General features: G+C 41.3%; 2 long non-coding RNA genes across 2 annotated transcripts; one reads left to right on the forward strand and one right to left on the reverse strand.

Annotated features, from left to right (window-relative positions):
* Positions 1-9,953: 9,953 nt before the first annotated feature.
* Positions 9,954-10,943, reverse strand: LOC137161485 (uncharacterized). Its single transcript, XR_010922089.1, has 2 exons — positions 10,388-10,943; positions 9,954-10,308 (listed from the first exon to the last, which is right to left on the reverse strand). It is a non-coding gene; the product is annotated as an uncharacterized lncRNA (long non-coding RNA).
* Positions 10,944-13,636: 2,693 nt separating this feature from the next.
* Positions 13,637-59,402, forward strand: LOC137161487 (uncharacterized). Its single transcript, XR_010922092.1, has 3 exons — positions 13,637-14,129; positions 19,275-19,414; positions 58,872-59,402. It is a non-coding gene; the product is annotated as an uncharacterized lncRNA (long non-coding RNA).
* The last annotated feature ends 12,687 nt before the right edge of the window (positions 59,403-72,089 follow it).

Below are 72,089 nucleotides of genomic sequence, written 5' to 3' on the forward strand. Positions count from 1 at the left end.
TCTCAGAACTACATCCTGCTTGTGTTTGCACTGGTGCAGCTAGGAGAATGCACAACCTCCTGCAAAAAATGACAAGTAACTTTCCGTTGCCAAGCAGAATCTCTCCACGGTGGTCCTGAGAGTGCTTGGAAATAAGCCTTATGGAGGGGTGTGTGGTGTTCAGGACAAGAAGTCTGTGTGGGCCCTTCACTGAGATGGTATGTAGACTCCTGTCTGGCACCAGTAAGTTTCTTTTTAAGAGAGTATTTTTGCCAGTATCTCAGCTCCCTTTCCTACACAACCTTCCTAGCACCATGGCAGAATTCGGCCCTTACTGCAGGAGGAAATTTGTTTACTTGTTTTTGACAAGATTGGGAAAAAACCTTCATTTGACAGTTTGGGGAAGAGTGGAAAAATACAGCAGTTATTTTTGGCTGAGTTTGCTACAACTTGAGGGCATTTATCTGTCTGTATAGATGAAATGTGATAACTTTTGAACAATGTATGTGGTCAATTCCAAAATTTCAGGGAACATCCTAGGAGTCAGTGGACAAAACCCTATTGATTTGGGTGAGAATCAGAAAATTGGAAGGGGGAAAGATCGGGGGGCATAGAGTCACTGCCATGTGTATAGCAGAGTCACTGCCATCTGCAGCTTGAAACATCTCAGCGGTTGTCTGCAAAAAACAGAACAGTTCATGGCAGCCATTAACACCATCCAGCATAACAATACCCATCATCTCAGCTCTGCTTATCCTCCCAATAGAGTTTAACACATTCACACCCTGACTGATTTATCTCCCAGCGAGAAAGAAGAGAAATAAGAATGGCCCTGGAATGGGGAAAGAATGGTGGACCTAGTTGGGGGACCAGAGGACCATGGCAGTGAGGAGAGATAATTGAAGACCCTGGTATAGGGAGAATGAAGAACAGACAGAGTACCTGGCAGGAGGGAGAGGAGGAGTTGGGGCTGCAGGTAGCCCTTGAAACAGAAAAGGCTGGGAGGATAGCACACAGGGGAACTTGTGAGGGAGAATGGTGGAGTCCATGATGTGTGCAATTAACTTGGCCTAGAGAAGCAACAAAGTGTACAAACCTCTAGTTCAGGATGATTGGGGAGCCAATTCTTTTGCTGATGTAAATGGGTTAAATGCCACTGATGTCAGCAAAGCTGTGCCCAATTACACTAGCATCAAATTTGGCCCTTGAATTCCATTAAGAACAATGTCACACTTTTGCGCAGTATTTTGCAAACCATTCATCCTCTCGAATCAATACAGTTCCTATTTTGAACATTTAAAGGGAATTACTTTTATTATTAATTTGTTTTATTATTTTTGGAACTAAAAAGGTTACATTATTTTATTATAAACACGTTGCAAACATTTCTGAGTATTTTTATCATCTGGATATAGGCTCTGATCTTACATTGTGATTGTGGGGTTGGACTGAAATCAGTGCAACGCCAGGTGGTCTAAATATTCTGCTTCCACAGAGCCCCATTGCCTATAGTAAGGGCACATCCATCTGACCACACAGATCAGAATGCAGGATTGTTGCCTTAGTAGACATACACTGCATCCACATACATCAAATAGTTCATAAGACTCTGGAATAAACAATACCCACTTTATAAAGTTGTTTGTTGCCTAATTCATGATATGCCAGGTATTAGGTAATATTAAATTATATGCCTTTTTAAAGTCCTTATACATGAGACATTAATATATAAACTACATATTAAAATGTGTTGTAATAGTTTTATGCTGCTTTCCACTTGCAAAGAGCTTTACAGCTATTAACTTTCATTCACATATCAGTGAGGTAGTTAAGGGCTCAGCCCTGCACTTTCTCCTTGATATATTGTATGCTATCATGCAAGGTCTCATTGATCCAAGCATTATGCTTGGTAGCAAGCATTTGCAGGGGTGGGTCGTAGATTTGTTCCATTAGCCTCAATTTTACAGAAGGGGAGACTGAGGTAGAGGAGTTAGGTTGCTTGTCCAAATCCACAGGGTGCAAAGCTAAGTTTAGAATTTGACTAGTTCCTCCTGATTGTCCATTCCAATCTCTAGACTGCACCTCTCTCTAAGGGCTGGGCTGGCCGGCCTTTACATGGTTATAAAGAGCTTTCTCCACTCTTTGATCAGCCAGGACAATGGCCAACCAAAATGTTAGTTTTTTTAAAGCTGCGGCAAGCATAGGGTCTGTTCTTTCTGAGTGCCATGTTGGAATGGGTCAGGAAGGGGTGGGGAAGAGTCAGGGCCATTGACCTAAGGTTGGTGCAGCTGGCACACAAGGCTGCTCAGGGACGGCTTATGTTCAGGGAGAAACTTTCTTTCCTGGAATGCTTCCTGTCCACGTACTGCAGCTCACACAAACTAGTGGCTAAATACTGCAGTGTTGCCCTCTATTATCAATGAGCTACCAAACATTACCCTTTGGAGATCGTATGGCCTCTTATTCAAATCTCTATAGTTAGGGGATTTTTCCTAAGGTTTTTCTCCTTGCCCTTCTGAAAATTAGACGAAAAGCCTCCTTTCAGGGTTCCCAAAATAATGCTTCGTTCTTCACAAAGTCATTACTTGTACTTATAAAAGCTGAGTAATTCAGAGTGACAGCTGAACAGCCAGGGCCAGAATCTCGTTTCAGTTATGGCAGTGTTAAGACCAGTGTAAATGCTGCAGCTATGATGAAATAAGAATCTGGCTCCCAGGCCGTATTTTTTAATTAATTTGGACTCCTGCGTATACAGTGACTATTTAAACATATTCCTGGTGATTTATTTGTGGTTTTAATCTATTATCACATTAATTATACAATTTATGGTGGTTTATATAATGTATCACAACTTGTAAATCACAGTGCATACCATTTCATTTACATGCTTATTTCTGAATTCACAGCATTCTCAGCCTCTGTAATAGATCAAAACCAATAAAAAATGTATAAACTAAGAATACTCCCTTGGCCTTAACTTACACCACTTTTTAATTTAATTTTAATTATTAATTTTTTATAGTTGCTCTTTTCATTTTTACATTTTGGGATGTGTGAAGGCCAGAGTCTTGGCCTCAATTTTCCAGCTTAGATCTAAATAGTTGTCATTTTAAGCAACACCTTTAACCTTATTTCACCTCTTTTCCTTGAGGTTGACTTGGGAATAATTTGTTGGCATTATTCACAGACGCTGATGCGTTGTTACATTTTGTGATCAGGACACGCAGCTGACAGCTTGAAAAATGGATTTCAGGAACGAGCTAGATACTACAATATTGCCTGAGGAGGGCATTTTATGTTATAAATTATCTAAATGCTCTGGCTTTTTTAGATGGAATTTCATTGGGTGTGCAGTAGAGAGATGAGCCAAAACACTTTGTAAAATGTTTTCCCATGCAATCTTGGGTTCATCTATTTACTCTGCTTGTAAGCAGAACATGCCTTTTAATATATGTGCATCTCCTGTTGCACCTGGCTGCTGTCTGGTCAAACTCTTCTCTGGAGGAAAATGCCACCATATGAGTATATAGATTTTTTTTTTAGGTGGCTCAGAAATCATGTCTAATGTCATTGAAATTCTCTTTGACTTGCTAGCATTTTGAAACAAGCAGCATTCTATATAGAGGAGGGAAGAAACAGTGAACAATGTGGAAACTATGCGACAGATATAATACATGGATTGTATTTTGAGTTTTATTTAACTCTTCAACTTCCATAACTGTTGTGTGAAACCAGGGGCTTCTGAGTGTCATGTAGCACCTGTCTTTAGCAAACCATTGAATATGTACCCTTAGGACACTTCTTTTTCTGATTCTGGCTTTGTACTGCACTAAAATGTTGTTTTTCTTTCATGTTCAGAGGGTTGAGAGCTCCTTTATATTTCTTTCGGCTAGTTGATTCCTTGAAGAGGGGTGCAGCAAGTGCCTGTGGAAGAGAATAAAGTGGGTGAACATAAGAATGTACAAAACTATTACAAAAGAGAACTGATCAATTCGTAGATTAAGGCTACAAAGGACCATTATGATCATCTAGTCTTACCTTCCATGTTTATCACTGGTCATAGAATTTCATCCAGTTACTCCTGTATTGATCCCAGTGAATTGTAGTTAACTAATGCATATCTTCCAGAAAGGCATCCAGTCTTCACATAATAACATAGGGCTACAGTGTGTCTCCAATCTACAAGTGCAATACCCATCAAACTCAAAGGATGTCTTACATCTGAGTAGACTGGAAGCCTGAGATGGGTCAGAAATGCTGGACTTTATTTCCCTTTGGGATTTTGTCAGATTTTTCTCTCCATTTTAAGGTTTTGTTGTTGTACCCATCACTTCCCATCTCAATCAGATCTGCATAACGAGCCCTGGTGAATCTCATGACGTCTTCTAACTTCCCCATAGAAGAGGCTGTAACTTTCTTCCTTCCTTTCCTTCTTTAAGGATCTGGTTATTGTAGAAAGGCTCTGTCCAAAAGATGGGTTTTGCTGTGCACCCTGAAAGTGGTCAGATTCCTGGTTAGCCTGCCCTTCTTTCTGTTCAGTGTGTTCTATAGTGGTACCATACATGCAAAGTATCACCACACAGAAAATACCCCAATAGCAATTGTGCATCACTATGCACTGTGCTAGGCAGGGGATTCTCCCCCTTCTCCCCCCCCCCCCCCAATCTTTATATATTTTTGAGGTACTTGTCCATAAAATGAGCTCATGCCCTTAAAACTAACATTGAATAAAAACAGTGAGAAAGGAGCATTGTTCATAGTGGAAGGTCATGATGCACCACAAATGAGGAAAAGAAATAAATATTTTGACATTGTGTATACATTTCCTTCAATATATCTTCATTGACATTTCAGTAAGAGAGGGAAAGAACCATCCAGTATCTTGAGCCTTCACTGGGGATTCCACAACCAGTGTAACTGCTTATCTTTAAAACTCTCGAGTGCCCAAGGAGCTGTGTATATTATAGCCCCTTTTTTCTCCTTAGGTAGAGGGAAGGGAAGTGCGGTGTTTCTAGTGCAATTCATCCTGCAAATGATTTGAAAGTGCATCTTCTGTTATTTAAAACATTGCAAATGAACAGCAGTATGTAATAAAGGTGATAATCATGCCTAAGCAATTTAGTCAATATCTTCTAATCTCTCCTTGTTCTTCTTGTGTAATACCGATACTCACATTGGTGAACTCTGAAAATGAATGGGATACAAATATTCAAACACAGTTTCTCATTTTTGCGTATAGTCTATTTATATTTTATAGACTTTCTATTTAGGTTACAGTTAAACCAGGGAGAACAGAGATAACAGAGAAAAATCACCCTCCATCTCCTGTACATAAGATTCCTCTATTGCAACATGCTACCAATAGATGAGAATTCATCACCTTCATAGAAAATTAACTTGTTCTATGGCATTAGTAATCTTGTTTATATTACCTGACATTCAGCTGCATGTTGTAATTTCACCACATCCTTCTATCATGTCATTCCCGTTCCAAACTCAATCCGTTCTCTAGTTATCGCACTAAATTATAGCTGATTGTTGCCATCACATTTTCTTTGAGAGGCATCAAGATTCTCTCTCCTCAGCCCTATCAGCAGGAAGTTTTCTAGCATCCATGTGGTAGGAAAAATTTGATTTTTTTCAGAATGTTTTGTGTATGAATGAACTAATTAAGGGCCTGATCCTGCCAACACTTACCACCACTTGCAGTGCCTACTATAGGACCTATATCATTGAAATCAAAGGGAGTATTTTAGTTTATTTCAACAGGCTTCGGATTAGACCCATGGTGAATAGTAAAGTTGTGTGAATTTTTTTTGGCAAATAATAAATTAACCACAAAAAGCATTTGGGGGCATTAAAACTGTTTGCAGATTTTGTTCAAATTCAGTGTATAATTTCTGCCAGAAAAAAAATGTTGGTTTTTTTAGTTGAAACAGGTTATTTTCACCATTTTGAAAACAAAACTTATTGACTTTTCATTCTGAAATATTTTATTTTGAAATGTAGCTATCTTTTTATTTTTATTTTTATTTTTATTTTAAAAAAACACACTAAAAGCGTGAAAAACACTTTACGATGAAACAAAAAACAAAAACACCACAAAAAAGGTCTTGATGGAAAAACACCCCAGAAACTAAACAAAAGTATGCAAATGATTTGTTTAGTTCTGTGTTTCTCAATCCAGAACAAAAAAATTAGGGGTTGCCTGTTTTCATAAAAAAAAACAACAACAAAAAAACTACTGTTCAAAATGAAATGATTCCCTTCCCCCACTCCATTTTGGCTCCTGGACCAAAAAAATCAATTATTCTCACAACTCTACTGATTTCATTGGAACTACTCAGAGTAGCAAGCAGTGCTCTGGGTAGAAAGTATAGGCAGCATTGGGACTGAGTCTTCCACAACCCAACTCCTTTAAAACAATGAAAAAATTGGATCACCAACAGGTGATAAATACTGTAATATGTAGTCATCAGTCAAACCGTGAGGTGGTTATAAAATGATTAATTTTTAGAAATTTAAGAAACAGATATAGCTCCAGTTCAATATGAGAGAAAACAAAAGCACACTGCATTATCAATAACTACAGAAAGTATTATCTATATGTAGATATCACAGCTATCATGCCCCAAGCACCACAGGAAGCATCGATCCATTACCAATGAGATCATATGTACAGCACTCATAAAGTACTTCACTTAAAAAGGAAAAATCAAATGCACAACTACAAAATGGGGAATAACTGGCTAGGTAGTAGTACTGCTGAAAAAGATCTGGGGATTATAGGTGATCATAAATTGAACATGAATCAACAATGTGATGCAACTACGAAAAAGGTGAATATCACTCTGGTGTGTATTAACAGGAGAGTCCTATGTAAAACAGAGAAGTAATTGTCCATCTGTACTCAGCACTGAAGAGGCCTCAGCTGCAATCCTGTATCCAGGTTTAGAAGCCTTGCATTAACAAAGATGTGGACAAACAGGAGAGAGTCCAGAGGACAGCAACAAAAATGATAAAAGATGTAGAAAAGCTGACCTATGAGGAAATGTTAAAAAACTGGGCATGTTTAGTCTTGAGAAAAGATGGCTGAGGGGGGGACTTGACAACACTTTTCAAATATGATAAGGGCTGTTATAAAGAGCATGGTGATCATTTGCTCTCCCTGACCACTGAAGGTAGGACAGGAAGTAATGGGTCTTGGTTTACTTGGTCCTGCCTCACGACAGGGGGTTGGACTTGACGACCTCCCAAGGTCCTTTCCAGCTTTACATTTCTGTGATAAAACAGATGGGAGTATACATTAGCTCCCTCTTCCCCCCCCTCCCCTTTTCTTCTACAAAATCTCTAACTCCACAGATTTTGTTTTTCTCTTCACTTTCTCTAGGTATCTTCATGACTTTACCTTCCGTGGGAAGTAGTTTCCTTTTATATTCCTTATGTCAAGGCCAGTTTGATAATTCAGGTATTGTTGGTGCAAATTGCATACAGCCTTTACTTAGTAAGGGGTAGTGTGGTACCCCTTCTAAGGCTGAACCCCAGGATATATGCTTCAGAGAAGAAGAATATCTCCAGGGGGTCCCAGGCACCGTGCGACACTCCTTCAGTGGGTATAGCTTATGCTGCCTTCAGGTGGCTGAACAGCTCTGCTGGTTGATGCATAGGGCTGTAGAACCAAAAGCCTGTCTCCTCTCTGTCCTATTGAGGTACCATGAACCACCAGGGAATTTGGTAGAACAACCTCTATTTCTCCATTTTATGGCCCAGTCCTGCTGCTATTAAAATATTCAGCAGGAGCAGGAGCAGCTCCTAAGGCTTGATTCTAGAAATTGTTGAGCACTTTCAAGCTTATTAGTATCCTTACAAGAAAATGATACCAGCATTAGGCCCCATAAGGGAGTCCTTTAGGGGTGATCACTATAAGAATCCAGAAGATTAGAACCTTGGTCTGCAGAGCCTTGGTCAACTGATAGCCCCACAGTAGCCTTGGGATACTATGCAGAACTATTTCTAAGGAGCATGCTGGAGATTAGAAACCATAGGAAGTACCACCCAAAGGGTCCAGCACAACAGCACCCTGTGGCCTTCTGATTGTCCCATGCTCATTATTTAACCCTGGAGGGTAGCCCAGGAAGTTGGTTGGACTACCATACAGACACCTGGATGCCAGATCTCACCTTGTTTTCTGCTCTCCAGTTTCTGACCCTGATTCCATCCTGGTAGCTATTGCGGATCTCTGACATGATTCTTGCCTATTGATCCTGGCTTTAGTGATTACTCTGATCCCTTCTTGCTGACTATTGACTTGTGGTTGTCCTTGATTTGGTAACACCATCCCAACTGTGAGTGCTAGGCTAGACTGCCTACACCCTGGTCCTTCACAACTACTCAAAGCATTTAAGAGATTAATATAATCAGGTAGTAATATATTATAAGGTCACACAAATCTTTAAGTTAAACTGCTTCTGACACATTTGGACAAATACATAAAATATGGGGGTTTGGAACCCAAACTGGGGAAAATCACCATGGCTTCTTTGACTTCAAGGGAACTTGAACAACATGTTTTATCAAAACTCCTTTTGACTATCACACACATTTCTACATTTTCTTTCTTTCTTTTTCTTATCCACCACCTTTCACAGGCAATTAATTACATGAAAAAAGAAAGTCTTGGTACAGTAATTTAAGAGATATTTTTTATATTTCTTATAGTCATGTACAAGCCTAAAAGAAAACATGGTACTTAACTATCTGAACTTGGTGTGTTTCCAAGTTAAACACTATTTAGCTTTGCATGTAAGTACTGAGGACTTTCTAAATATATTCTACAGTTTACATCAGATCATTTTAGACCTGTGGAAATAACTGACCTTTTTTTTTTTTTTAATTTGGTGGCTGAACTGAAAAAGTTGAAAGAAAAGAAATTTCAGGTCAAACACAAATATTTCATTTTTTTTGAGCTTTTTAAAAATGTATTTTAAAAAATTGCAAGAAAATGGCAAATTGTATTGAGTCAAAATGCTTTTGTTAGAAAAAGGTTTCACATGAAAATTCTACCCAGCTGTAGTTCATTTATTGCTAAATTCTTCCATCTTTATCAGGGTGACCAGATAGCAAGTGTAAAAAATCAGGACAGGGCATGAGGGGTAGGTAATAGGCGCTTATATAAGACAAAGCCCCGAACATTGGGACTGTCCCTATACAATCAGGACATCTGGTCACCCTAATCATTATTCACATTGAGTACTGCCTTCCTCCTTGAATAGTCCCATTAATATGAATGGGGCTGCTCATCCAGTAAGGTACTAGCAACATGAGTAAGGATATCAGAATGTGGTCCTACACCTCATCAATCTCATTTGAACTGTAAATGGGTAAATATTATATCCTAAATAAAACATAGAAGAACATGCAACTTATCATTGCTTTTAGAAACTTAACTCTTACATGTCCTAGCTCTTGAAACACCTTCTAGAGGCTCAATCCTGCAATCACTGAGGGATGTTAGTAGGGCCATTGGAACTACTTCCGTGCCTGTGTTTACAGGATTAGACCTGTAGTGTAGTAAGTCCTTTCTTCTATTTCATCTAGATTTAAGCTTTGCCTTCAAACCAGTGCAATGTTGATTTTTATTCTCCAAGCAATTGGTAGAGACACAGAAAGAGATGCCCTTCATTTTCCTGAAAGGAAAACTACTAACTGCCCTTCAGCTTCAATCGCAATAAGAAGTATTTTACAAACCAGTATTAGCAAATCCCTAAAAGACTACATAATGGCCAATCTTTTATTGTAGGTACTTCCAATTGCTTCTATAGGACTATGAAAATGGCAGACTGTTTTTCTGTTATGTAGGTCCCTTTGTAAATTGTAATTTTCTAATTGATTTACCCTGCAATTCTTTTAAATAAAATTCATACTAACCACACTGTGTGTGATAGCATTAACTATGCTGCTTGCACATACTGACATTTTTACTAAGTGCCTGTCATCTCTCTTACTCTGTTAAAATATGCTACTATGGGCATTGGCCTGTCTGTGTTTGGGGGCATGGCAGCATTTTCAGTGACTGCTTTTATTGTCAGCTGCATTCCTCACTGATTCATCTTCTCCATCTGAGACAAAGCCATCAAGCTTTGTTATCTGTGCTGAGTCATCGAGAGACTGTGCCACTGACAAGTTCTGCCCCCCTAAGTCATTTTGTCAGTCCTGGTCTCTCAGAAGCATCCCCCTGTGCAACAGATTTCATTCTCTCCATCGTTTAATTCAGTTGTCTTGTTGTCACTGGTAGAACAGAGCCCCTTCAATCTGTTTAATTGGAAGTACCTGGGGAGAGTGTATCATGGCATTTAAGAACAAGAGGGTTTAATGATTCTGTTTGAGTGGTGGGATGTTTCATGTGTACCTTGAGCTCACTGATGTCTTGCATGTCTCCTCTTTTCTCCTCCATCTCATTGTAGGCTATGGAAAACAGGTCTGATAAGGTTTGCTTCATTGTACTAGATAAGACTGTGCTGTAAGAGAATAGGAAATTGGCCTAATGAAAGGAATTGAACTTTCACTAGAGCAGTCACTAAGTCATGAATCAGATACTGCATGAGCCCCAGGCCTTCTTCCTGTTGTTTGTAAGAAATACCTATTAGCTCACCAAGTGAGGTACCCAATAGGAGTTCTCCAAGTGAGTTACATAGCAATGACTTGCCAGGTGGTGGCAATGAAGAGGCTGAAAGGATACTTATCTAGGTTTTCCACTTAATGGTTGGAGTTGAATCTTACTGATCAAAGAGAAGTAGTTGTAGCAAGATCTTCATTAGAGTTTCAAATTATGGCAAATAAGCCCTTTAAAACTCATGGATTGAAAGATATCCAGTTTCGTAGTTTGCTTGTTGGAAAATAAAGAATGGCTTTGAATCACTTAATTTTTAGAACTGCAATAATTGCAGGAAGAAAGATGATAGTTAGCAATTTATAATCTGTACACATATAAACTGGCCAATCAGTTGCCCTCACCCATGATCTAGCAAGTTAGAGATGTGAGGGTATACACCCACTATTAGCTCCTGATTGACGTGGTTGTCGCTTTCATTAGCAGGTGTATCGACTTGTCTCCAGGAGACAAAATGAGCCATTCAAGATCTTGGCTACTACAGTGGAAGCCTGTAATGAGCTTAAAAGGATAGTCATAGGTTACTAGTGTAAAGCCAGCTTGAAGAAGTGCTTTTGCTTTTTTATTCCCCCAAAAAAGTTTGTCTTGTGGTAGGCTGTAAATCCTTAGTAGAACACAATGACAGATGCATAACATGGTGTGTAGGAAGGAAGGCACATAAGAATACAGTAAAGAATTATACCAGGATATGCTAAATGCACAGCCAGCTAGTAACAATGTCAACATCATTTAGGTTTTGCTTCACAAACTTGGTTTAAATTGACAACCTCACTTCTAAGTTTGTTTATGTAAGAACAAAATGTCCACAAGCCATGGACAAACAACCCTACAATTTTCTGATCCCTACTTAGGCATGCTATCTAGTGCACTGCTGATGTCCTCTGGAGTTACAGGAGATCACCCTAATTAAGGCTGAAAGACAGTTATGTGTTAAGCCTCCTTTCTAACTCTCAACTTTCTCAGAAGAACGCCTTTTTAAGCATGAAGTTTCTCGGCCTTCGTTTTAATCCAGGGCCGAATATATATAATATAATCAGAAAATTGTTCAACCTTTTCTTAGCAAGCTGTGTTTAAATGGTGTGGATTAAAAAAAAAAGTTCAAAGTGGTCTTCCTGTTTCTTTGAAGGTCAGAAGAAAAACAGTTATTGACATTTGCTAACCCTATACTCACAAGCAGAAGGAACCTCCTGACTGGAACTAAAAAGCATAGGTTAGAGCAATGTTAGAGCAATGTTTCAGTTTTCCCATATGGGCTGGCATCAAGGATGCCTGCTTGCTCAGGCAGTCCAGATGTCAATCTCAGAACAGAAAAGCTCTCATTAAAAACAATTATTTAGCTAACTGGGGGTAAGTGATGAAAATGAGAAGCTGCTGTCATTGTACAGGCCCCTTTTTAGTTAAAAAAAAGTTGAGGCAAAGAGAAGAATCTTGCCAAAACCTGTCACTGAACCAGGTGGCTTAGATTTTATCTAATACTGTTCTAACTGCACTACATCAGACACTGCCACTAGCCTCTCTGGCTGAGCCTATGCAAAGAAATGTTATAGTCTTGTTTAAGTGCAGCTACACTAGGGCTGGGTGGAAAATGTTTTTCCTGTCCTGGGAGAAGTTGAGATTTCTTTTCCTTTCCTTTCTTTTCCTGAATCAGAATGAAAAGTCAAAATTAAAAAACCTTTGTGAATTGGGGGGGGACTTAGTTTGGGTCAATCACAACATGAATTTTGAAAAGTTTTGTTTTGTTTTTCACCTTTTTTATTTTATTTTTACACAAATTAACTTTAATTTCTAAATAAGAAGTCATTCTGAACCAAACAAAGAGGAACTTTATGTTTAGAAAATGTTGAAATGTCCCAATTCGACAATTTCAAATGGCTTTTTAAAAAAAAAAACTCAAAGCAAGAAATTAATCAAAACCGACCTTTTCCCACAAAAAGTTTCTCATTTGATCATTTGGCATAGGGGGAGGGGGGTAAAGGGGAAGTGCTTTCCTGGCTCAGCTGTTTTTGGGGTTTTTTTCCCCCAAGATCTTTGTGGAGCTGATCTTTAATGGGTCTGAATTTACTGTGTTAATCTGCTATCTGTTAATTCCTGCCCCTGTTTGCTAAATTCAGATGTGTTGGGGTGACCTGGGGTAAAGTGTTTATATTTCGGGCATTGCATTGCTTTGCCTGCTACTGGCAGTTGAATGTCTAACATGTCATTTATAAATGTGCCCAGAAAAGCTGCAACCATCAGGACTACTGGATGGGTCCAGTTAGATGAAATAACAGAGTCTGACGTGCCATCTCCATGTACCTTTGTACACAGTATCAGTAAATGGAACTTTTTACCTTTTTACTGACAGTAAGCTAGTATGGACATCTGTCTACCCAAATCAAGGGAGAAGCTCCAGAGTAAGTGACCATAGTGCAATGGGTATCACATCTGACTCCAAATCAGAAAGTTTGTGCTCAAGTGACATTTTTGGTGTAAGAGTGGAAGGGTCAGAAAGGTGTATGGTTAAATCAAAGATGATACTATCCTATTTGATTGCTTCTTTTAGCTGACACAGACAATGAACTAAACCTTTGTCTAGAGAATAATCCTATTCTAGTCAACAGGACTATGTGCATAAGTAAGGTGAGAAAGATTTGGTCTCCTATGATCACTAATATTGTGGATGCAGTGATCTTTACAGTGGTCTTTACCTGGGCATTATTTTGTGTTTTTACATAGTTATGTGATTTAGTCCTGTCCATGCATGCAGAAATGTAAAAGTAGGTTTGTGATGAGGCTTAAACCTCATCATCTGGAAGGCAAGGGAGAGAACAATGAATTACACTCTGCATCTGGGAGGTGATTAACTGATTGCCTTCTGGTCAGAAGAGAAGGAGCTAGGTTGTAGTGTATAAGATGCATGGAAGAGCACCCTGAGGAAAGGACAATCCAGGAGAAAGGAGCTAGGAAGAATTCTCTCTTCCTGAGAATGGCTTGGAGGAAGGGGTAGTAATTGGAATTGGCTGTCGCTAGAAAATAGAGCTACAGGAACAGATTAGTACCTGTGGTGGGGTCATAGAGTGGAGAGGACTCCTGAGCTAGTGTCTATGAAGACCAGGGAATAAGATAGAAGTCCAAGAGGGGTGGAAGACTAGTTTAAATGTTGTTTGGACTTCTAGCAGGGAAAGCCTTGCCGGGGGGACAGAATCAGTGCCCTTATGAGGAGGAAGAGCTGAAGTCAAACCTAGGAGGAGCAGAGTCTCTCTTTTCAGAATTGAGTCCAGGAGGGGCCACAGACTCTTTCTGTTTACAGATGAACCCCAGAATGGCTCAACCTGTCATGTGACATGACCAGAGAGCTGAGCTACAGAAGACCCAGTAAAGCAGTCCAGGGAAGCGACTGGCTTGGATTGGCCATCATGGCTTAGAAAGGGGCCACCAGAAGGAGTGCAAGAAGCAAAGACCCCTGCAACAACATCTCTGGACAGGAAGGGGTATTCTGGAGGTAAAGACAGACCTTGATAAAGGAAAAGAACTCTTTTTCCATTGCAACAAGAAATGTTGCCCTAAGACATTTTAAAATGTACTGTATTTTATGGCTTAAATAATAGTTAGTGAATGTTTCTCTTAAGATGAAAACCATTGAGGCTAGGTTCTCAGCTGATAAACATTTGTAGCTCTGCTGAAGTTAGGGATTACCAGGGTAACCTAGTCCTACCTGATTTTTTTCCCCTGCAGTTGATTATTTAACAATATTAAGACTAGCTGATGTAAACCAGAGAATCTCCACTGAAGTCAGTGGCTCTAAGTTGATTTTTACCACCTGAGAATCAGATGCTACAATTGCCAATAATTTTCCACAACCTTCAGAGGATGGGTACATATTATTATCCCCTTTTACAAATGGAGAAACTTAGACTGAAGTTAAGTGGCTTTCCAAAGGCAACAGTGGGAATGTGTGTTGCAGTGTAAAGTTAAACTTAGCAAGTAGCCTTGTGATTGATGGTGTAGGCTACAAATACACTCCAGAGAGTGGAACCTTAATCAGAACTCTTCATGTTTTGTCTGGGTTTCCTGATAATCAGTTGCTTTGTCCTGATTTGAGGTGTCCTCACCACTGCTCCAGGGCTATTGTTCCAAGTATGGTGTAACGTATCGGTGTGGTCTGCCCCCTTCAGGGGCCAGGATGCCTGGGGCCAGCTAGATTTGTTCAGTTATCAGACCCATCTGGCAGGGGGTCAGGTGATCCCTATGAAGGGCTGAGAGAATATAGTTGGTTGTAGATGAACTCCTGCAGTAGGCCCTGAAATGGGGGAGCGGATTGAAGGGAAGGTGTGTTCTCCTTTCAGCACCAAGAGGCAAGGAGAAAAGGCATTGTGAACTGTAGCCCATGATGGGCAGAGGGCATTTTGCTTAAATTTTATGTGTAAAGGGTAAAACTGTGCCCTGAAGAAAGGGCCTGAAAAGAACAGGTGTGGTGTTAGTCCTTCCTGGGCTGGGAACACAGGTCAGTAGCTTCCAGCTGTGTGTGGTTGCTGTTGTGTGGCCCTGGAGCAGCAAATAGGTACACTCCTTCCACCCCTTAATTCACAGATCCTTCAGGAAAGGAAAGGTGGGCAAGACAGGGAACAGATTATCCTGCTGCTCTTACTCTCATCAAGGCATCTGAGGTTTTTACAGCTGTTGAGGTTGCCTGTGGATCGCTCTCCCCAGATCATCTGCTACAAGGCCCAGTGCTCTTTACCTGCTGCCTGATTTTCCCTTCATCAGCTGGGCCTGGAGGTGGGCTTTTCTTCTCATCTAGCTAACAGAAGGAGAAAAAACTTCAAATGTTTTTTATGCAGTCATGTCATGCTAACATCACTGCCTGGATTATAGTCTTTACCAGTTAATGTTCTAGGAAATAGTTTTATATGTTTCTCTCTTCGAATTGGAATGTAAATAACTTGATGAGCTGCTACTCACATGTTATGCTTCTGCATTATGGGTTGCAGGGCAGAAATGCAGAAGGAGGTTTAAGTGGAAGAACAACCAAATTCTTCACAAAAAAACTCTTTTGATTTATGGAATTGTGGGTTTTAAAGGAAGGAATGCACTGTCAGTTGAGTGGGCTATAGGACACTTGTTGATCACTCATGTGCATATCTGGAACACAGTCTTTGTTGCAGGTTAGAATTTCAACCCCTGAGCTTATTTGCTAAACTCCTTGGTCTCTAGTCTTGGAGTTTATCCATCCCAGAATTTATTACAATAACATAAACAGGAAGCACCTCCAGCTTATAAAATATCCTGGGCCAGTAAAGCCCTCCGCTTTCAGCCGTTGCATCTGGTGAGTTCAGGATATGGTTATTCCTGCATAAACAGGAAGTATGCTGATTGCCCTGTGCTGGAAATCCAGATTGAAGATTGACCTATAGCGTTGATTTAACAGCTGAAAGATATATCTTTGTGCAAGCAAATCGTCAATCTGCAAGACAAAGGGGAACTATATGCTAAACAGTGGACTGTATTCTATGACTATTTGAAGCCTCAGGATGGGAAGTAATTCCCTTCCCCCTCCCACCACCACCATACCTTCTCCTTGTATTAAAAGGGCATATTTTTTTATTAGATGCCCTGTAGGAAGGCGCAGTGGCCTTCCTCTGAGCCTGGGCCTGAGGAAGGGCTGCAAGCACCCACTCAGGTCCTAGACAGGCTGGCAGCCCAGTCTGCCCGGCAACCAGATAGCTGGGCTCTGATAGGCCCGGCCAGTCGGCCAACCCGGAAGCGGGGGGGGGCCTCAGGGAGGATGGCAGCCATAAAAAGCAGGCCCCGTAGTTCAGAAGAAAGAGGGCAGCCGACGGAGGCAGACACACTATCTCGCCGGCTGCAGCGAAGGGCTGAACCACGCCAGGCCTCCGCCTTAGGTAACCCTCTCCCGACCCTGAGACCCCAGGAGCGACACCGGCAGCCCACCTCTAAGGCCTGAGTCGGGCCTCCGGGCCCCCTGGACTGGCCGAGGCCTGCAGGCCTGAAGCGCTGGGCCCAGCCGCGGGGCCGCAGCGACTGGGACGAGCCCCCTGAACCAGAGAGCTGGGAGTTCTGCCCGGAAGCCGGTCCGGACCTGGAGGAGCTGCCGGACGCCCAACCCCTGGAGGCAGGACCAGACTTGGAGGAGTTGCCGGAGGCTGAACCCTACCCCCAGCCCTGTGATCTGGAGGAGCTGCCCCTCGCCAAGGAGCTTCCCACTCTACCCCCCCCGTGGACGCAGAGGGACTGACTGGTCTACCCCGTGCGGTGGACCCCAGCGACCCGGAGGAACTGGTGGACACAGGTACCGGGGAACCCGGGGAAGAAGAAGCCCAGGGGCAGCCAGAGGCGTGGCTGTACTAGGGGTAAGCCCCGTCGGCATGTTGCGGCGGGAGCCCCACCAACTGAGTGGCAACACCCGTGCCACTGCTAGGGCCCTGGGCTGGGACGCAGTGGAGTTGGGTGAGCCTGCGTCCCTCTCCCCGGTCCTTGCCAACCCCAAAGAGTGCCTAGCATCTACCGCTCACGTGACTCGAGGTCACTGCTCGCCCGCCCTGCCTGAGGGCCGGGGCGAAAGACTGCAGAAAACTAATATTCCCCTGTTGAGACAGGAAGGCGCAGTGGACTTCCTCTGAGCCTGGGCCCAAGGAAGGGCCGCCAGGACTGGACTGGGCAGGAGCCCGTCCTACATGCCCTTACAGAAAAGAGATTGTGAATTTCTGGATTGATTATGCAGTTATGTATGTTCAAGCCTCTATCTTCATTAAAGTAATACTTGTTTTTTTAAAAAGCCAGCTGCATCCGCAAGTCATCTAAATTGTACAATTATCAGTTTTAAAGCTGCCAGTCAGAATGATAATAGCCTATTAAACACATAATCTCAGGTTTAGGGAACGAGAGAGATGTATAAAGGGGGGAAAAATGGGGAGGTTTTATTTTGTGTGTGGGGTTTTTTGTTTTTGGTCCCAACATACAGACTCCCTAGCTGAATGCAGGATAGCCCTGTAATCTGGGGAGATGTATTGTGCTATTGATATCATTTTGACAAACCACCAAAATAACCTTTGAAAATTGGATGACGTGCCTTTTAAATGTCTTCTGAGACATTCCCTAAAAATAGTTTACAAAGCAACAGAGTCAAAGTGTTGGGGAATTGCCCTCAAATGCATTAGCAAGTCTATTCCTGTGGCATGTAAGCCAGCCAAAATAATAAATATAAAATGGTAATTTTTCTCTGAGCCGTGCTTGCAGCTCCCCCATGACTTCATTCCCACCCAGGAGCAGTATAACACTGCCTGCTCACACAGTCTCCTGGATTCATGGAAAAAGGCAGCATGTGGCTGCTGCTTTGTTGAATGTGCTCAGAAGAAGTTGGCAATTACAATTAATCCCGCCTTTGCCTGAGCACAGCCCATCGGTATTTCCATACCACAAGTGTCACTGGGTTTTTAAGTTGCAAGAAAATCTCTAGAACAAACAACTGATTAGAAGACTCAATTTTTCATTCTTTGTTTCATATGCCAGGTTGGCAAAATAGGATGATGCTATATTTTCTGTCCTAGAGTGTTCATATGGCCTGGTACTTCTTTGCATTGGGGGTAATAAGGAGTGTAAATACTAAAAAATAAGCTTTCAGACAAGTGCTGCACCTTCATCACTCCCAGAATTGATCGTCCAGCTCTTCTGCTGGTGTAGATTGGCATAGCTACATTGACCTCAATGGGACTGGAAACTTACACCCACTGAGAAGCTGGCCAGGGTGTCAAGTTCTGCAGTGTGTATTCTGTTTACTTTAGGGCAGGGTCTTCTCTTCTTAGGTTGTGCCAGTGCTCTAAGCTTTGAGCCCGTGTGTGTGTGTGTGTGTGTGTGTGTGTGTGTGTGTGTTGGCCATGCCCCTCCTTGCTGAGAAACAACCTCGATTGGGAGTGCATACTGTCCATTACTGGAGGGGACTGACATTTCCTTTCTTTGGCTTCCCACTTCCTATGACAGTAATTTCGACCTATGTTAAGAAACCAAGTCTTTTTGTGATAATCAGAGATTAACAGTCTCTGGGTAGATGCCTGAATCTCTCTGGCACCTATAGAAGTGGCCTGACTTTTCCAGTGACAATCCACACCTCCCACCCCAGCTGCTTTGAAGTTCAGAAGAGCTGTGGGTGTCTATCATCTCTGACAATCGTGTCACTTTTATGTAAGTGCCAAAGTATCAATACAGGAGTTTAGGGATGTAGCTTTGAAAACTTTATTCAGCATTTTCCCTCCTAACTAAAAATTGTAGAGTCCTTACACTGGTGTGAAACTACTGAACAATACATCTGAGTTATTTCTGAATCACACTGGTATAAGTGAGAAGTGAATCAGGCCATGAAGCAATGAGGCAGCTCGGGTAGACGTAGTTTGATGCTGAGCTGAGGCAAAATGAAATGTTTCGATGCAAGATGAATAGAAGAGTTGGAATAACAGAAATTCCTGTGGACCAGGAATTACAGAGTCTTGACCAGCTCTAGTGTTTGAATTAAATATTTTTAGCCTTGTGTTTTCTGTATCAAACGTGAGACTTGTTTTTGTTTGGAAACACTTGTTTTCACTCTGCCTGCAAATTCAACTGACAACGAGTTCTGACTTACTCTGTTTCTCAGGTAATCCTGTACATTGCAGAGAATGGCTTGTCCTGTGTAGACAAGCGTTGGTCCTCCCTCTGCTGATGTGTCTAAAACCACATGCCAAGGAGACCTCACCTTTCCCCAATGACAACTGAGAAGATTAGTCAACCCAAGTGGTGAGTAGTAGTTTCTTGATTCATATGGGATTACCTCAAACAGGGTCAGTTTGGTTTTACCTGAGTGGTGAATTCGCTCCTCCGACATCTTCCTTCCCAGGACAGGACATGCTAAACAAGGATTATAAACTGCTCTGTGTGTGTTCTGTATGCAATGTTGTTGTAGCCATGTTGTTTTGACAGAGAAGACTTAAAGGATCCTTCATCACCTTGGGGTGCCTCTCAAGTCACATGGTTTACAGGCCCCTCGCTAAAGACTTCTTCTGCCTCCTTGAGAATGTGTTCCAAGTTGCTTTCTGTTCCTGTCACATCTGGGTCAAGATTGTTTTGGTTTTTTTTCCCCCTAGCCTTTTTAGAAGTGAACAAAGATTTTTTTTATATGCCACAACGTTTCTTTTAAAAAGTTTTGCCCTGAGCATCAAGAGCTGTTGCTTCCCTTTGCCCATCAAATATATGTGCCTGAGGGGAGGGGAGGTGATAATAGGCCACTCTGAAGAGCTCGATGAGCATGTCACTTTCCTTGTCACTCTAAACTGCTGTTTTTTCCTCTCTGGCTGGGCAACTAAGACAACCTGAAATTTCTCTCAATCCTTCAGCATCCTTGACTGTGACTTCCCATCCTCCTCTAGACTGCATTTAATTTACCATTCACCTATTTGTATGCTTTTTTTTTGGAAGGGGGGGGGGGAACACTAGGAATAATTTGACTGTGTGGGTTTTTTGTTTAATTACTATTAAAGAGCTACTCTTTTTTGCAAGTATCACGAGGATTTGCTGGCTTGGTTCTCCCCTTCCCCCCCCCCCCAGGCCTTCTTCATCAGGGAAATTGTCCCACTACAGGTACTTTTATAGACTATAATATGGGCTAGACTGTGAAATGATATGGATCACTTGGAAAGTTGAGCACAAGCAAACAATATGCATTTTAGTACTGCTAAATAGGAATGTACACATCTAGGAACAAAGAATGCAGGCCGTACTTACGATATAGGGTACTCTATCCTGGGAAGCAGTGACTCTGAAAAATGTGATCCTTGGATGCATAAATGGGAATCTCAAATAGGAGTAGAGGTGTTTGTTTTACTTCTGTATTTGGCCTGCTGCAATTGCTGCTGGAATACTGTGTCCAGTAGTTCTGATGTCTGTGATTAAAGAAGATAAATTCAAGATTGATAAATTTTAGAGGGCTCCGCGCAGAGCCACAAGAATGATTAAAGAATTAGAAAAATTGCTTTATAGTGATAGATTGAGCTCCTTGAGTCTATTTAGTTTAACGAAGAGAAGATAAAGGGGTGACCTGATCACAGTCTATAAGTAACTATATGGGGAACAGTTCCAGAGGGGTAGCCATGTTAGTCTTTATACAGCAAAATTATTGTTGTTCCTTAAACTTGGATGTATACATATTACCATTTGATTTCTATTTCTTGCATCTGATGAAGTGAGTTATAGCTCACGAAAGCTTATGCCTGCAGAAATTAAATTTGTTAGTCTTTAAAGTGCTACAGGACTCGTTGTTTTTGCTATATGGGGAACAAATATTTGATAATGGGCCCTTCTATCTAGCAGACAGAAATGTAACCAGATCCAGAGACTGGAAGTTGAAACTAAACAAATTCAGAATGGAAACAACGGGCACGCTTTTAACAGTGAGTAATTAGGCATTGGATCAGTTTGCCAAGGGTCACAGCGGCTTCTCCATCACTAGCAATTGTCACATCGTGATGGGGTGATCTTTGAGAAGATACACTCTTGTTCAAAAGAAATTATTTTGGTGAAGTTCTATGGCCTGATAATTCAGGAGGTCAGACTAGATGATCACAGTGGTCCTTTCTGGTGTTGGAATCTTAATCCACACTGAGTGCTTGTTCACACTTACCCAGAAATTCGGTGGCAGTCGACGGGAGTTACGCAAACTACGCAGAGTAGTTTGTGTAATTCCTGTCGACTGCTTCTGCGCGCTGTTCACATTGCGCTGAGCCGACGGGAAAAGCGTTCCCGTCGGCTCAGCGCTACGTTCGTTGAGGAGCTGGACTTATTAAGTCGACTCCCTCATCGATTGAGCGGGTCTCACTGACCGCTCAATCGATCATGAAAGATCGATCTGGCGGCGGCGATTTTTGCCACTGCCAGTGTAAACATAGCCTGAGTTAAGGGCAGTGAATGGCTGTACTGCCCCAGGAATAGACCAGGGAGGGAATAGTGACTTCCCCTATACACCAGTTAAACTCTCCTGGCCAACATGCTCAGGAGACCAAGCCATAGCTCTGCCCATTCATCTCTTCTGTATGCCCTTCTCCCAACCACCTGCATGGGGGAGGTTGGAGCAGCAGTTGCCTTGCAGTGGCTGTTTTCCTTCCTCTGCCCCATGACATGTCATGTGGGTAGCCAACTGTGGGGAGTCTGCAGAGGTGAGTGAGACTAGTACCTTGCACCTTCTTAATCCTCTGCATGCTGTCATAAAGGCATGTGCCAATCCTGCCCTATGTTAGGAGAATTCGTTATACATATTAGGAGAATTCATTAACTGTGTGGCACTATGAAAGCTATTTAGCCTAGGAAGCAAGAATTTTCTCAACTTAGAGAAACCCATATAAAGAAAAGATGGCATGTCAGGTAAGTGATTAAAAAGAAATAATAAATTGGGATTAGGAATGTGGTCAGTGTTTTGGAAAAGGCCCTGGTAGTATTCATTCAGTCCGTTCTTGACAAGTCTGAAAAGCTGAATGGAAAGTTGTGGTGGGGTTTTTGTTTGGTTTTTTTTCCCCCCATGAGCTGTTTAAGGTCCTAGACCAATTACAGAAAATATCTAGATTAAACATTTAAAAGTAAGTCATTTTCAATTAGTCCCTCTAAAACTGCCATTGTTGAAATGTTAGCCTCTTTCCTATTACCTTGAAACTTGGCTCTTTCTTAGAAACTTGTTTTGAGTATTGAATGCCAGTAGAACTTAACATGGGCATAAGACTGTTCCACACACACACACACACACACACACATATATTGCATTAAATTCTAGCTCCTTTAACTACCTTGAAGTTTAGAGGTCTGTTTCTCTCCCTATAGATGATATTGAAATATATTGGCTGGGTTGGTGTTAGGGCTGTGCCTCTGGCAAACAATTGAAGTGCAAAGAAATTGCCTTGGTTAATCTCACATTTGTGGTTCAGTTCAACATCTTTTTTCAGAAGGTGCAAAAGTTAAAGTAAAGAAGAACAAAATCCATGCAGCAGCAGCGTCTTTAGTTTTTAGAAGTTACTTTATACTTGTGTAGTTTTCATTGGCCTTGTGCCTCAGGAAATCTTTACTAACTTTAATTTGATTTATTTCTCTAAGAACCAAATTCTGCAACTCCCACCTGAAATCCTATTGAATCTGGGCTGACATGGAAGAGATGGCAGAGCCACTACCCTGTTTGTTGTTACTCCCTACTGTCATGTATTTCTTGAACGCAGTAGGTTGCAGGACTGCTACTAGCAGGCCAGGCTTCTGTACTAGATATGGATAGGTACAGAGCTTCCTTATCAGAAAGATACACACCAGATGTGTTCACTGTAAGATCCTTCCATGTTCTTGCCAGGTATGAATGTGGTTCTTAAATAAGCTATGTTACTTACAGCGCCACCTAGTGGCTGAATGAGCATTCCATTGTGCCCACCTCCTTTGATATGAGGTAGATAGGTTAGCTAGACTGGCATGTGCTATCCTGTGTACCTATGAGATCCACAGCCAGGATCTCCTCTCCTGTGCATCTTATGAAGCCTATAGAAGGGGAGAGGATGGGATGCTGCTCCAGCACTTCTACAGAAACCAAATGGCATCCGCCACATAGCATGAACTCACCCACATTGAACAGGTCAGGGTCATTCTGGCAGAGGGTAGAGTACTTACAGTAACAAAAAAAACCCCAAAAAACTGCATCCCAGTGTAGGGGAGAGAACATGTGTTCCAATAAACCTTGTCATTTACTAGCTTTCACCTTAGGAGGCATGAAGTAAATGAGGAAAGGCACCTGAAGAACTATGGCCTCCTTCACTGTCCACCATCACTCAAGTTTTAACTGCATAGCTAAGTTAGCCAGGTGTGGAGAGTGTGCTGTTATGAGCATAGTGTTTTCCTGGTTACAAATATAGTGCATATGCACAATACTCAATAATATCAAAATACACTTTCACTGGTACACTCAAAGCCACGCCTGTTCAGAAAGAGCTATTTCCATGTCTAACTTCAACCTTATACGCTTTCTCCGTTGCTTTACCTGCCATATAATAGCTAGAGATTAACATGGCATCAACCACCTAGCAGGTCCCCATCCAGCAACTGGACTTGCTTTTGTTTGCATCATACCCATTACTGCAGCTGGAACTTGAAGTGGAACCTTGGTGCTCTCTAGAGAGTTGGTGCAACCACATGATCAAAAAGGGAGCTAAGCCAGTCAGAACTGTTAGCCATTTGTAGTACCACTGAGTTTGTTTCCCTATCCTCTTTGTGTACAATGCTATAGCCCACTCCCTCTGGGTACAGTTGCACTAATTAGCCGTGTCTTCATATCCTGATTTGAATTATGCAGGTCTAGCTGATCTGAAGTGTGCCCTCTGCTCAAAATTCCAGGTTACCATTAAAGCTCAATTCCCCCCTTCTCCCCTCCCCCCAAAGCAGTATGAAGGAGGTACTTAGCCTGTTTAACACAACATGGGACTGTGTGCACAATCATTACAGCACACCGTTGTGGAGATGTCTGCTGATAGGGGAAAACCTATAAATGAATCTATGGTAAAGTCTAAAAGAGAAATTAATTTTAAGGCTTTCAACTCCTTCTCCAATACCCATTGCTTTTAGGTTTTCATCCTAAATTTTATCCCTGGTCCTTCCATCTTCAATCGAGCTTAAATGTTGAAAAGCAGAAATTGTCAGATGCATCTTTAAGGAAAAGCACCACACAGTCTAGTTTCCCAAGATCACTTTTGTTTAAGCCCTGCCCCTGAGTTTTATTGCATAATTTTGTGGCTTTCTATGAGAGTTGAGAGTTCTAGTATAAATATCAACCCTGTGGGAGACTGACCTTCTTAGTAATAGATAGTCATGAGTGGAGACACAGGTTCCTTACTCATTAATGTGACTGTAGTGTTGTTGCATTCCTCCTTTCTCCTCTCATTACAAAGCTCTTTGCCATAACACCCTGCCTGAGCGGCGACTCTGCTTGGCTCCAGCATGCATTATACCACTGAGCAATTACAGTCATTAGCAAGCATTAAAATAACCAGTGTTTGGGGAAACAGTTGTGGTTACACACAGCTTTTTTATGTATTCCCATTCACTTCTACTGTCAGAAGCAGGATCAGTTCAGATTTTTTTTTAAATAGGGCTTATTTTTGTAATGAGGAAAAATGCAAAAATTTGGGAAGATTACACTTTCTGCATAAGTTGGAGATGCACTGTTGATCTGCAGCTACCTAAGAAGTCTTTGTATAGATAATGGCAAGTCTGCCATTTACCAGTGACCCTTTTTCCTCCCTGGAGGAGTTTGAGATCATCCGCTGGTATCTAGTGCCACACACACAGGTACGTGGTCTGCAAAACATTTACAAAGAAGCTTGTTCTAGTCCTACAGTCCTAAATAAAAGCTGCTGTCCCCTCTCTCCCCCCCAAGGACAAGTATTTAATGTGGGCCATAAAATTGTCAGCAGTTATAAATCTGTGAAATTAGTACTCTAGACTATTTAATTTAGAGAGAGCCAGCAATATCTATAATGGCCATAGCCATATTCTCTAAGTGACTGCATATACAGAATTATTTGTGTGACCAACAGTAGCTTGTAGCATGGTTCATGAGACAATTTACTTTGTAAAGACCATACAATTTCACCTGAGTTCTTTTGAGAACAAAATCAATACACTCATTGGAATTTAAATTAGAATGTAACCAGATGGGGGGCCTGTAGCTACCAAAATGTATCAACTCCAGCTGAGTCAGATATACCCAGACTGCATATTTTAAGTTAGACATGACTGCCTTGGTCTCTGTTGATTCCAATAATATTGTTTTAGTGACTCTGTTGTCACTTCCTCCACCATCATATAGTATAGAATCGGACACCAGAGGGAAAAAGAAATTGCTGTATTTTCTTGAGCCTTACTGCCCATCCCTTTTTTAGTCTAAACCAGTATCTTGCTGTGCAAAAATCATAGTACCCTGCCTGTAAAATTTCATAGGATCTTTCTGTTTTGACCATGATGAGTGGGGCTTGCAGTGCATGTATATGAAATAGACCCTCTCCTGGTCAATCCTAGGTGGTGATTCTGTACAAAAAGCAACATGGATCATACGAGGCCTTGGCCTTAGAAATATGTCTTCAGTCTATTGAAATTCTGGCTATAGCTGCATTTCCTGTTTTACAAGACAGTCTCATGTACATGGGATACAACTGTAGATATGAAGTGGTTTGGAAGGCTGCTGTTATGTAAAAGCAGCTGTAGTTTTCAGGATCCAAAAGACCGACTTTCCCAGCTAATCAGATTTGTTCTTTCAAGCCAAGTCTTTTTATGAGAAATAAATAACACACAACACAGCATGCATTCATTAATCAATAAGCAGTGCTGTTAAGGGTGAACTATGGTGATCACCTGTGAATAGCTGAGAATCTGCAGCATCTTTTCGGACATGCAGCCTCCCATCTGAAGGGAAAGAGTTTCTGCAGCTAGTAGAAAATAGCTAAAGACTTTTCCTCCTGGCATGGAGGGCATCCATGCCCTACATGTTATTGTGGGGAGGTAGGAGTGTAAGGTTGCTGGGTGGGAGTAGGATGGGAGGCATTACCTTAACTCTCTAATTCCTGGGTTTCAAAGGTTAAGATTGTGTCACTTTCACTGACTCTTCTTTCGCTGACTTTTTTTCCCCTCTAGAACAATGACAAATGTTTTAAAATTCCTCTCTTAATTCAGCCCTCTGATATATTTGCTACATGTATATGGGCTATAAAATTCTGAACAGAGAGGAAAATTAAAAACATGAATTGTAAAAATCTGCTGCTATGGAGGAACAAAACTAATCAATAGTGGTCTTGCAACAAATAACAGTTCAGCCTGCCCTATGCCTTTTCCTCCTGTTTCCTGACTCTTCCCATCTCCATTTCTTACCTCACTTTCCTCCATCTCTTTGCCTACTTCAAGACCACTTCTGTAAATTATTCCAGTAGAAGGTGAGCTGTTCCCCATAATACTGCTGTTTAGCCTGGCGATTACTACCAGAGAGCAAGACAAAGAGGGAAGGAGCAGGAAAGTTACACAGTTCATGCCTGAGCACTAAGAACGATTACCAAAGAAACTTGAATTCAAAATGTCTTAAGATCTTACATTAATATACATTAGCTTTAATTCCCTTCATCTCCTTTTCTTTGTCTGTCTTTGTGCTCCCTCAGTAGACCCTGGAAACGGTATGAAACCCCTTCTGGCAAAAAATAAGAGCCCCTAAAGGTATGTCTAAGCAGCAGCTGGGAGGGTGCTTCCCAGCCTCTGGGGGGAAAGGGGGAAGTGGTGGGGAGAGACACACACACACATGCTCTGTTCCATCTACAGTGCTAAAAATAGCAGTATGGAATTGCAACACAGGCATGTGCCCTGATATCCATCCTGCGTGGGGGTCTTTGTTGTAATCTTGTGTGCGCGCTAGATCGAACAGAGTTAGCACATTGGTCTACCTGGACTGGGAGGCACACTCCCAACTGCAGTGCAGACATCCTCTAACAGTTTTTCAAATCATAGTGTCTTGCTGTGGGAAAGGGATACTGCTACTTATTAACCATGGGTGCAATTCACCTCTGTGCAGAGGGTCAGAGAGTGAACCAGTTAGAGCAAGAATCTACCCAAACTGCCACCCTTTCTAGGAATAGAACTTAAACCTTGTGTACAATTACCGAAGTACAGGCTCATACCATTCTCATGATCCATCTCAATTGTCTTCCTGATGATTGGAACCTTCTACCTCTCCTTCTGGTGAGTGTCTTTATCCCTGGCCCTTCAAAGGGCTCTGCCTAATCTTTTCCTTCACAAATCCCAAGGGCTGACTCCAGCCTACTTAAAGATCTCCAAGATCCTCTCCAAGCACCTGATGCAAAGCTCCTTGTCAATGGCAATCTTTCCATTGACTTCCATGGACTTTGTGTCAAGCCCCTAGATCACAATAGTGAAACCTTTTTGATAGCTTACCAAGACTCCCTCTTCCTCTGACATCCCCCTAGACTCTTTTTTGTTCCCTTTGCCTTTAGAAGAGCTTTGTGGCATCCAGACTGTCGTGCATTGTAACTGATTGGTCCCCAGTCTGCATTCCAATCTATCACGCTCTGGGGCTTCTCCAGAACTACCTCACAGACTATATATTGCTATGTATATGTATGCAACTTGTCCTAGGTGTGTGCGCACACAAAATTTCAGAAAATGTAACATTTTCTCCTCCTCTGAAATAGTCATCTTGGCTCTGCTTTTAATTAGCAACTGAAATGCAATTACTGAAATAATAAATCTCAAAGTATGTGTCATTTTCCAGTTAGCAGCATTCACTTCCATAAAGACACATGAAAGGAATAACCTTGAAAACTGCTGCATTATACAGACAAGAGTCAGAAGGATTTTTCTTGTAGTTCATGTGGTATCTAAATTATTAACTTTCTTGATGAGATTCACAGCAATCTTTAATAAGTTGCTATATTAACCTTTTCTGTTATACCGAAAATTGCACTTAATAGTTTTATTTAAACAATTTATTTTTAATATCTTTTTTGCTTTAATGCGATGTCTGTATTTTTGGTTTTAGAGTGCACAAATGGTGAAATTTAATCATGGTCAGTAAAGGGACTGTACAAAAAGAAAACAAACCTTACTTTTAGTAACTGAACTAGTCTTCTATCTCTGGGCCAAGGTTTCTGAAGTGTCATCCAATTTTGTGCACCATTACCCCCCAAAAGCATCCACAAGCATTTGCCTGTTTAAAATGTCACATGCAAACATACATTTGACTGTGGATATGTTTCTGTCCAACTACTGAATGTCCATAGGCAAATACCAATGCATGTACATGCTTGTTGAATGGTTTGGCTGTGTATTCACTAGGAAATTATAATTAGGAAACTGGGTAACTCATAAGGCCATATCTGGTTTCAAACCAGGCCATATCCGGTTTCAAACCATGTCAGCTGATTGTGGTTAACCACCTTATCCCACCTCACCCCCAGTTAATCACAATCAGCTGACATGGTGTAAAACCGAAGTCTTGATTTATGCTGAGTGCTGTGGTATGTTTAACATCATGTTAACACTTATTCTAACACATTAACTTCCTACTGTTGACAAACTCTGTGGGTGCATTTCCTTGAATTCTCACTTCTGCTTAATCTTAGCTTATCCGAGCTCAATTTTTTAATTGTCTAATACTTATGATGATGTTCAGGAGGAGCAAAGTTATTATCTGGGGCTCCAAAGTGACTGTGACTATTTCAAAGAAGAAGGGGTGGCACTCAGCAAATATCAATGACAATTTTCCTCCAAGACTTTTCCCCTTGGCATTTAGCTACAGAGGAACATTGCAGTCTTAGAGGAATTTGTTGCAGAATGATCAGCCTTAGCTGCTGCAAGGGAAGAAGGGAGAGTAACTGGGGGGGGGGGACACTTAAAATCTCTGCTTTCTAGAGCAGCCCTCATTTATATTATCTGAGCATAAGTAAAAGCCACACAAACAGGATCCTACTCTGATGACCTGAGGGGGGAGGGAATCCACTTAGTATATGTCCTCTGGGTTGGTGAATCGAGAGGCAGGCCAGACTCAGATACAGGAGGTCATACTAGAGCAATTTAAAACTATGGCAGCTTCTTTTCCCTTGGAGTCATTCCAGGGGTGAATAGTTAACTGCTTCAGGTATGGTACATCACTTACAAAGCGGGCAGTAGAGTGTTTTTCAAATGGTAGTTTAAAGTCTTTGCTTTCCTCAACAATCTTCAAGCAAAGCATTCAGCATGCTGAATTACATGGCAACTGGTCACATCAGATCACCTTAAGATCCTTAATTGCTTGTACCTCTTCCTGATCCTTCATCAGCATTCAAGAGAATTGCATTCTTTTGATAAGACTAAGGGCAGCTCTACACTTAAAATGCTACAGCAGCACCCTGCGTCAGCTGCACCACTGTAGCTTCACTTCAGTGAAGATGCTACTATGCCAATGGGAGGGCATCTCTTTTTGGCATAGTTAATCCACCACAACAAGGGGCAATAGCTTTGTCAATGGGAGAAGCCTTCCCATTGATGTAGCACTACTACACTGGGGGTTTGGTTGGTATAACTACATCGCTCGGTGGTGTGGATTTTTCACACCCCTGAGCAACATGGTTATGTTGACATCAGCTTATAGTGTAGAGTTGGCCTAAATCTTGAAAACAATAACTCTTGGGTTTTTTCTCATGCTGTTCTGCATCTGACAAAATTCTGCTTAAGACACAGATTAGAGATTCAATCCAACATTTGAGTGTTTCCTTATTTTTTAAAGAAGCCACCAATGATTTCCATGTTCCTTTGTGATAGCTGTTACCATGGATACTGCTAGGGCCAGCTCTATTATACACATTCCACTGGTGGTTGCTTCTAGGGTCCAGCAGATTGTTGGGTAATGTTTAGTGATTGTGCGTGAGTGACTGCACGTAAGGAAGGGTGAATGTTTTCCAGTTTGCCTAGAGCAGCAAAACTCTATATAAGCCAGCATGCTGCCCTAGATCTGCATGAACGGCTTCCCTCCCTTGATGTCAGATGTGCTCTGGTGTTCTATCTACATAGAACTAGGTCCTTTTGGAAGTCTCAGACTCTTTGTTGCTATGGCAGAGAGATCAAGGGGTCAGGCCATATCTTCACAAGGGATCTCTAAGTGTGTTTCAGGCTGCATACTGGAATGCTACAAGATATCAACTCTACCTCCCCCTTCCCCCCCACAGGGTATTTACAGCGCTCTCTAAGTGGGAGCAGGCTATTTCATTAACAGATGTTCTGTGGCAGGACATTTGCACAGCCTCAATGTGACGATCTGTCTACACGCTTACAGCATACTATGCCCTGACTCATGCAGCAGCTGCAGATGCAACTGTAGGACGAGCTGTCTTACAAATGACTTTGCCATCAGCCTCCTCACACCTTCCTCTATACTGATCACTGCTCACAAGTCATCCATGTGTGGAATGTACACAGGGGTCGTCACTCAAAGAGGAGCTTACTTACAGTAACTAGAGGTTATTTGAGATATGTGGTTCCTATCTGTATTCTGTTACCCACCCTCCTTCCTCTATGCTTGGGACTTAGTTGCTTCACAGTAAGAGGAGGAACTGGAGTGGCATCGACCCAAGCCACCCCTTACGGCCTCAGTCAGGAACGCAAGGAGAGAGACCACATACGTGGGTCAGCAGACACTGCTTAGAGAAAACTTCCAGACTCAAGCACATGGCGCGCATACGCACCCATGTGTGAAATACAGATAGGGACCACACATCTTGAATCTCCAGCTACAGTAAAGAACCTCCTCTTACATCTGCAGCTTGCCTGGATATCAAACACCATTCACATGAAGAATGAAACACACACATGATGCATTTGGGGGAAGTGGAAGAGTGAGTAAGACTGGGAGGAGATGGTAGCAGAGAAGAGAACCTTGGAGAATGAAATATGCAGATTTGCTGTACCTCTGATTTTTCTTCTTAGTTAATAAACTCCAAATTGGGGGTCCAGAGTTAGGGAGACCTTACTTCCCAGAATTCAATCAATGGGGTGACACTCTATCCTCTATGCCTCCAGCTAGGTCCTTGAAAAATAATACAGAAACACTAGAAATGGCTGCTGTAGAAATAAAATGTAACGGGTATAATTACCTTGCTGATGCATGCAAAACTGTTTGTAGGCACCTGGAAAAAAATGAGTCTGCAGGATAAGTTAAAATTGCTTATGGAGTAAACATCAAATCATTTGCATTGAAGTCTAATCGAGTTTTAAGGATGTATAACTTTAAGTAATGGAATAAGAGACTGATTACTCACTTCAGGTGTAAAAGACAGGAAATGGTTAGATGAAGGAAAGTTCAAAGGGTTTCTCAGCTTCAAGAAGACAGTGCATTGAATGTTCTTCTACTTGAGTCAGTAACACATCATTTATGCCAGTGAGGATTAACTCACAGGTAGAAAAATTGTAAGAATTTCTACAGCTCTTCTACAGCAAACGGATAACTTTCTGAAGACTAAGGAGTTAAGATGGAATAGGAGCAAAAGAGGACTAAAGTTAAAGTAATAGAGAAATTGTCTGAAATGATTTGTCCATTACTCGAGGACTGTCGTGAGAGCCCAGATAAATAATGTGTTTAGTTTTAGCTATTTCCCTTGGTCAGTTAACTTGTTAATCCTCTTTGTTCAAGGGCATGTTGTGAGGAGTCATGAAGGTCATGGAAGCCATGTTCATGTGAAATGAAGTGGAAAACCAGAGATCTTTTTGGAGAACTTCTAATGTTCCTGATTGTTAGCAAGGCACCTGCCGATTTCCCAAGGGAAAGACAAGGTTATAGGAAAGAAACCATAAGAACAATCAGTGGTTGCTTTCCCAACAAGTTCTGCTACCCAACGAAGAAAGCAATGGAAAAATATGATGCTAAACTACACCTAATGTTAGGTGCACACATAAGTGTAGAAATTAACCAATAGCATGTATAAAAGAATGAGTTACTCCATGTATAAAATAATATTAAGCTGCTTTATCAGGTTTAAGATAGCAAATGATTGCAATAGCTTTCCGAGTTAGCAGTGTTTCTGTAGGAAAGGAGAATGAATCGGTATCACACAATTCTTTTGCAGAGTTGCCAACATGGTGTAAGACTGACTCATTGTTCCAGTCACATAAAGCAGCTGACAACTACCATGGGTATAATTCAGGCCTGTTAATGGAAATTGATATCTTCACTGCACAACTGTTTGATATTTAAAAAGATGGTAGAGAGATCCTGATATTAGTATTCTGAAAAGAACAAGCAGGGTTATACTATTTAAGACTGAATTTGATCATGCACTATGATTTCTAATCCAATACTTCAGTGAAGCTACTGATTGCAAACAAAAGTTGTTTTCACCTACACAAAATAGCATTTTCTTTTTCCTTGATAGGTTGCCTGAGATAATTTTCAAAATAATCTTGGAACAGGAGTCCTGTTATGTGCATAGCAATGACTGATAATTACACCAAAATCTACATTAACTTCATGGTGGAATAGAAAAACATTGACTTAAATTTCAAAAGTGGCTAGTGATTTTTGGAACCTCCATTTTTGGGGGCATTAAAAGTGCCTGATTTTCAGAAAGTGATGAGCATCAACTCTCTAGAATTTAGCTCCCTTTGAGACATCTCAAGTTGGGGGCACCCAAATATCGAAGAGCCTAGCTTTTTCAACAGTGGCTAGTGATTTTGGGACGTCTTCTGTAACCTGTTTAAGGAACACACTTGAAAAGGTGAGCTCTTTAGAGCAGTGTAAACTTAATGTGCAAAACTCCAGCAGAATTCCACTGTAGTTAGATTCAACTTGCATGAAGAGGAAGGGCTGGAGAAGACACACATGGGAAGTGATAGATTTCCAAATGTTTGACAGTTTGTTTGCATGAGCACACACAAATTTGGATGCTTATCCAGAGCTTCTCAGAAATGTCTGTGGAATCAGTCTAGAGATCATTTGAAAACAGGTAGTCTTCGGAGATTTCCATGATTTTCTTTCTTGTGTCAGGCTAGATGTGTTGCAAGAACAGAGTTATTTCTCACAGAAGTCTGGCATTTGTTTCCAGTCAGAATCTGGAAATTCGGGAGAGGAGGGCAGAAAACCAGGGAAGTTCACTTTTGGGGTTTGAGCCTGCTCCACATTTGGGATGAGCGGCCAGAGATGCTTTTATTTGATACAGACCAGTGCATGTATGTCTACAAATGATACAAAAAGAATTGTTAAAAACAAAGGATAATGCTTAGCACTTAAATACCACTCTTCATCAATGGCTATCACTGTACAAATGGGGGTAACCACCACTCCCGGTTTACAGATGCACAAGATACAAAATAATTAAGACCAGAATCTTCAAAAGAGGCCTCTTACTGTAGAAGCCTACACTGAGCACCTCAAATCCCATTGACTTCAGTAAGACTTGTGGATGGTTTACACCTCTGAAAATGGTGACCAAGTTGTTGAATGATGAGCACCCCTGAGGGATTCAGAACTCAAGGCTGCTTCTGAAAATTTGTCCCCAAGTGACTTGCCAAAGATCATAAAACAAGTCAACAGCCACAGGGCTGAGAAGGGAACACAGAGCTGCTGGCTGCCAAACTGATGCCTGTTGTGTTAATTTTGCTGGAATAAATGGATGGGGCCAGAAAATCAAAGTTGTTAACATGAACATGTCACTGTACAGTGTTAAACAGATCAACAAGGTTTAGGGCTGGAGTACAGAGACTTCAGCCTGTTTATTCCCAGGGAAGCAATGAGCGTTAAAAAACCTCGTTACCTTTGATTAAAAATACAGAACAAAAGGGAAGACACACAAACATTTGAAAGGTATAGTTCTAAGTAAGGAGTTAATTTTAACAGTATCTCTTATTCCCTTTAGCTGTAAAGAGTTTCTATAAGGAAATCCCCCTTTGTGACCATCTTTTAGAAGGTCTTAAAGATGGTGGCCACTGTCCTTTTGGGGAAAAGAGGAAAAAAATTACGTGAGATGGACTGTAGCTGCTACTGTTGCTGTTAAAGTCTGATAATTTTTCTCTCAAGAAACAATAAGACAAACACATGCAGGGGGAGAGAACAGCAAAGATAGAACATGCAGCATGTGTCTCTGGTACTGACTTTTATTCGCAGCCTTGCTGCTGGAAAAACACAAGTACAGCAAAAGCCTGATCAGCCACTCAGAGCCCTGGCAAATGTGAGCCAGGGTTGGGGTAGTGAGGGCAATGATTTTAGCTACTTCTCTGGTGTTTGTGTTCTTGGATGGCTAAGCCAGACTCACATGAAACAGGAGAAATGTAAGAGACTAGAAAAGGGGGGGGAGGGGAAATAAGGTGGGGAAAGGAAGACTTACAAGGGAGGGGTGAGAGCAGGAACCAAAGTCACACTTCTCAGCTGGTTTGAGATTTAGCTGGAGCTGATGAAGGCTGTGGTGTTGTTTGGGTCCCTCTCTGACCCAGACTGGTCAGGACATCCCTCAGGATCAGGAAAATGAAGGCCTGGTGCCACAGTGGATCCTGGAGTCCTAGGTGATGGTGAGGGTGAGGCAGCCATTATGATAAAGCTCACTTCTTCCAATCCACCCATCTCCACTGGCTCTTTTGACCCCCTTCATTATTTTGTCCACTAATTAGGCCTAAAGTTCTGACACACCAATTGTGGTTCATTAATTTCTGGTTCCATTCTCCTTCTGTTTACCCATCATGATATAAAAAACAGTTGTTGGGTGTTAGTAGATTTTCTTGTTTGGATTAATCTAATCTTTGTTTCCTTTTCATAACCCTTCTGTCAACATTTATTGTTACAGGTTATAACGTTATGAACTTTCACCCACTTTCCAACAGTTGAGCTCACAATTGAGCTAGGTCTGTTATTACAACATGCCCCCACTAGTGGACTGGAATTCTCTGAATCTTGGAATCCTCAGTAATGTATGTTTTCTAAAAGAAGGCCTATGTTGTGAGAGAAACCCCATCAAAGGTTTTATGAGAGTTAGAAGGAAGCACTGTATAAGTAGATATGCACATATTGCAATAGAGCAGAAACTTTGCTTCTGAAATTGTGCTTTTTGCTAATCCTCTGCTGCCTGAAGTGTCTGGCAGAAAATTAGCCATTTGATCATGCCAGTAAATGGGTCTTTCTAATTTATCATTCTTGATAATTTACAGCCAGTTATTTTTTTCCTTTTTAAAAAAAATATAACCAGTGTATTAAAAAAAATAATTAAAACAAAGCTTGCATTCATGTCTTCAGATGGCATGTAAAGATTACAATCAGGCTTTCACAATGCTCGCCAAGAACGTACCTAGGGTCCTGGTTTTTGGAGTTATGTCATCAGAATCTCAGCCTTGACTTAAGCTCTCATGGTTGTGAAGAACATCTTAGACTATGTTTACAGTCGCTGCCAAATTCGGCAGCAGTCCACAGGAGATAGGCAAGCTACTTGATGTAGCCTGCATATCTCCCATCTACTTCCTAACTTCGACTTACCGCAGCATCTTGACTTTGCTGCACCGACGGGAAATGCCCTCCCATTGATGCAGCGTTACTCTTCTTGGAAGCGGTGGATTAGCAGTGTCGATTTCCAGCTTGATTGAGCAGGTCTCTACTTGCGCTCAATCGATCCCAGTGAATGAATCCAGCAGTGCCAATGTCAGTATAGACATAGCCTTAGAAAGGTGATCGGAATGTAACTGATGAAGTGGCTTCTGTTGGATTGTGCAGACAGCCTGAAACAATTTCTCTGTGAGATGTGAACTTCCTTGTTCATCTCAATGGGCTGTTCACTCTGAAACTGGCTGCTCTGAGGAGTGTGTGTGGGAGGGTGCTGGCCTCCATTGTCACCACCTTAACAGAGGACTATATGTGTGGCGAGGAGGACAGGCCTCACTGCTAACCATCCCCTGACCCCCATCATTGCTTTATTGGACTGATGGCAGGGGTGGCCATGCATATAGCTCCCTGTGGGCTGGAGGAGGCTGAATCTTCCCTCCTCCAAGGCAAACCACAGCCCGCCTAAGACCAGAAGAGAGAGGCTCCACTCTGCGCAAAGAGGAGCGTTGATTGTGTTCCTGAACAGCCAGCAGATCGTTCTTGAGTGAGTCTGGTCACTACTACCCCAACCAAAATCTTGTCCACAACATGGGGCTATTGTGTGGGCAGGGTCATAGGAAATTCCTGTATGGAACATGCGTAGGACTTTAGACTGCCTCATTCTATGCCTGCAGTGTAAGCTGCAGATCACTTACATTGTAATTTGGTTATTTTGCCACTGTTGTGCGTAAGGAAGTCCCATTGACTTCAATTAACACAATCAAGGCCTTAGGTCATTTATAATATGGAAGATTTTCTTCAGGTTCTAGCTTGTTTCCAGGCTACAGTCTACCAGCCTTTGCTGATGCTGTTACAATGATGATCTGTGGCTGTATTTATCTCCTTTCTTTTAGTCCCTTCATGTTTTGTTTTATTTTCTTCTTTGAATTTATTACTTACTTTTCCGCTGGCTACATCCGTAAATATGGGTATCCTAATTAGTTTCATCTCAATCTGTATGGGATTTATGCCTATATATAGTGCTCTCCGCTTAATATAATGATAGGTTAATTAGATCCTCCATTTAATTAGATCGAAACCTTCCTTGAGCCAAATTGTTTATATTAAAAAGATCAGCACAACTTCTACTCTTTAGTTTGCTCACATTAAACAGGTACTTTTGGATAATTCAATCACTGGGTATAGACATTTTCCATTTAATAAGAAAGGGCAACATTCTGAATGACAGAAGAAAATGCCTGAAGACCCATGAAAGTGACTGAATAAATGTTGACTTTCTTTGCTGACATTTATTGCAGTCATGGCCTTAATCCTGCACTCTCAAAGTCCACCATGAGTTTTGTCATTGTCTTCAGTGGAAAGATGATTAGGACCCGTAAGTAAGATCATGTATTACATAAGCTGTCACATGCAGCATCATGGTGATGGCTATATGGCTGCATAATTAACTGTTTATGTCAGTCAAAATGTTCAGTGCTTACTGGATTGAAACAAGAGGAAAGCACTGTATTCCATCATTACTAATGAGTTAGCCACATACATCTATCGGAGAATAGACCCACTGAATGTGTATGCACTGCATTATACTGTAGATTTCAAAGCAGTGATGATACATCTGAAATCTGGGTTGGTGAGATGTCAGTCTTGAGTATTTTAGTTTCAACTGGTGGGCAAGGGGGAAGGTGAACTCTTATCATGCAGAGTCTGGCAATGCTTTTTAGTAATTCTCAGAGTATTGATAAGGTAATGCAGTCATATTCCCAAAGGCCAATCTGTCTCAGGGCTGCATTACACTAGTGCTATTCATATAAAAAGGTAATACTAACTTCAGTTACTAAGGGGTCAGTGTTATGAAGTGTGTAAAATCATGTGCCACATCTCAATTATGTGTCAATGGTGAATTTCTAGATGGCAAGTTGATCTCTTTGGTTTGCCACGTTGGTACTTACCCCATTTGAAAAGAGAATTCTAGTGTTGCTTTTGTTTCTGTAGAACTGTCATTTTAAGACTGCAAAATAACCATGGAAACTAAAGAAACTGAATGCAAACCTTTTCCTTTTCAAGAGTTGTGATTGGTAGGTGGCAATCTTAGCGTGCCAGATAATGGAGCTCTTCTTCTTTCTGGTGAGGATTTACTTTTGCTGCTTCACTGGGCGTTTCTGTAAGTGCTCATTCACGTGGGTATGTGCTGCACAAACTAGCCCAAAGTGACCTAGAGATATGTGCTCAGTTGTGTATTACAAGATATTGGTGAATTCTAGGCAGCTCCTAAGTGTCCTAGAGTTTATTGTTACCATGTGACCATAATTGGAAGGATGATTGTATCTACATATTCAGGTATCCGTAGCAAAGTAATACATTCCCTTTGCCATCATCAGACATTGGACCTAGCATGCCTTGGTTTAGAAGCCTGGATTATCCCAACAATTCAATAAATATTAGTAACACTTTTTAAGTTGACAGCATTTCTTTGTATTGTACTCTAGTAATACTGTAATTAACAAAGGATTAATAAAAATTGCTCATAGCTGATGATATTTATGGGACAGTGTGGCCCTAACATCCCACCCTGGTGCCTTTTACACTCTCTTTTTTGGGAGTTGAGATATTAATGTCCAGAAAACCACCCTAAAGATTTTACAGTATTAGATTATTACAAGTTTTTAGGTAGAGAAAAATAATTTCTAGTAATTGTTTATAAATTGTTAATAAAGTATTCATATGTGACCTTAATTTGGAATATTATGTAGATTCTTCCCTCCCCTGTTTTTGTTATACTTGGCAAGACTTCTTATGAGTACCCAGTATTTCTCAAAGAAACGTAGATATTTCTGTTTTCAGAAGAGGAATGAAAGTGGCTTCAGGTTGTGAAGATGTTAAAATCTTTTAAATTATAACACTTCTACTCACAAAATGCCCTTTGTCCACTGATTTTTCTCAAAACGCTTTGCAAAGGTGAGAAAGTGTCATCATTTTCCCTGTGTTGCAGGTCGGGAAACTAAGGCACGACGATTGATGGAATTTTCACAAGCAACCTCTAACTTTGGATGCCTCAAGTTTTGGTGAACAACTTTAGACACCTAGAACAGAATGTTTAAAGTTAGACTAAAGTAAGGCTGCAATGCATAGTCTGCTACCTAATTATAAGTGGTCTGATTCTTTGAAGCCCTGGGTTTATGACATTCCCGTTGACTTCCCTTGAAGTTCCGGGTACTCAGTGTCTTTGAAAATCAGGACCCAGGTTTCTAAAGATGGGCATTTAAAAAAATAAAATAAAATAAAGCTGCCAAAATTACAGGTCACTTTTGAAAACTTGGGCCCAGGCAAGTTGCTGTATGAATTTGAGCAAGTCAGAAGCAGAACTGGTTATGTAACTCAGAGCCCCATCCTGCAAACACAAAAGCTGCAATCCCACAAATCACTCTGCCCAAGTGCAACTGCAACCCCATGCCATTGCTAAGGGCTTCTGTGTCAGCACCCTCACAGAATGACTTGTAGGCTCAGCACCTTATGCACAGGTGTAGCTTTATGCATGTAAATAATTCTGTTGACTTTGATGGGACAACTCAAAGTTAAGCTTAGGTCTCTTCCGTCTTATCTTTTGACCCCCATGGTTCTCTTTAGGGAAGATACAATTTTTCTAAGACATTAAGTACTAGTCCTTGTTAAGTATCAGTCAAGTTCACATAAGAGAACATAGGAAGAAATCGAAAAGGAAAAAAACCACAGTTGCAAAAACGTTTGTGTCCCAGGTTTTCCATTCTGGTTGATGAGGTAGGTTTTAATTAGCTGTTCTTATATGTGGGGGAACTTTGCTAATTTACTGGATAACAAGTATAAGAACTAGATTGGGGGGAGGGGATAATAAAACCAAGTGACGAATACATTTTTGGTTGCTTTTTTAGGAACCTAGCTATTTTGCTGTTTTTACATGAAGGGAAAAGTTTTTTCACAGTGCAGCAAAATTTCACATAGAGAAAATTCATTAATTAATTTACCTGCTTAGGAAAGTTGCTATTAAACTGTCTTGGCTAGTGCAAATGGTGAATTGGCATGCTTAGAATCCAAAAGCTCTTGTGAAAAGCTGTGAGATTTTGCAAAGAGATAATGGATTTGCATGTGACTGAAGGAAACAAAATCTCTCAATCTAGCCCAGGTTGATAATGACCAAAATTGCTCCCATCTTATGGCTATTTGGTGGCCTCTATGCAATGAATGTAGTGATCTCAATCGAACTCCCTTTCAATTGTTTACGTCACTAAATCTATCATAATTGTGTCCAATTTGTAGTCTCAGCAGACAGACCAAGGGCTGAGTGGCTATGGTGCCTGAACCACTTTCATCTACAGAAGTAACCCCTTCAGATCAGAGCTTTTGGAAACTTGGCAGGGCAGCATGGGGAAGCTTGCTTTGCCATTTGTTCTGTGGCAGAGATCTTCAGTTCCCAGGGCAGTCAATCTGGCACCTTTTGCCAACACTAATGTCACTTAAAAAATGAACGCATGCTATTCTGTTGGGAATATATCGTTCTGTACATGCTGCAAAATGTCAAAGCATCCTTCTTAAGTTAATAGCACTGGCACAAGTGTTGTGAATTTCTAGTTTCTATAGAAACGTTAAAAATATTTGTAGATCTTTCACTTTTAGCAAATACGTTCTATTTTATGACAAACCAGATGCTCCGTTACCTTTTAAAATATTTTGAAGAATTTGGTAAAATTGGTGTTTGTAGACCAGTATATAAAATTCTGTGATTTCCTCAGATTTGAAGTCTTTCTTTCAAACAGTATTTTGCATATTTACTAAAAGAAATCTATTCTAAAAGAACCTTTCAATACTAAAAATGCTTGTAAGTATGATGCTTTTTAAGAAGAGAAGTTAGTGTGGCCTAGAGTTTAGAGCAGTGGTTTTCAACTTTTTTTACCATTTGTGAGCCCCTAAAAAAATTTCAAATGGAAGTGTGAACTCCTTTGGGAATCTTAGACATAGTCTTTGGACTCCCGGGGGTCTGCAGACCACAGGTTGAAAACCACTGACTTAGATCACTAAATGAATGAGCGCATTTTGCCCTAAACTTCACATTCTGACAGAGTTCACACACTAGCTCCGTTCTATCATGATTCAGTTCTACACTTGCATGCCTTCATAGTCTTCCATGCAGAAAAAAAGCACTAGATTAATTCACTTCAAGAGCTCAACAATGTTTCCATATAGCTGTAATCTTAATTGATCTTATTTGCACGTGTGAGGTTACAGTGGATGCATGGCATCAGAATGCAAACCTCAGAGCTATGCTAAACCTATATAGTGCATTTAGTCTAAACCTCTGCCAGAAATATACAAAGGCATGATGTCTCATTCATAATTACTGAATCATTGAGTCGTGAGGAGAGAGATGTTCCCTTCTTTACTTGCATCATGGCAAGTCCCCATCTAAAATCTTCTATAGTTGCATGCCTTCTTAGTAATGAGCCACAAAAGGGCTTCCTGCATGTGAATTCTATCCTCTGAACAGCATGACCTCTGTGGATATAGTGCATAGAGGATGAGGTTTTGGCCTACAAAAGGCCTCCATGCACTTTCAAGAGCCAGACAGAATAGTCCTCTGGCCCACCAGCTGGCCATACGATGCATGCATTGCATACATAGAAGGCACACCCTACTGGTAAGTTTAATCCCCTTCTTTTAGGTGTCTGATAAAATTTCCAAGCCTTGTGTAAGTGGATGAGGATGAGGCAATGTGTTTGAATTGGTGTTGGGAGGATTTTGTGTGTGCATAAGAGTGAGAAATTGATGTAATAAGTTATAAGTGCAATGATCATAAGTGAGGCATAGTAGGCTGTTTAAAAACCAAATAGTCGGTTGACAATGGGGTACAATTCAATACAGTGCAAAATAAACAGTACACGACTGTCAGCCTTTCGAATTACAGATGGTGTGGCGTTTTGGTGGGCACAGTTCTCTTTTGCCCTGGCTAGTAGACTTGGTCCTTGGGTTAGTTAGTGTCCTCCACTAAAAACTACTTAAAGGTATTTGGAGTTGCAAGCCTCCAATAAAATACATACATCTATTTATCTTCCATGTGCCTTCAGTTTTTATGTCACTCAAAGCTCTTTATTTTTAACAGGGGGTTTCTTTGTCTCAGCCCATCTTCTTCCCTATTAGCTTACGTCATGCAGTGCTGATATGGTGACACTGCAATCTCTTTCATTGCGAAAGTCATTAGGGGTGTAGCTAGCAATTTGAAATTTGTAAATATTCTGACAAGTCAATTGCCCCCTGCCCATTTATACTCATAATTTGACAAGGTAGGTCTGCCATTACACACAACATTATCACTAACACAGCATGTGCAGTCAGAGTGATATCTAGTAATAAGTTAATAAAAGGCTTGGCGAAGAACAACAAAAAAACAACTTCAAGTAGCAACAACCTGCCCTTTGCAATAAAAAATGTTGCCCCGAGGAAATTAAAAATTGTACACCCAGTGATCATAGCATATGCCTGACTACATCCATGAATGCCATAAACATAAGATTATGCGTGCACTACAATTGAGGCAGAATCTGAGGTGTGACAGAAAGTTCTTACTGAAATCTTAATGCCTCCAGTAATAGGAATAATTCATATTTGCATTTCTAACAAAATGTGGTGTATATTTTTTCCTTGTAGTCTTACGTGTTTTCAAGTTTGCCTTGGAAAAGTTCCTTTTTAACAAAATGTGCAGAAAGACTTGCAAATTCCGAAATACGCACAGTGCTATTTTGTGATTATGCATTTTTTTTAGTGCTTTGGGTAAAGAAGAAACAGAGCAGATGCTGTTTGAGGTAATCAAAACAAATTGCAATCTTAAAATATTATAAACATACACTATATTTTCATATTATTCAACAAGATCATTGTTGGTGAAGTATTCTTTTTAAAGCAAGATTACCAAAATTTAATTTTACCTTGAATTACCACAATTAACATTATCTGTTCATTTGGACTTAAACCTGTATTTTAACCTGAATATTTACATTTGCATCCACAGATCTCTGAGTTTTGCCAGCATTAATTAATCCCCAAAATCTCTAGCAGGTACTGTAAGTCAGTATCATGCTACCCAATTTAAAAACAGGATAAAAACTAGAGTTTCCATCTTTCAGCTGTGTAAAAACTGAGCTAAGTAATGTGCTTGCTTGCCCCCTAGGTCATGTCCCTTTTCAGGTTCTAGCTGAAATCCAGAAATCTCTTGTGGTTGCTAGGAGGAAGCGGTCATCCATTCTCATAAGGGCTGAGTGGATGGGGACAGTAGCTTGCCTTCCAGTCTTTTGGGTGGCTAAGGAAGCATGTTCTCTACCTCCATCGTCATCTTGATATTTGGGAGATGTAGGAAATTACCTCGTTTGCTCTGATGCTACCCTCCCACCCTGCCAGAAGGAGCGCTATTGCAATCCTGCTGCTGAGGAGGACATATTAATGCCTTCCGGGGCTTCTTCCTGTCCCCTGTGTGTGTGTATGGGAGTGGAGGGAGGAATAGGAATTCCCGTTCTCTTCCCCTTGTGGTCGAGCCAGGGAGGTTGATGAGGAATAGCAACTCAGGGTGTTGAGCTCCTGGGAGACAGAAACCAAGCTCTGCTTTGATTGGTGAAGAACCTGAGTGCTATGGACTTAAGCTTTCTTTGGAAACAAGGGACCAAGTGTGGCATGGGGATCTAAGTCACCATTACCAGTTGGATTGCATTTATATTTCTGGATCTTATTATTTGGGACATATTTTTGACTATGCAGACTTCAGATCACTTATAATGGAAATAATAGGCTTAAAGTGTGAGCTGTGATGGGCTGGGCAGTGCAGGCAGCAGTGGGATGGCAGCAATTTTTATAGTGGGTTATTGTGAACTCCTTACTTTCACTGGTGAGCATTGAAGTCCATCTGGTTTTAATTTATAACATGAAAAAATTTGCAGCCAATGCTAATTCCCTGGACGTCAGTGTCCAGTTTCAGTCAATTAAAAAGAGACCACCAAATATTCCTTTTTTCACTGAAGGAGGACAGCATCCCCTGTGGCATACAGAGATTAAGTGACTCACCCCATAACAAGCAGAGCTAGTATCTGAGCTCCTGCTGAGGGGATGGTATGATGAAATAGCTTACAATGGCATATGGCCCATCTGCGATTGTTATTAGCAATATCTCCAATGGATGGAGATGGGACGTTAGATGGGGAGGGTTATAAGTTATTACAGAGAAACCTTTCGTAGGTGTTTGGCCAGTAGATCTTGCCCATGTACTCTGGGTCTAACGGTGTAAACAGTGGGTGTAATGTGTAAACAGTAGGTTCTCTGTAACTTGACCTCTTCACATCAAGATATGAGGATTTCAGTAACTCAGCCAGAGGTTATCGGCCTTCTACAGGAGGGGGTGGTTGAGATTCTGTGGCCTGCAATATGCAGGAGGTCAAACTAGATGATCATGATGGTCTTCGTCTTAAAGTCTGAGTCTGTGAATTTGAGTTCTGTCTCCCAGGCTTCTGTAATAGCCATGAGGCCACATTCTTATCAGTATTAGAGTATAACTTCAATCTAAATTTAAGATGAAATTAATGGAAAATGTATTTACTTTGCTTAGAGTCATAGAACCTGGTTTTCCTACCAACTCAGCTTTCAGGACACACTATTGTGAGGAACTCAGGAAACACCTTTCTTCTCATTGGTACTTCACTGCAGATGTAGGCTTAAAACATTTGACATTTTTCCTGGAATTCCTCTGAAAAGGGTGGTCTTAGGGATAAGGCACCGAGAACTTGTCTACACAGGAATTGTATTACCAGTACTAGCAAAGGTGTGAATTTAAACCACTATAGTTAAACTAGGATAACTCTCTGTGTGGGTAATTGTGTTGTAGTATGAGTGCCTTTTTCAGTTTTGCTTATATCATTTTGCAAGGGGTTTAAGCAAACCCAAAAAAATCACTATTTGAGATGAGTCTACAATGGGAGTTATAGTGATATAACTGTACTGGTATAATTATATTGGTATAACTGGTAAAAATTTTCATGTGTAGAGAAGCCCTAAAACTGAGGGGACCTGATTCAATTCCCAAATCTGCCACAAATTTCATGAGTTATCCTTAGCAAGTCACTTAGGGTAGGTCTACACTACAGAGCCTTACCCAGTATAGCTACGCCAGCAGAGTCCTTAGTGTAGACACAGTTTTTGTGACGTGGCTTTGCCATTATGGTAAAACCAACTCCCTGAAAGATGTTACTCAGCTGACTTTAGCACTTTCCTGTTGGTATAGTTGCATCTACACTGGGGGTTTTGCTGGCATAGCTATCTTGGCTGTGGGTGTGAGATGTTTTTTTGTTTTGTTTTGTTTTGTTTTTTAACTTTCTCCTAACCAACTTAACTATGCAAGCAAAACTTTGTAGTATAGACCAGGCTTCAATCTCTCGACCTTATTTTTCCATCATCTGCTTCTCTACTGTATCCATTCTCCCACCCTTTGTCTCCTGTCCATTGAGATTGTAAACTCTTTGGGGGTGGGCACTGTCTCTTACTATGTGTATGTCAAGTGCCCAGCACAATGCAGCTTTGATAGCAGTATAGCCCTCTAGGCACTAGCGTATTATACATAAATAATTTAGTAATGTTCAATGGCAAACCTTATTAGCGTCTCAACATTTCATTTATCTGCATTGCTCGTGCACATACTGCTGGAGATTTTCTCTCTCTGCTTTTCACCTCCGAGCTTAAGGTGATGTGAGCCTTTCATCAACAGGTTCCCAAACTGTGCCTCTTGGGTTCAATGAACATAAATCCTATGTCTCAAATGGCCTTTAAATGAAGGGTTAAAATTTAAAACCTGTCCCTTTGTATCTTGATGTGTCTGGGGACATGTAGCAATGCTTTTAAATACCATATTTGTTAGATATTTTGAGACCATGTAGCCGTAAACAGTATTTATTTTAAAAAAAGGGTTGAGATTGATATGAATGTAAAATGGTAACTTTCAGTGGCCTAGAGTTATTTTTTCAGTTGTGTTTCATGAACACTGCACAGCCAGCTATGAGGGTTATAATGGCTGATTTCTGTACTACATCACCGAGAAATTACAGGTTGGGCGTGTCTTAATAACCTTGATATATGCCTAAGGTCAATGAGCCCCAAGGTTTTGATAAATGTGTCTCTCTTGTCAGTGTGGTAGTGGCTGTGAGGGTAGCTTAAGCAATCTATCTCCTTAGTATTCCTCATTTTAAGAGGGGATATAGTACACCGTAAGTGGTTAGAGCAGCAATCAGGGAGTCAAAATTCTTGTGTTCTAGTTTTGATTCTGCCATTTACTCCTTGTTTAACCTTCAGAAAAATACTTGGCTATATAGACAATCTTTGCCTCAGCGAACCCATTTATATATGAGCATAATAAAATTTGCTTGGATTGCTCAACTGATCTTTGTAAAGTGCTTTGAGATCCTTGAATAAAGTGTTCTGTAAATGCCAAATATTTTTATTTAGAGGTTTTTAGTCTGTCTTAATAATCCTGAAATTAATTTTTCTCCATCTCTAGGGGATTTATAGTATTTAAGACACTACCTAGATGAGCTTCAGCAGACATGAAGTAGAAGCTTCTTATATGATTAAGGGTAACTTACTCAGTAAAATAAATTTAATTCAATTACACATTCCAAAAGACACCCTGAAAGCATTGGTGTTTGCTAATTCCTTGTGGAAGGAATGATTTGCTTTTGTACATATATCCAAAAATAGTATTTCTTTTTTTGGTGGGGGGTATAAACTTCATCTAGATTAATATTTACCAAGAAAACACCATTTGATAGAGGTGCTGTGCTAGGAAAATGAATATTGAAATTATATAAATGCAAATTTTGCTGAGGTTTTCTTTATCCAAATGTTAAAGACCAAGAAACTTCACTAAATCAATACCATGAATAAATACAGTGATAATTGATAGTAACTGGTTTGGACAAAACAATGAATACAGGTAAGCAGTGGAGAATGCAGAAGTAGAGGGTTTCTCAATAAATTTAAGGTAACTAACTAAATCTGGGCAAAAACTAGGCCAATTAGAGTCCAGATGGGAATGGGGGTATTTATCAATAAGGATACTGTTTATCATGACCCATCTCTTATCAGTGCATTTTGTACTATATTGTACTGATTTTCCCCTCTGCCTCCACTTTAGGGCTTTTTGCTTCTTGGCTTTCTTTATTTGTTAATGGCTAAACCTGGAAGACTTGGCTTTCCTGGTATTTACACCCAGTTGAAGATGTGCTTGAATTCCCTGCTGATTTGAGCAATCCTAGGTTCTCTTCTAGATCTTCCCTTCCTGGTGGAAAGTCACTTTGATTTATCATTGTACTTAGTCAGGCTTTTTAGTACTCTCAGAAAATCAGAGAATTCCCAGATTCTGATGTTGAACTGCCTAGTCACAGATTCCTTCACTGATTGCAATGATAAGTTCTTGGCTGCTTCAGAATGCTTGAGAGAGGGAAAGAGAACCAGGAAAGTCTCTCTGTAATGACCATCAGTGCAGAGTCAATTGTCCTTTTGTTTTTCCCCCCTTATGTGGCAATCACAGGGCTAAAATACTTTGGGGTTGAATGTCTGTAAGTTAGTGCAAAAGTTAAATTTAACAAGGATAGAATGGTTCAAATGATCAAAAAAAAAGTGTCTGCAGAATGACCTCCTTTAAGTCTGTCTTGCTGGGGCAGATTGGTGATCCTTTTAAAATGATGATTATCCCCCAGTATAGCTGCATCTGAATGTTGAAAGTTGGCTACACTTGCCTGGGGACACAAGATGACACAGGGTACTCATTCTGATGTATACTTTTGGGCCTGCATGCGTTATTTAAAATCCACACAGCTAAAAGCTGCGGGCTAGTTTCAGCATAAATGGTTGGGTTGCATGCTGGGGATCTCCGTGAGGACTGTGTGGGGAAAGAACTCTCCTCCACCTCCCAGAGTGCTGAGCAACACTGGAAATACCCAAGAGAAAATGGATATTCGATCAGTGTGATTTTTTTTTTTTTGATCCCTAAGCTCATACCCCAAAGTTCCCTGTGCATTTTAGTACAGAGAACTGCCATGGAGCAGAGCTCCGTGGGGTGAGGGAGGTGGAGCCTCAATGTGGGGTCCCAAAATCCTTCCCCTCTTTTTGTTTTCCCCCCCCCGAGGAACTGTACCAGTTCTGCTGAGTCAGAGCCCACTAATGCCATGAGGGTGGGAGGTTTTGGTCTTTACTGAGCAACCATTCTGTTGACTAGCACTTCCATACCCTTGCATATGTTGCACGCCATTCTATTTACAGAGTGGCTTCTACAACATAATTTTCTTTTATTTGACTGACCATCTATCTTTTGAACTTACTAGTGATTTCTGAAAGCGACAGAATAAAAATACTTGCAGTTACACCCAGTGATATGAGTAGAGCTGCTTAGCTGTGAGGCTTCTAATTAGCTCACCCCAATTTAGGCAGACGTGACATTTACATTGTGAAGTTTGTAATCAAACTCCAGAGGTGATTCAACGAGTAGAGACATGAATGTATCTATAACATAGTTGTTTCTCTCTGAAATGATGAGCCAAAAATGTAGGAGGTCCTCAACTAAAGGCTTCATTTATAGATGCCGCGGCAGAAGTGATGTGCCAAATTCATACATTATTAAACAGTTCTCTGTTCCTAATATAATTTATCCTATACACTTCAACACAAGTTCCCTAAAAATCAACTGCTATGTTGTTATAAGCATGACTACCTCTGATTACAGGATATTCCCCGTATGTTGAAGTTAGATTAGTTAGTTGCCTGGATTCATTCACCCATTGGCAGCGAATTCTAGTAGCCTATGAAGTTCAGTTAGGACTTATAACCTTTTTGATGACTTCTTCATTTAACCTACTTCCTCTAGGCTCTTCCTACCTGAAGGATGTTTTTCTGAGGCCTGGGAAAGCTTTTCTTCTGTGTAAGAGGTGGGAAATACTTCTGCAGTGGCAAATGAAAGCAGCACTCATTTTTTTCAGCATAGAATTCTGGGAGGGGAGAGGGAGGTGGAAATAGGGTGACCATATAGCAAGTGTGAAAAATTGGGACAGGGGATAGAGGGTAAAGGTGCCTAAATAAGAAAAAGTCCTGAATATTGGGACTGTCCCTATAAAATCGTGACATTTGGTCCTTCTGGGTGGAAATGTTTTTTAACTATCTAAACTTAATGTGAAATTAAATATTAGGGATAAAAATGGGCCTCCTGCTGTTGGTAGCCATCTTGCTGCACAATAACATCAGCTGCCAAACCAGAAGAATGGAATCTCAGTCTCTCAGATATTTATAGTAAATCCATTTCTATTCTGTTTTAAAGGTTTTAGGGCTTTACTATCTACTTGAAGTGGTGCAGTTCTTTTTCTGATTTCATACTGTTTTAACAGCAGGGATAATAAATTGATTTTGTAACTATTGTAGGGTGCCTATACTGCTAGTGTCACCAACTTTACTGTGTAGAAATGAATGCCTCAGGGGATTGGTTAATGCGAAAAGGACCTTTCATCCCCACCCCCTATTGCCCCCCCACCCCAATATAGCCCAGGTTAGTAGTGACTAAAATTTGTTGTCTGAGAGCACAAGTAATGAATTGGGCTTCCAGTTCATTTCTGAGTTGTCAAATGTCTTTGGCGCAAAACAATCAACACAATTGGCGCTATCTAAAGAAAGGGAAGGATGGGCTTGTGATTAAGGCACAGGAGAGGGTCTCAGGAAATGTTATTCCTGGCTCTGCTGTGGACTTCCTGGTGATATCATGTGTGTCTCTAAACATTCATCTGGGAAGTTGAGTAAGTAATTCTGCAAGCCCTGCATGGCTAATAAGGTGGAAAAGGAAGCAAGGAGCAGCCTTGCCCTGACTTGTGCAGTGAGAAGCTGCAATTGAGAAGCCTTCATTGCAGACTTAGCACTGCAAGGAGGTGGGCTATCCCCCTGGCTTGCAGTTAGTTTACCCCCTGAAAGCAACAGTGGCATTATGCCTGTGTTACTCTGGGAGTTCTTGGGGCCATGTTATTGGTTAAAATAATATAATAAATGCACCACTGGTGAAAGGTATCAGGCTAACGCTGCGTGGAGGGGGTGATGTGCCTCTGCGCTATCCCCAGTTCAGGTCTGTGACTTACTGCCACAATTTAATCCTCAGACTGTATGTGTCTGTTTTCCCATCTGTGGAATGAGCACAGTAATACCTATCTTACATACCAGTGTGGTGTGAGACTTAAGGTTACAATGTTCAAAGCCAGATGGAAAAACACAAGATTTGTAGGTTTTAAATATGATTACCTTGGGGAGAGGGTCTGACTGTGTGTTTTGTAACCACTGTGTTAGACAAAGAAACATTTTGCACCAGAGTGTAAATACACCAACCTGCGCTCCAATGGGAGATTGATCCGTGGAAGTCAATTGTTAATTTTGCATAAGGAATGTTGGACAAATCAATGGGATGCTCATAGCTACCTTCCCTTATTCCTGGATGATTCTGATGCCGATGGCTCTCCCCTGGGTACCTGAATCTCCAGAGGGCAATAAGGAGATTCAACAGGAAATGGGAGGGATGAGATGCTAAGCACCCCCCGCTCTTCATGTTCCTGGTCTCAGGTAGGTTGCTCCAGGCTGACTGAAGCAAAGTAGCTGAGACCATAAAGAATAGGAATGTGTGGGGATTGCATGTTTTGCCCTCACTTCCTGTCAGAAGACGGAGGTAGAGACTATAGGGTGCGTTGGGGACAGAGCACCTCCCACTCCTTGTATGCAGAGGAGGTGGGGGCTTTAACAGCAGGAGCAGCAGTGGGGGCGGGGGAGGATCAAGAGAGCACAGCATGGCTGGCGGCAGTGGCAAAACAGGAGTTTGGATCTCAAAACAAGCAAGCAGGGACTAACTTCAGGCTACAAGCTGACCAGCAAAGGCACTGGCAAGGGTAGCCAGAGTAGCAGCTAAGGTCAGTGAGGAGCAATAGTGGTTTACCAGATACCAGGAGACCTTGGTAGCAGCAGCCAGGATAGATCCAGCATATATCTTCGGGTATTTGGAGGAGGAGCAGAGGTAAGTGGTGCCCCCATCCTCTCATCGCCTGGGAGCATAGAGACAGAGAGGGCAAGTACTATACTGATGTTTCTGGCTAGCCAAGGAGCTGCATATAAGCTGACCCACTGTGCCAGTACTGGATCCTTCTACAAGGAAGTCCCGCCTTCCTCCTCTTCTTTCCCTTCCACTCCCCCCCACTGATGCCACAGACAGACAAAACCAACGTTGTGATCAACAACAAAAACCACCTAATGATGGTGCAGAAATAGAACTATTACCTCTCCATCCAACCAAGCCAGAATGCATCTCCAATAAATACATGTTATGTATTATCCCTCATCAGAGTCTCTCAAGAACCTTTCCTGACACCAAAGTTGTGTGTCCAGGTCTATAGATCCCCATTTCTTCCTTTGATCCCTTCTTAAATGTGTATCATATTAGTTTCAATAGCCTCTATAAATTCCTCTTTTTTTTTTTTTATTGTGCCACCAAAGTGTACAAGACAAAAAAATCTGCTTCCAGTTATTTTACTTCTTTTGCCATCTCATAGGGCTATGGATTTGCAGGAGCTATACCCATTCAGCATTCCTGGTTAGATTAAGTAATATTAAGGCAAGCATGAAAACAATATATTTTATTTCAAAGAGCAGGCACATAAAAATCTTTCAGGAGAAAACAGGAAATAGAATCTTTTGTAACGGTTCATTTAGAAGTAGCTATAAATACTTCTCTAATGGTGCAAAATGTTTCAAGATGGCAAAAATGTACGAGCTGGATATTCCACAGGCAGGGTTTCCCTTATTTAATAAGACAAACAGGTATAGTAAGGGCTTTGTCTCTTTGCCAATAAATCAAAAGTGTTTTTCTTTCCAAAGGAGAAGTGTATGATTCTAGTTCAGTGATACTATGCATCTAGTTTTCGTTTCAAGGAAGAGGCTGGTTGAAAGGGATAGCTAAGTACAGGGTTATTCACTTACAATGCTTTGGCAGGTCTGCTGTTGCATCTGTGAAACAGTCACTTTTGAATAGACACAGGGAGAATCTTTGCTGATGTCGAGAAAGCTGGGCTTTGCCCTTAGGAGCTAGCCATGACTGCTAGATTGAACTGTCTGATTTTCAGATGTTAAATCTCCCATTTCCCTTGTCTGAATGAACCCCTGTATTCACATCCTACACACCAATGTAGTAATCTTTGTACAAAATGTGCCTTGGGGGGTATCATTTTAAAACTAATAACTCACTGGTTAATAATATCATGGTGAAATGTATGTTGCAACATTATGTGTAAAGTTATGGCCATAAACTGAAATTAGGTCTGAAATGTGTTTTTATCAGACAAGCTTGGGTAAACCAGCTTCTAAGGGATGAAGGACAAGCGGATGCCTCTGGCCAGGTGTCATGAAAGTCGATGGGCCATCACTTATCAAGTGGCCATTCTTTGTCAAGGAACAGATCTGTGTTTTAGCAAAGGCCATGGAACCTCTTTCAGTCTCCTTGTCTCTATCCTCACAGTGGGAAGGAACTTTATCTAGGGGTAACCCTCAGGAAAATGCATTTTCAAAAGGTGACTGAACTATAAAAATGAGGGGCAAAACCACCCCAAGTTCTCTCCCGATCCATTTATCTCTTTCACCTAAGACAAAAGAAACAGCCTTTGGAAGCAGATCCTAGCCTGAGAAATTGGCCAGTAGTATTACAGATAACATGTGGTAAAAGACGTCACCTTGAACCACGCCTAGTTTAAGTTTTAGTAGTAGGGAGCGTTTTATCTTGTAACCATTTCTGACTTCAATGCCTTATACTTGTACTCACTTTAACTACAAGGAGATAGGTTTTAACTTTTTATTCTTTGAATCAAAACTAATCCAGTTTTGTAAACTGTGTGGGTAATTCCATTGAGGGTAGCAAACTGTTTGTATATTGATCACCTTAGAGGGGCAATGGACCTAAGATAGCTGGACTGTCCAGGAGAGGCCTGGATAGTGCAGAACACATGATTTAGGGGAAAATCCCAGTGTGTTGAGGTCACTGTGCAAGTGGTAACCAAGGCTGGTGGAAGCCAGTGTGTGATTGATGTTAGGCACTCATGGTGTTAACTGCCTGCTGGCAGGCTGTCTGTGAGTGGCATAGGTCAGAGCATTGTGAAGCAGGCAAGGTTGCAGACCAGGAGGTGACACAATCCCTCACTGGTCTGGATTGCACCTAGGAGTGCTGTATCCAATTAAAAGGAAACAGCTTAACTGATATTATCCTAAACAAAACATCTGCTTCACTTGTTAGCAATACATCTGTAATGTATTTGGAAAGTTGATGCCACTGAAAGGACTTGGAGACTGTCTTCAGTTGCTGCAACTTGATGAGGTCAGGGTTTGCTGCCAGCTCTGAGGCTTTGGGGCAGGAGTGGGCGTTGGATCTAAATTATCTTATGGCTCATGGTTTTTCTGCTTTCCCTCTAAGGAAACTGCATTCATAAACTTCCTAAATATAATTTATTGCAGTATTGTAGAAGTTTAACTGCACTGAAAATATGATTTTCACAAAGCTACTTATCTTCATTGAGGACTCCAGATATTTAGTGAGGAAGAGTAATCTTATGATTAAGGCATTAGAATGGGACTCAGAAAATCTGGGTTTGATATTGACTCTGCCCCAGATGTATTATGTAATCTTGGGCAAGTCCCTTAATCTCTGTTGCTTAATTTCCTAACATGGAGTTAATAATACTGCATTTATCTTCCTTATGTATTTAGTCTGCAAGTTCTTCAATGCAGGCATTGTGTGTGGTTTTTCTTCCCCCCCTCCCATAAGTGCCTAGCACATCCAGGCTCCTTTATTAGTTGGCTCCTCTAGGTGCTAACTATCTTAATGTCAATAACAATATTAGGGCCAAACTCTGCTGTCAGACAAGGATGTGTGTAATCCCCTCAGTGGATCTTGTGATGTTACTCTGTAATTACATAATGCATCTTGTCGATGGGCAGCCCATCAGTGCCTGTAATGTGGCAGAGCTGTAAGATATGCACTGATAGAGAGAGAACACAAAACATAAGGGCATGCACAAGTGAACTGGAATCTTCCTCTTTCTGGCCTCTAGCCAGCCTCCTAGTCTGTGTTGTCTTTTGCGTATTCTGTTCAATAGTGCATATAAACAGGCATAAAGTAACTGAACTCAGATGCAGGTTGACCAAATTCTGGTTATTATGATGGTCTAAATCTGGAATAACTCCACTGTTGTGATGTTCAGACACCTGTGATCTATTTTCATTATTTCTGCAAAGTACATAGAACAGCAGGGTCAATGATGCTTCCTTTTCCCACTCTTGTGGCATGAATCCAAAGCAGGAATCCATTTACTTATTTTTGAGTAGGTTCTGCCCTTGAAATGAGGTTGTCAGCCATGTTTGTAGTGTTTTGCCTGGAACTATAACTACTGCAGGGGCAGAGATCCACATTGCTATCCCAGGTGTTGATCCTGTAAATGTGGACTAGCGTAAACCTGAGCTCATGGACTTCATGCAGGTCAGGGATCCATGCTAGCACATCTGTGTTGAAGCCCTGGCATGTGTATATATGTGACTGCCAATGACAGTTGTGCAAATGCACCCAAAGAACAGTATTTAGCCCATTTTGTAAAATGCTTAGGGAACCTTCTAGATGAAAATATGTGATAGCAGCATGTTAACATTTATTCTGTTCAACTTGGAGTTTTATTTATTTCAACTGAACCTAATGCTGCTAACAGGGAGACTTAAAGTAGGTTTGAAAAATGCAACTGAGTTGATTTGGTATAATTTTCAGGTAAATAAACCTGATGGAACCAGAGAAAGGAGGGACTTTCCATAACAGTCAAATGAATGCCATGGGGCCAGCTTTGAAACCATTACTACCATAGCTCAAAACTTGCCCATTTCCATTAAAGAAATCTATTGAGGAATGGAAAGTGTTCTCTGCACCTGTGTGCTAAATTATGTGCCCAGAGAGAGAATGAGAAGTTCATCTGATTTACCACTTAGTGCATGCATTCTTATAATGCCAGGGTTGCAATTGTGTGAACAATGTCACAGACCTCAGGCCTGTAATGGGACATAATGTAGTGACCCACCCCTTCCCTCGCTTTCATTCTGGTTCTCCCTCTTTAAATTCACTCTTCATAAAATAATACAAAGGCACAATTTTTTCTGTGCAAAAGTGACAGTTTAGAACATGCTGAACAGCAACATGTTGTAGCCACATTAAATGAAGCTATTTAAAGGCAAGGGGGAAAAAGCCTTAAAAGCATGAATGCATTTACAATAGGTTTTAGCAGTCTGGACAGATATGGCTCCAGATATGGGGTTTTAGCTCAATCCTCTTCTTCCTGCTCCAGTAATCCCATTAAGTCATGATATGACCTAGCTGTGGCCTGTTTGCTCTTTAGAATGGGTCTGCTCCCAACTGCATTTTCTTAGGATGCATTTGGCTGGTAACATGGCAAACACCAGTGTGCTTATCTAGTCATTTTTGCTGGTAGGTATTGGGGAGGTCTCTTTTCTGGGTCTTCCTTTTCCCTGTTGGCTGTGCAGTTATTTCAAGTGTCAGATCAAGTACATTAGGAGATCTTTACCTTAGTCTTCAGTCTGGAGTGTAAAAAAAGGAACGATAGAGGCGGGAGAGAGAACTGAGGCTACGAACTTGCTTTATCTACAGGGGAGTGATCTAGCCTGCTTCCATTTCCACAGTGTAAAGGGAAAAGGATGACCTTGCCTATAGCTGCGTAATCTCATTCAAACCAAGCTGAAATGAAGCCATGATTTGATGCTCTAGGAGATGGATGGAGTTTGGTTAATGCCCCCTTTGCATCCGAAGACTTCCACAAATTAAAGGATTTAAAGGGCATGTATAGAAACTCCTGGGTCTACTCCATCAGATAGTTAGTTAATTGTTTTGTTTTTCTGTGTCAATCAAAATAAGATGGATACTAGATCTATGGATAGAACTAAAGTATGTTGTATCTTTGTCATGGGTAAGGATAAGATTATGTCGTGGAAATCCGTGAGTTCTTGCGACCTCTGTGACATTTTCTGCTTCAGCTGATGGGGTGGGGGCAGCGCAAGAGCTGTCAGCTCGCAGCTCCCATCCCCCATTGGTGGGTGGCTGGGGGCTCCCTGCCGCCATGGGCGGCCCTTTCAGCTACAGTAGGGGAAACCTTGAGCTCTGAGCTGTGAGGGGTCCCTAGACTCAGAGCTCCCAGCCTCTACATGCAGCAGCCTGCTGCTCTCATCCCACCCCTCTCACCCACAGTCAGCCCCATTTTGTCATAGTTAGTTCTAGTAACAGTCAGGGAGAGGTCATAGCTTCTGTGAATTTTTGTTTGTTGCCCGTGACCTCTCCCTGACTGTTACTAGAACTAACTATGACACAAATTTTAACCTTCAACATGGCTAAATTAACTTCTGTCTTGAATAAACACTGTCTAGTCTGGATGAATTAAGATTTTTTTTTCTTTTGTAATTTTCTGCAGCCTAGTAACTAATAGAGTCAGCATCTTGATATCCACACTGATTGGGGAGATTGTTTGCTTGGTGGGAGCTACAAAATTGTGATTCTGTTGGGATTTCACCAAAAGAGTGATATTTTGAATCCTGAAATCTATGGAGGCCATGTCTAACATCAAGTGAAGATGTGTGGCATGAGAGAATGTTAGCAGCAGGTTCATGCAAAGGGGAAGATAAGACAGGTGTTTTCATAGGTGATGTCTCCTTTAACAGGACTTGTAGGATGAGAGTCGGATGTTGACTCGCTCAAACACAGGAGGCTTTTCTAAGCACAAGTTACCAGTGGGTGTTGCAGGTGTTGAAAGGTGACAGAAAACTAGGTTTATTTAGTCTGGAAAGGTGAAGAGTCACAGGAACCATCATTGAGGTATTCACGGTGGTTTAAATAGACTGAAACAGGAGCAGGGGCAGCTGTGTTGGAATGCTGCTTATCCAAGCTACAGAGAGGAGGGAGGAGCTCTTCCTCTGCATTTAATGGGGGGATGCTCCTACTCCCTCCCTCCACTCCCTGTATCTATATCCCCTCAGTATTCACGTTATGATGGGCATAATGAAAATTTATCAGCCCCTTATTTTCACCATGTCGCAAAATATTAGTAGAAGCAGGCACAGAATAAAATGTAAAGGGCAGTACATTTAGAACAAGTAACAGAATACACTTTTCTACATAGTTTAGTGTTCATGCAGAATTCAGTGCCTCGGGAGGTCATCAAGGCAACCGTGTTAGCTGCATTTCAAAAGCATTTGGTAATGTTAGGATCATTAATAACTTTCGTAACTATGCAAGCTAAGATAATGACTCAAGCTTCAGTGCATAAGGCAAATGCTGGTGGAGAGAGAGATGTTTCTTTTCTATATACAGCATTTCCCACTTGTCCAAGTTTATAATGGGTGGTTTGCCATCCTTTGAAGCATCAGATATAGTTGGTCTCAGAGGCTGGATGGACAAATGGTCTGATCAAGTATGGCAAATTTCTATATGCCCAGCAATGATTATCTACTTTTCTTAACCACATATGCAGGGAATTGGTAAAGGGCAGATTCCTTGCCTTCAGTGAGGAGGAATTGTTCAATGCAATAGATATCGAAGATGTTTTGTTACATAAGATATCTGATCATTGGTATAGGACATTCAATATTCATCAGATCACAGAATGTATTTGTACTATTTGTAGTGCGTAGGAGCATCTTATTGTGCTAGGTGCTGTACAAACAAAGCAAAAAGATGGTCCATGACCCAAAGAGCTTCCAGTCGAAGCAAAAGATGAGACAACATCTGGACACAGACCGATGGAGGAGCACAAAGAAATAGTGAGACAATATTGATCAACATGATACGCAGTGGTCTCAGTAACCAGTTGCTTAACCATTTGAAGCTTTTTATAGGCGTCATAGAAGAATCATAGAAGATTAAGGTTGGAAGGGACCTCAGGATGTCACCTAGTCATGACAAAGGAGTTTAAGAAGGGATTTGATATAGGACAATGAGATGGCCTTATGGATGTTTATGGAGAGCTCCTCTTACCTGTGAGGAGCAGAATGGGAGAAAGCACAAAGGTATCTGTTAAACTTTAAATAAGCAGCAATTGCTGGCAGAGCAAAGGTGGGACTCGACATCTCAATAGCATAAGAAAGATTGTAGGTAAAGTGGCAATAGGCCACAAAGGGCCTTGACAGTTGAAACAAATAGGTGGTTTAAGGCAATGGCAAGAGGGGAATTAGAGCGGGATGCAAAGAGTCAAATTGACAAACTAGGAATATGGTCTTAATAGCAGTGTTTTGAACTGATAAAAGTGGGGCAAGATTGTATTTATCAAACAAATGGGTGTGGCAGTAGTCAAGATGTGAAATGAGAGACTAGGTGAGCTTTAATTGTACGGATGGAGAGGAAAGGCCATTCTTAGATTGTGTCTACACTGCTGAGGCTGCAGGGATTGATGCAGCAGGATCAATTGAGGGGGCTGTGGAGACGCACTCAGTCAATCCCGGAAGTGCTCTCTAGTCAACACCATTAATCTTTGCCCCCTCCACCCCCAAAAAAGTAAGGCTGCATCAGCCGGAGGGCATCTCCCTTCGATGCAGTGCAGTGGAGTCTCCGTGGTATCATAAGTAAGTCGACAGGAGATACGCAAGCTACATTATGTAGCTTGCGTACCTCCTGTCGACCGCCAGCAGCAGTGTAGACCAGGCCTTAGAGGTATTACACAGAAAGAATCTGCAAGATTTACATACAGACTGAATATAAGTATCTAGAGAGAGGGCCAAATCAGAGATGATACCCAGTTTATGGTCCTGAGTGACAGCGGGGATGGTGTTGTCCAATTGATTGAGCAAGGAAAGAGGGGGTAGGACTTGTAATGAAAGATTAAGAACTCTGCTTTGACTGTATTGATTATAAGATGACTGCTGGATATCCATGGATAGAGGTCAGTAAAACAGGCCAAGATCTTGATTTAGGCAGAAGGAGATGGGTCAAGAGTAAAGAAGTAAGCACGTGAGTCACTAGCATAGGGATGATAGTTGAACTTCTGCTTGCAGATGAGATTATCCAGAGACAAGGCATGAAGGGAACCAAGGACAGAGCCCCCTGGAACCTTAACAGAAAAGGAGGAAGGATCAGGAGGATCATCTGAATGACACTCTGAAGAAATAACTTTTATCAATTTAGGAACTTCCCATTGGTTTGTACACTGTCAATATTCTTGCCAGTAAATTCTATAGTCATAATGAGGTGCATTTAATAAAGAGGCTTCCTCACACAGATAATGGCACTGCAATGTGTTACTACATATTTTCCTTAATGTGAAGTTACAAATGTCATTAAGATGGAATGATTTTTGAACATTTGCAGAACGTTGAGCGTTCATACTGTATTCATAACTCTGGTACTCCATTTGCAAAAATAATAAAAATTAGAAAAATCATCTAACATGAGGGAGTTCCAAGAAGAATAACTGTCAAATATATTCTAGTACCCCTTATTTCTTGTAAAGTGTGACACAGGATCTTTTATGCTTTCCCAGAGCCCAGTGTTAACTTGCTTCCACATAAAAAATAAAACTAACAAAGATTCTGGGAAAGAGTGTCTAATCTCATACACTTGCCAAGGATAAAACTTGCTTTGCCATCTGCACTGTTTGTAAACCAACAAATACAAACCCTCTATAGCCATGCGTGCTGATTGTGACACTGATTTCTTTCCACTCCAGCTTAGATGACTGAACTTTAGTCAACATAATAATGTGTAGCCAGTGTGGCAAATACATATGTAGGTGGATTTTGGAAGACTCTGCATTACGTTAATCAATCCTGACTTGATATGCGTATTATGCCAGCACTCTTTTTTAATTAAAAACAAAAACAAAAAAACAAAACCCAACATTTTATACTAAAGAAATAAGAACCTAAATATAGAGCAGCACAACCTGCTTGGTTAATATCCCCTACTACTGGTTATAGAAGACATTCTCTAGGGATCTCTTTTTCTAATATCCTGCAGATAGGGAAAATTTGAAAAGTAAAAACCTTCAGAATTTCATTTTTTTAAAGTGAAGGGACCTCTTTTGTGTACAGTAGAAACTATCATATCTGCGCAGTTAATACTTATCCTGTTACCCACTGTGCCAGCTGGTAATTCCCAGCAGTCAAGAATCAATATGCTGCCTCTATTCAATACTATCTCATCAGCTGCTCCGAAGGGTGGAGGGCATGATATATTGTCCAAGAAGTGATGTGCGGGAAAAAAAAAATTGGTGAACACACAAATCTGTGAGGTACTGAAATGGTTGTAATAACAGCCACCCTGTTTCTGAAATACAAAAACAACGGATGCTTTCATACCAGTAGATAACACTAACTGTTAGTGGGTTTGGCCTGGAACTGCGTATTCTCAACAGTCAATGGGATTTAATTTATTTTTCTGCATTTTCTTACTGTAACTTGGACTCATTGTGGCCTGAACTAATAACTGTACTTTGAGATATCTAGGGAAGGCATTATAGCAATACAAAGAACTTACCGAATTGTAATGAATTTAGCCTCATGGTACCCCTTTCACATAAGGAAGTATACTCAATCCAATCTTACAGTGAAGCGAGGCACAGAGGTTGTTACAACTTGCCTAAGATCATGCAGGAAGTTCGTGGCAGAGCTGGGGCCTGATGCCCTAATCCAGCAAAGCCCTTAAGTGTGCACTATTTAATCTTTTAAAACTCATTGTGTATTGTGACAGCATTTAGGAGCCCCAGGCATGGAGCGGGAGTCAGGACCCCATTGTGCTGGGCACTGCACAAACTCAGAACAAAAATGCATTCCATACCCCAAGAGTTTACAATCTAAATCTAGGACAAGAGCTAACCAGTAGATTTGGACAGACTGAGTGGATCCCAAGGAAACAGTGAGACCATACATGATAAGCAGTGATTTGAGCCCCCCACCTGCCTAACCACTATTAAGGTTTTTTTTTTTTTTTTTTTTTTTTAATGTGCTTAGCTATAAGCATGTGATTAGTACCTTGGGCTTCAGTAGGACTTCTCATAATCTTAAAGTTAAGAAGAGGCTCAAGTTTGAGGCCAGAACCCAGACTGATTGGTTCCTAGTTCCTTGTCGTAATCACAAGGCTGTGAAGGGCTTCCTCACAGAGAAACCGGCCAAAAGCAGAGTCACTCTTATGAGCCCCACCTTTAAAATTGGGGTTTTGATAGGATCCTTAGGGTGTATTGAGAAATGTGTTGGAATTCCAAACTACCCCTTTAAGGTCCTGGACCTGCTTGCAAGCTAGGGGCTCTGTAGAGAAAGCATGCAATCTAAGTTTTTATGGTGCGGCTTGACAAAGCCCTGGCTGGGATGATTTAGTTGGGGTTGGTCCTGCTTTGAGCAGGGGCTTGGACTAGATGATCTGCAGAGGTCCCTTCCAATCCTAGTATTCTATGATTCTATCAGCATCTGATGTCCAGCCAGCCTACACTAGAGTAGGGTGCGTGGTTCCTCTCTTTTAGGGAACAGTCTGCTTTGTGTGTCTCGCTTGTTTTTTGTGCATGTTCCGAATTCTAAGAAATAAAGTAGTGCTATGTTGCAAACTTCCAGCAAGAACATTCTGTGTTTTCATTAACAGAAAAATAATGTAATTAAAAGCTATATCATAATGCATATGCACTTGCCGGCAGGGCTGGCCCTAGGTGGGTGTAGGGCCAAGAGCAAACCACGCTGTGTGGGCCCCCTGTCCGGCTCCAGTGGCACATCCTGGGTCTCTGGCACCCGGAGGCCAAGCCTCAAATTTGCCCTGCCCCTCCCCTCCCCCCCAAGGCCTCATGCGCACACCCCCTCATAGGGCAGGAGGGGTCCCTGGCTCCCACAAGACGGCACTGACCCCCAGCTGCCCCAGGGAGGGGGGGAACATGTCGCTTACCTCCTTCTGCACAGGGCGCCCGGCTCTGGCCAGGCTCCCCACACGTACACTTACCTGCTGCACAGTGCCCGCCTCTCCCACTCCAGCCCTGCAGCCCAGTGCTGGCTCGGACAGGATGGCCTCACCCCCCCTCCCGACCTGCAGGGGGATGCTGGGCCATGATGCGCAGGAGGCTCTGAGGGGTGGCAGCTGCTGCGCGTTGTGAAGGGTGGAGCTGGCACCCCCTCTTGCAGCCCGGCACCCAGGGGCCTGGCCCCCTCGGTACACCACTGCCCGCCTCCTGCCTGGTCCTGGTGTGAAGCTGGCACCCTGGTGGGAGTTGCTCGCCTCCCACCCAGTCTGGCGTGGCCCTTCAAAGCATGGGGCCTGGGGCATTCGCTCCAATCTGCCCTACCCTAGGTATATCACCCTAGGTATATCACTTCCTAGGCTTTTTAAAAACAAACACACTGAAAGAACAGAAACTCTATCATGTGGCGGCATATTGACTACCCAGCAGGGTAGGACGCTGTGCTAGTGGGTTTCATGCATATTTTCTGACCGCAGAGGCATGATAAGGCTTAAATATCATAGGTTCCATTCCAGGCTATGTAGAGGAGTGTTATCTTGTGGGTGCTGCTTTTTACTCCTGTCCCCCACAAACTTGACTACTTCTGCCCCATCCCATGGAACTTGCCCCCAACTCCCTGTCTCACCCATGGCATTCTCCATCCCAGTCTCTTTGCCCAGCCCTTCCCAGTTCCCCACCAAGTGCAGGCTCCTTTTCCCTAGCCCCTCTGCCTAGCCAGTCCTATCCTTTTCTGGTTCTTCATCCTGAATAGTGACTGTTTGGCAAAATTATAATTAACCAAAACCAGGGTCCTATAATGGGAAAGTGTCTGGCAACCATAATATTAGGCAGTGCTACCAGTAAAATACAGTCAAGATTTCAATTGGATCGGTATTTTGAAAAGTCTTATAAGCTGCCACTCCTACTTATGCCCAAATGAAAACTATCCTCTACAGGAAGGCTTGAAAAAATACATCGGTCTTGCAGCATCTTCTGACGGACAACAAATCTGTGCTCTGTTAGACCAGGGAGTGCGCGAGTGTTCAACGGTTAGTATAGAGGCCCAGGGCTCCTAACTCCTTAGGAGCCTGAAGAAATACTCTTCTATATCAAGAAGAGTAAGTGTGAGGGAAGAAAGCAGGCCATTCCCCTCTAGTAGAATAATCTTAGCAAACTGTTCTCCCACCTATCTTGCTCACTGCAACTTCTTCCTTCCTCCTCTCATGTGCCCTCCTGCTGTTGTTTCATAAGAGGGGGTGATGATCCAAGCCAATGGCAGTAAATGGGATCTTTCTCTAATATTAAACTAGTCCACAAGTTGCAGCCAAGTGTTCTTTTACATTCAGGCTTCATCCAGGCCTGCACGCCATAATCCTGTGGAGGGAGGCATCACACAATCTTGGATTGCAAAAGATGTCCTGCTTATTTTTAGGAGTAGGCTACAAGCTTCTGAAACTTGAGTGTGAAAAGAACCAAAGAATACGGAAGAACTTGAATGCAAACTATAAGCTTGCGGTTCAGATATATATGTAGTTACTGATTTGTTTCACTAGCACCGTATCCATCCTATTGCTGACCAGTAGGTCTCCTGAAGTAAACATCTTTCTCTTGTTGATATAGTTAATACAGTAGTTAGGAGCTTCTCTTCTTTAGCTCAAAATCTCCTATTTTTTCAGAGAAAATTTTCTCATCTGCTTCTGGTATAACAGATTCAGAGGTAGAGTTTTGTCATTCTGGATGCATGGGAAGTTATGAGCAGACGGTCATGCTTTTAAAATGTTAATGGAAGTTGTGGGAATAAATCACTGACATTAAAGACTTGTACCCCTTTTAGTCTGAAATTTTGACATTTTCAGAGACTGCACTACACTCTTTCTGGCTACTGTTTGTTCTTAGGTCTGGTGTCTGTCAGTCACTTCAAAAATGTCTGCGCCAAGCCTTGGAATTCATAATATTTTAGACTGAAGTAATTTTCAGATTTATTTTAGGGTTGACACACTTTTGTTGCTCTTATCATTGGTGTGTAATATTCAAGCTTACTCGAGCCATTTGCTTGACCAGGTACTCTTCTCTTACGTGTTTACTAATTTTCAACATCAGGGAATAGCTTGAGATTTTTTCAGTAAATTCAGGTAAGTAGTGGCAGAGGATCCAGGCAACATCGTATCTCCAAATATTGGTGTACATGTCATTTTGTCTTCTGTGGTTCACTCAGAGCTGATGAAAGATCACCCTAGAAATTTACTCATTCTATCCAGTTTTAGTGACAGAGTTCCAATTTTTAATTTTTTCCCTCTCTTTTTTCCCCCTGTCAATAAAAAAACATCTGGAAAGCTGGAATTGGTGCTATTGATGGCACTGCATTACTAGGTACGGCTAATTATATTTATTCTAATGAATTAGCACCTAACAGTTTATATACCAATTTTAAATTTTCCACCCTATAAATATGTTTATGGCACTTGCTGAAGGAATTGACCTGTTAAATAAAGCATTTTCATTCAAAATGATAAATTGAAATGAGTTAAGGGAGTCAGCAAGTTAAATGAACAAACTTCTTCTCTATTGATTCTTGTCAAAGCTGTCTATGAATATGATGAAGCATGACAGGAATTAATTAAGCAATGATCCCTGAGGTTGTGGGCTCTGTAGGAAACTGCAATATGAGTTTATATGAATCAGCCTGAAAATGCAGGTATGTAGAGCTACCAGGATTGTTATCAAGGCCCATACACTGCTAGTAGAGCCCACAGTTAGGGTACAACTGCCATAAGATACTGGCCTTTCTGCATTGCAATTTATATTGCATTGCAATTTACTAAGTTCCAGATCAATAGGCCTGTGGCCTTGGAGAAGTGCAATTCTAAATATTCAAAACTAAAACAGACCTGCATAAATGGTCTGAATGTTCTAGTGAGATCTGAATGTATGAGAGCTTTTGTTGAAGATAGTTTGATTTTTCATCTATTTTTGAAAGTTTTGGCCCTGGTTTATATCTTTTTGTCTGTCTGTTTCTTATACCCTTTTGTTACCTTGGTATCTGAGCACTTTAATCATAGCTGAGGAAGGGAAGAAAGATGGCCCAGTGACAGTGCACTAGTCTGGGACTGGACAAACCCAGGTTCAGTTCCTTCTTCTGCCAGACTTCTGGCATGACCATGGGCAAGTCACTTAGAGCCAGATTTTGAAATATATTTAACATACCTAAAGATGCAGATAGGTGTTTGACACCCATCAACATCAATGGGAGTTAGGCACTTTTGAAAATCACTGTAGGTGCCTGTTTGCATCACTAGGTGCTTAAATACTTTTAAAAACCAGGGCTTTTAATCTCTGTGTCTCCATTTCCCATCTGTAAAATGGGGAAAATAGCTTTTCCCTTCCTCACAGGGGTGTTGTGAGGATGAATACATTAAGGATGAGGTGCTCAGATAATACAGTGGGGGGCAGGGAAGAAGGGCACGAAAGTACCGGGGGGCGGTTCGTCTGTGATGTCAGTAGAAAATATTTTTACATACCAGTGTTTGTTTATAAGAGATCATAATACGCAGCATTATACAGCGTACATAATTAAACTTTATTTTGTTTTACAGATACACATTTTACATTTGTCAATATAATATTTCTCTGTATATTACTGTCTTACCAGTAGTGCTGATACAATATCTGTTTTCTTGAAATCCATATAAAATTATGACCTTTCATTTATTTTTATTGTCCAGTGAATCCATTATATATTTCACGAAATCTAAACTCTTATTGTCTTCATTTAGAGCTTTGGGTGCATAAGGAAGTTAGTGTCAGGCCCTTCTTTAAAAACTCAGTTTGCCAGCCATAGACTTGCTGAGTTTATGCTTTCCTAAAATATTCATAACTTTGGCCCTCAACTAATGTCTCAATTTAAAAAAAATTCAGAATTTTGGCTGCATTTCAATGAAAATAAAAAAAAATTTAAAGAAAATTCACAATCAGCCCCCTCCTTACTCTCTGCCTCACCATTTTTCAATTAGCTCTATTTTTTCCTCAAACTGACCTGATTACAGGTCATAGAGGCAACTTCTATGTTCCTTAATCAGCCAAAAATGCTCTTTGGTTCAACTGGAATTTTAGCTGCATAAGGACTGCAGAGATATGGTCTTAATTTCTTGTTCCATTCTTGGCCTTAGAGTTTGTCTCCTAAAGCTGTTCAGAAAAGTGTCCTTCTTAAAGCAAAACCTGCACATCAAGTTGCAAGCAGAACTTCCACATTTTTTAGTGATTTTTTTTCTGAAATACTCTTACTACTTCTAATTTTTGTTGCTATGACTTAAAATTAAAGTTGTGGGTCTCAGTGGAGGTGTAGTGGAGTCCAGGGTCAAAGTGCAAAGCTCCATGTGCTGTAAGATGTTTTTGTGTCATGGGTTGTATCCATGTAACCTGTAGTGCTCGCACAATTAGTGCTAGGAAAGAGATACAGCATTGGTTCTTGGTTAAATTTGGAGGAAGATTTCTTAAAAGTATGTTCCTAAGGTGGTAAATTCGTTAATGCAAATGCCATCTTCACATTCACCTCCTTAAAACTTCATGTCATATCTCTAATAGAATCATAGAAATGTAGGGCTGGAAAGGACCTCAAGAGGGTATCATGCCCATCCCCCTGAACTGAGACAGGAGCAATACCCAGACCATCCCTGACATGTTTGCCTAACCAGTTCTTAAAAACCTCTAATGATGAGGTCTCCACAGCCTCCCTAGGAACCTTTTCCAGTGCTTAACTATCCTCATAGTTAAGGGGGCGGGGGCGGGAAATCTAATATCTAATCCAAATCTCTCTTGCTGAAAACTGAGCCAATTACTTCTTGTCTTACCTTTGGTAGACATGTAGAATAATTGATCCCCATCCAACTTTGTAAACGATTGCCATAAAGAGAAGATTGTTATGTCTCCCCTTAGACTTCTCTTTTTTAGATTAAATATGGCCAATTCTTTCAACTTTTTCTTATAGATCACATTTTCTAAGCCTACTATCATTCTTTTGTGCTCTCCTCTTGCCTATCTCTTATTTGTTCACATCTTAAACAGGCCTGCTGACAGGGGAGGGATGGAGACGAGGGCCATTGCCCAATGGCCTGGTGATTTAAAAGGGCCTGGGTAGAGGGGAGGATAGATACATATCCTCCTCTCTTCCACACACACCTCCTTTCCCCTCGCCATTCATGCTCTTTTCCCCTTCCCTGAGCCAAGATTACTTATTATGCACCATGCAGGTTCCCAGGCAGCTGAGGAGGTGGTATCTGCTACTCAGCTTTCTGGATTCATCAGTGATCTCCTAGGGAGTCCAAAGGACCAGGCAGCTGAGTAGCAGATACCGCCTGGCACAGATACCTGCATGGCACATAAGCAAAAACTTCTGGCAAAAGCCCACTTGGACTTCATCCATCCCTTTCTAGAGAGGGGGAGGCCAATTGACTGTTCTGCCCTGAGGCCTGGGATTACTGTCAGTGGGCTTGATCTTAAAGTGTGGTGCCCCAAACTGGACACAGTACTTCTGCTGAGACCTCACCAGTACCAAGTAAACTGGAACAATTACCACCCCTGACTTATATACGACAGTCCTATTAATACATTCCAGAATTAATTTGCCTTTTCCACACCATCACAATATTGACTCGTATTCCATTTGTGATCCACCATAGCCCCCATATCCTATTCAGCAGTACTACTGCCTAGCCAGTTATTCCTCATTTTGTATTTGTGCTTTTGATTTTTCTTTCTTACGTGAAGTACTTTGCCCTTGTCTTCCTTGAACTTCATCTAACTGATTTCAGACCAGCTCTCCAGTTTATTGAGATCATTTAAATTCTAATTCTGTCCTCTGAAGTACTTGCAATCTCAGCTTGGTGTCCTTTGCAGATTTGATAAGCATACTATCCACTCCATTATCCACACTGTTAATGAAAATATTGAATAGTACTGGACAGAGGACAGACCCCTATGGCACTCCACTTGTTACATCATCTTAGTTGGACAGTGAATCTTTGAGACTGGTCTTTCAACTAGTTATGCCTCCACCTTGTAATAGGTTCTACTCTGGACCATATTTCCCAAGTTTGTTTGAGACTGTCTTGTAGGACTGTGTCAGAAGCTTTAAAGTCCAGCTACATCAAATCTACTGCTCCCTTCCTATCCACTAGGCCAGTTGCCCTGTCCAAGAAGGAAAATAGATTGATTTGGTATGATTCGTGCTTGACAAACCCATGTCGGCTATTACTTACCACTGTATTAATGTAATCAGCAGTTCCTTCGATGACTGTTTAGTCCAGGCCACAGCTTAGCAAGACTTTGTGTGCAGTCTTATGTCACCACAACTTTCTGGAAAAGCATCAAGGAATTCAACTGATGATAGTTTAATGGACCACGTGCAGAATTTTTAATCTATAGAATTGTACAACAAGACTGCAATTCTTTATCGGGGACTATAGCTTGATAACAATTATATCCCTCCTATAGAATTTTAAAGTTCTTTAGGTCTTTAGAAACCTTTAACATTTCTATAGAACCCTATCAGCTTCTTCCCTATTATAATTTATAGGCTTTTTCCATAAGGACAGTTCTGTTTAGTCAGGCAGTTAAAGAGTCTGAAAGTACTACCGGATCACTGTGTGCAGCAGTTTCAATAACGCTTTTATATTTATTATTGACTTCAGTGGGCTTTCACCCTGGCCCTATAGTAGTATCCTGTTCTTCTTTACCATGACAGTCATGGCAGTCCTTTTGGAATGTCAATCTTTCCTTTTGTTTGGTAAAAGTACCATATGCCACTATCATAATCAGTTAGCTAAAGCACTCACTGTATGTTCAAGAGGCATAGACTTGCTCTGTGCATGGAGAAGTACCAGATCTACAGGACGTTTTAGCTGAGCCATTAGCCACATGCTTATTGTTGATATTATTTCCTCCACTTTTCATTTTCTTCCATGGAGATAAGTGCACTGATGCGTTTCTCTCCTCCCTCCCCCCCCCCCCCCCCCGTTGTTGATTTTTAAAGTATTTTCTTTGCAGTTATAGAATTGTGTGTCTAACAACTGTTTTTATTTATATTTAGGTTAGCTCCATTTTTAATTTTCACCAGTCTTTCTCCCTGGCATTTTGATTTGGTCATTGGCAGTAATGATTTATGAATTAGTCATTGAAGGAGAAAGATCATGGTAGATTAGATGTATTTCATTTCATTCCAATTAGATGTATTTGGAAGTTTGGAAGTTTTTCCTCTTTCTCGCTGTGACCTTTGCCCCCAAAATGAGTTAGTTATTTTCTGTTCTTAGAGAGACAAGGTGGGTGAGGTAATATCTTTTATTGGACCCACTTCTGTTGGTGAGAGAGACAACCTTACACAGAGCTAAGATGGAAAGTTTATCTCTATTACCAACAGAAGCTGCTCCAATAAAATATATTATTTCACCCATTTTGTCTCTCTGATATCGTGGGATTGACACAACTACAACACTTTCCTTGTCACAGGGGTGCATCTAGAATCTCTGTAGTAGGTTTGGGTCAAGTCCATATTATAGGGATACCAGGGATGTGCAAATAATTTATGTATCTCAATTGTACCTAAAGTGCCCATCTCTGTAATACCTAAGGCCGAGTAGTATAACAATGTATAAGCAAAGTAGTACAGCAATGTGCTCTAAGATCTATAGATATTGGCAGTATTTGTATTCTCTATTTCCACTGATTGCAAGTTTCAATACATCCTTCCTAGCTACTCCAAGGGTAGGGGTGGGATGGACAGGCCGTTTAACAAGAACTAAAAATGAAAAGCATTTATAACCCCATATGCTGACCTGATGACTCCTCTTTCCAATTAAGTCCAGGATTTTGAAAGCCAGCTCACTGAAAAGATTATTCACTAATCTTTTTACTCTAAAGAAACTGAGGTAAAAATCTGGATGAAATCAGTGTTTCCATATCCAGAGGGCACTAGATTACCTTGTACTTCCCACTCCCCATCTAGAAGAGAAGAACTAAAGTGCTGTCAAGTCTGCATGATCCCAAATCTGCCCTCCCACTCACCTTCCCACATGCATACTATTATTTTTATTGCTATAGTGCCTAGGAGCCCTAGTCATGGACCAAGACATGATTGTGTTAGGCGTTGAACAAACAGAACAAAAAGATGGTCCTTGTCCTGAGAGGATTACAATCTAAGTCTAAGACGAGACGATAGATGGTTACAGACAAACAGATGGGGAAGAATAAGGAAACAGAGACTGTGTTGGTTAGCATGATAGGCAGTGGTATCAGCACACCAGCGCCCTAACCATAGTCAAGTTTTTTCAGGCATCACAGCAATGGAGAATTTTAAGGACAGTTTTAAAGGAGGGGAAAGAGTTAGTTTTGTGCATGTTTATGGGGAGCTTCTGCAAAGTGTGAGGGTCGGCATGGGAGAAAGCATGGAAGTGCTTGTTTGAAAACAGCTCCTGAGCAATGGAGGCTGGCATCATTGACTGATTAGAGTAGGGATTTGACATCTTGATCCTTAATGAGAGGGGACAGGTAGGATAGGGGATAGGCCATGAAGAGCCTTGAAAGTGAAGACCTGGGTTCTTATACAGTTAACAAGTGGCTCCTTGTCAGGTAGCTTCTTTCATTCCTGCTCTCACTGTGGTCCTTCATGCAGTCAGTCATGGTAATGGTTCCAGTACAGTGTTTCCAGCTCAGGTTACAGTCCTCCAGCCCAAGCTGTTTCTGTTTTTCAATCCTGTGGCAGAAGGTTGCAAAAGTGCCTGTGTCTTGAGCCTCAGAGCCTTCTGTGGTGTATAAAGAGGATGAGTCAGCAGGAAAGTGGAAGCACAAAAAATAAATAATACCTAAGTGAAAAGAAGAAAAGGGAAGAATAAGTACAGGAAATAGTAAAAGAATGGATGGGGAAAAGAGAATGTAGCAACTGACAGGACAAGATGAGTTGGGAACATGGAAGAGCACTTACCTGATGATCCAGGGGTAATGGGTTCCCTCCTAAGATGGCTGCAACATATCGGATTTAGATCTAAAGTGGCAGTGTACTCACCCTGTGCTCTAGAATGGGCACCTGTATAGCAGTGCCATCATGCAATTTGGAATTGCTGGTACAGATTTTGATGACAGAGTAGTAGGGACAATTCAGAGCATTATTTAGTTACCGTGAGAGAATGGAAACCTGAACTATGCTTGACTTTAACCATGCTATCAAGGGTATTTTGCTTTTGTGAACACTAAAGCTAACCATATTTAAAGAAGCAGGTAGTTTAATCATTAGAAGTCATTGGCAGCCATTCTGTTTAAAACACCTTTCTCCTTCTGTATAATAAACATAATCCATTAGACATAAAAATTCTGAAAAGTTCTCATTTTAGGCTTTAATGGGAAGAGTAACTGGCACAAGTGAGTCCATTTTTCTGATTTAGACTGCAACAAGCATGGGTAAAGGGTTATAAATTTAACTTTTCTCATTAAAATCTCAAAAGATAATTTTGTTGACCTCTTCTGATGCCATAAATGTTCTGTTCCTTAACCTCAGATGAATTTTTTTAGCTTTGTGTAAAAGTGATGATTGGGATACGTCGTTTCTATAACCGTTGGATTAATAAATGTGTAGGATGCAACCGTGACATTCTGCAGTTAGGTTAGTGAGAGGTTAGCTAATCTGCAGATTGATAGGTATCTACACAAATTCTAATCAGATGTTGAACTCCAGAAATTTACTCAACATTAGTACCTGTGTTTGAACCAAATATTGTCTCATAAGCATTCAGCATCATTATGAAGGCAGAAAAAACAGAAGTAGGAAAAGGAGGGACTCCTTTCCCAAGCCATCCGTGATCAAAGCAACAAAAATAGGTCATGTACTTTTAGATAGATCCTCACTGGAGTACATAAGGGTTGATTTCATATTGGTCAGCAGCAGTGATGAGACTTCTGAGGAAGACTTATGACCGGTGCTGGCACCTGTATATTACACATGATACGATAAGGGTAATCAAGGCTCATGCTTCAGATACAAGCTGATTTCAGCTGAGGACAGAGAGAACTTTACTGCCCCCTGCCACTCCTACCTGTATGGCGTTGCGTAACTGATTAGATGCATTTTTTCCATGTCAGGGGTTTACCTGTCTCTGCAATATCAGATCTTGGCAATTTCCAAAGACCGAGCACAGAGCCTATTGGATCAGTGATGTGACAAATAGTATGTACCTAGACCCCATAGTTGTTGAGCAGAGACAGTCCAACCCACTTGGGAGGAGGGGGAGGCTACTTCAGATTAAGCTGGATTGCCATG

The sequence above is a fragment of the Emydura macquarii genome, unplaced genomic scaffold (genome assembly GCF_026122565.2).
Source record: "Emydura macquarii macquarii isolate MOO-44397 ecotype Brisbane River unplaced genomic scaffold, CSIRO-AGI_Emac_v2 contig_2308, whole genome shotgun sequence".
Taxonomy (NCBI): Eukaryota; Metazoa; Chordata; order Testudines; family Chelidae; genus Emydura; species Emydura macquarii.